The sequence below is a fragment of the Moschus berezovskii genome, chromosome 14 (assembly GCF_049115385.1).
Source record: "Moschus berezovskii isolate FMDL1 chromosome 14, NW_MosBer_1.0, whole genome shotgun sequence".
NCBI classification, from domain to species: domain Eukaryota; kingdom Metazoa; phylum Chordata; class Mammalia; order Artiodactyla; family Moschidae; genus Moschus; species Moschus berezovskii.
Window position 1 is genome coordinate 15402532 of NC_142473.1, and position 72089 is coordinate 15474620.

Sequence of the window (72089 nt, forward strand, 5' to 3'; positions counted from 1 at the left end):
GGGATTAGTGGCTGAATATGTTCTTTTATTTTTAATACTTGTTTCTTTCTCTATTTAGAGGCATCAGTGACTTAATGGATGAGGAAGCTTATGGATTTTAAAGAAGATCCTGGAGCAATATCCCACCATGTGTGGTGCATACAGGCAGGACATGGCAGTCTTTTTTTCTGGGGGGAAGGGGAGATTACCTGTTATAAGAAAACTGAAGTCAGATAAGCTTGTTATTTACTAGGGAAGCCAGTAGAGGGGCATGCTCTTTACCACCCCATTGATGAGCTATTATTAGTTGAGCCCTGAGACAAGTAAGTAGGAAGGTCAGAAATGTGAACAGGGCATAGCTGAAGCAGGCACTGGTCAGACAGGGGATATACAGAGAGCAAAAATACAGCCATCTTGAGTAGCTTGACCATACACTCCACCCTTGAATATCATGCATGATCCTTTAATCTTGATCCATTACTCTTCTGTGCTCTCTCTAAGGTGAGCTATGTTGGGGACACTGCAACCAGATACCACAAGTAAAGTACAGATAGCTGCAGCCAAAGAGTATCAAGAGTAAGTTACACCTAGTATGCTCAGAAAAGTCATTTGCTAGGATATGGGCAAATTTTGCAGCCAAGCACTTAGCAGGTCAATGGAAAGGGGGTCAATAGCAGCAGTACCCTCCCCAGTTTTAAGGGAGGAAAAGCCACCCCTGCTTTTCACAGTCCCAGAGCAACCCACACAGGGAGGGGAAGCTGAGCTTTAGCCTCCAATTAAAATAAATAAATTTTTAAAAATTTAATAAACAAAAAATAAATAAATAAATGAAATATCTTATTGGCCTAGCCAGGAGTTAGCAGTCACAGTATAGGTCTGCCAAAGCAGATATACAATACATGTGTGAACGACCACTAAACAAGCTGCTCTGGTCAATAAAATTTAAGTTAAGCCAAATTGACTTTCCCATACCTCAATACATGTGGATTTTTTTCATCATTTCCCCCTTTGATGGCAAATCTTCTGATAGAAAGCATTGATGACCTCAATCCTGGGGTGCTGGCTCATGCCCCAGGTTCAGCTGTTTAGGGATTTAGAATAGGAAAAACGGTCCAAGATGGTGGGTAGAGAAAGTGGCGAGTAGAAGAACCATGTGGAGGGCAAAGTAAAGAAAGCCTGTGAAATAGGAAGGCACAGATGGAATGAAAGCCTCTGTGCAGGAAAATGCCCAAGCACACCGACTTCCCTGATTGGGCTAAGCATATGCTCTCTTTCAGTGCCTTTCCCTGTTTGGTCTTGGGTATAAGCCCCATTTTTCATGTTTGATCTTGGATACAGGCCCTGATTGACTCCACCAATTGTTGGACTGAACCCCACAGGCCTACATGGCCAGTATTTGCCCAGCTTCTGGCTGAAGGAGGAGCCTGGAATCAGCAACAGCAATGTCAGTGTTGTAATGTGCAGGAGCCTACACATCTGAATCAAGGTCCTGGGCCAGTAACCACCTTGTGTGGTGGACAGCAGGCAAGACATTGTGATAGACTTCCCTGCAAATTTCCCTTTATGGAAATCAGTATAGGAGACAACTTACAGGATTGTCATACAATTGTTTCTTTGTCTATCCAACACTTCTGCCAGCACTGGAAATTTTAATCTGTTTATTTTTAATCTTTAAATTAAACAAAATTAATCCCTTAATTTGTAATTGTTTATTGCAGCCACATGTCAATCAAGAAAGATGTCATATTCTTATGTGACTCCTAACTTTTGGGCTTTAGGTAATTTTTGTAAGATAGCAGTCTAAGCTACTTTGAATAATTACCACTTCCAGAGACCCTCTCCCCTGATTGCAAGAAGCTAACCAAAAATAGAGAGCTATTGACCACAGAGAAGCTTGGCCTGAGGAAATAATGAGTACTGACTGTGAGCAATTGGATTTGTCAGTTAGAAATTTATCAGTTCTACATAGAAAGCTGCTTCTCAGTAGCCAGAAATTTCTGGCTCCATTTTTAATGTTTGACTGCTGACAGTTTTGAGCACTCATTTCTCCCCCTTTTCCACTCAGCCCATATCTAAAAAGAGTATATCTGGACAATCTGATAGAAAAATCTCATCGCTCCAGTTTTTATACATTTTTATTGTTGCTAAGTCATGTCCGATTCTTTACAACTTCATGGACTGCAGCACAGCAGGCTTCTCTGTCCTCCACTGTCTTTCTCCTGGAAATTACTGAAACTCATCTCCACTGAGCCAGAGACACCATCCAACCATCTCAGTCTCTCTTGGCCTCTTCTCCTGCCCTCAGTCTTTCCCAGCATCAGTGTCTTTTCCAACGAGTCTGCTTTTTGCATCAGGTGGCCAGGTTTTTGCAAACCCCATCAATCCCAAAACCATGTAGGAACCCTAACTCCAGCAACCAGTGGAACATAAGCACAATAAAATCCAAAACCTCTTGGTTCCTCTTTCACATAAGCCAAAGGGTGCTGATTCCACTCTCCCTAGAATGTCTCAGGTGAAATATTTCAAATTCTTTTGGGCTGTGTGTTATGTCATCAGGCTGAACATCTAAATGAATTTTGAGTGAGAAAGTGATCTGTCCTCCAACAAACTGCAAGACACATTATAGTAAAGATGGGGGTTAAGAATACAAAATAGGTAGTGAAGCAGTAGAGAAGTAAAGAAAAATCTGGGAATAAATCTTGAGGTGAAAAATAAGAGATACAGTGCAATGTTTGTGAAAAAGTAGTCTTATTACAGGCATCTGTTTTAAAACAACAGAGATTATAAAGAAAAACCTTCTTAAACAGTTGCAATTATGAAAATTATTTTTGATATTTGACATCTAATGTATCAATTCCACTTAAAAACATATGCAAAATAATTTGTCTACTAAAACTATTGTCGCTGTTTCAATAGAAGTGACTGAAATAACACTTACTCTGTGGTGTCAGAAATCTTTAGAAAAGTTTTTCATGCTAAAGTTTTACATGATAAAATCTTGGATGTAATTATATTTTTCTTCGTTTTGAGCTTTTTTTGGTTTGGGTGGCTACTGGCATTTTATTTTATTTTTTACTTTTAGGAAGTGTTCAAAAATGCTCCATTTCTATGGTTTCCCTAGATACCTTCTTCTAGCATTTTCTTTCTTAAATTGACTATTTCACAGGCATTTTGCACTCTTTTAGTCACTGCATGCCTGCAGAGCATTTCCATAAACTGATCTCTTTTTGAAATCAGTGGGAATTAAACATTTATGGTGCAGCTGTAGAGGTGTGAAAGTATATAAAGTTTAGTGCTCATAATTTTCACAATTCTCCTCTTGTATACATATTTCTCACAGGAAAAAAATTTTAAATTGCTTTTAATTGTAAGATTGTCATCTGAGTTGATACCTGGATAACTATATCAAAACAAAATGATGAATGGGTTCATGTTTGATTTTTGGTAGTGAATTCTTGTAGGTGGTTATATTTGTAATTTGTCTTGTTAAGAAAAAAATAGAAGAATGAAATCTTTGGTTTACTTTGAAAAGAGGACAGTGAAATTGTATTCTGGAGTTTTCAGATTAAAGAAAAAATCAAAATAAATTTAGATGAGCATTCCTAAAGCATAGTAAGGAGCGTACTTGTCAATCCAGTAATTGATAATAACCATAGAATAATTTTAAATAATAACCATATTATAATTAAAACATAAAATTATGAATAATTAATGTAGAGAGAATAATTAGTAGTGATAGAATAATCATAAATCATAAATCATCAATGCTGTGTTTTACCTTAGTCAGATCAGTTTCAGATTATGTTTTTATCTCTCCTATTCAATTGAATATCAGGGCAGTGAAAAAAGCCAGCTGATTAAATGTAGTAATTGTAGTTTTACTACAGATTTACAAAACAGTGACACAAGAAATATAATTATTATTAAAGAGTATTTGAAATCTAATCGATGAAAATTATTCTCCAGAGACCACTAAGTTATCTCTAGGATATAAGATTTTCAAAATAATTTTGTGGTGAAAATTCACCAAAGACATTTAGTCAGCATTACCACATGCCAAAGTTGGATTTTAATCACTTTTATCAGTGGGTAAGTGTCCTGGAAATAACAGATACAAATTCAGAATGAAAAATAGTACATTCTGAATGAAAAATAATGCAGACATGTTGAAGGTAAGAAAAACGAGTTCCAGAAAGTTTGTTATGAATTATATCTTAAAGGTTATTCAGACATCAATTTGGTTTTGCCAAAGATTAGTTTTCTCACAAGTAATATGGCTGTATAATATGGGTGTGTTCAGTTTGTCCTTTTGTGTTGAGAGACAGGGAGCTAGGGAGAGAGAAGAGATGACAGAGAGAAAGGTGGGGTGAGGGATAGAGTGAGAGAAAGGACTGGTAGAGAGATACATATATAGATAAAGAAAACTGGCCATTACTTATATTCTGTAAACAGTATGATATAATTTGAATTTAAGAGCAAGGAAAGAAAATGTAGTATATAAAATTACCTTGAATAATCCGTGACCTAGTTAGGAAATACAATAAAATTTAGTGTTTTTGTTGCAGTCTGTTGTTTTTTTTTTTTTTTTTTTCTTCCTATGGAGATTTTCTCATTTCTGACAAGATGAAGAAAAGCATACTCCATGTGGAATGGGTAAAAAAGGCATTGCTTGCCCAGGGAGTCTAGAGGATTCCAGGATCTCAAATACACTGTTTAGAGAATTGTGCTATGCTCCTAGTTCCTGGTTCAGTTCAGTTCAGTTCAGTCACTCAGTAGTGTCCGACTCTCCGCGACCCCATGAATCACAGCACGCCAGGCCTCCCTGTCCATCACCAACTCCCGGAGTTCACTCAAACTCATGTCCACAGAGTCGGTGATGCCATCCAGCCATCTCACTCTCGGTCGTGCCCTTCTCCTCCCGCCCCCAACCTTTCCCAGCATCAGAGTCTTTTCCAGTGAGTCAATTTGTCGCATGAGGTGGCCAAAGTATTGCAGTTTCAGCTTTAGCATCAGTCCCTCCAATGAACATCCAGGATCGATCTCCTCCAGAATGGACTGGTTGGATCTCCTGGAGGTACAAGGGACTCTCAAGAGTCTTCTCCAACACCACAGTTCAAAAGCATCAATTCTTCAGCGATCAGCTTTCTTCACAGTCCAACTCTCACATCCATACATGATCACGGGAAAAACTACTGCCTTGACTAGACGGACCTTAGTTGGCAAAGTTCCTGGTAATAATGTTTATTAATAGCTTACAGTTCTACTGAACCTCTACTCTGTATTAGAAGTTTCAGTGGCCATTGCAGTTTTCTACATAAAATTCTGGAGAAACAGCTAACTGGCCTTCCCTGGGTGGGGGGGTGAATTAAGAGTTTCCTTCCACATTTCATTGATAGCAAGAAACTGAGAACAGAGTATAGATAAATCAATAACTGCTCCCTGTTTTAAATTTGGACTAGGTTACTGATGAAGTGGTGAAAACCTTCAGAGAATCAAGAATATTATTAATTTATTCCCAATCTAAACACTTTGAGAAATAAAGCAACATGGACTTTAATCAAAAATGGCCAAGAATGAGCAGATTATTTTTTAAACAAAGTGAAAAAGACCCTCAGCTTTCCCCTGTTCAATGTACCTGCAGAGATACAGTGCAGAGAAACAAAAGACTCAGCTTTGTACAGAGCCATTCACTCAAATTGGAACAATGGACTGGCTCTAAATTGGGAAAGGAGTATATCAAGGCTGTATATTGTCACCCTGCTTATTTAATTTAGCAGAGTACATCATGAGAAATGCTGGGCTGGAGGAAGCACAAGCTGGAATCAAGATTGCTAGGAGAAATATCAATAATTTCAGATATGCAGATGACACCATCCTTATGGCAGAAAGTGAAGAGGAACTGAAGAGCCTCTTGAAAGTGAAAAGGAGAGTGAAAAAGTTGGCTTAAAGCTCAACAGTCAAAAAACTAAGATCATGGCATTTGGTCCAATTACTTCATGGCAAATAGATAAGGAAACAATGGAAACAGTGTCAGACTTTATTTTTTCGACTCCAAAATCACTGCAGATGGTGATTGCAACCATGAAATTAAAAGCTGCTTGCTCCTTGGAAGAAAAGGGATTACCAACCTAGACAGCATATTAAAAAGCAGAGACATTACTTTGTCAACAAAGGTCCATCTAGTCAAAGCTATGGTTTTTCCAGTAGTCATGTGTGGATGTGAGAATTGGACTACAAAGAAAGCTGAGCACTGAAGAACTGATGCTTTTGAACTGCTGTGTTTGAGAGGACTCTTGAGAGTCGCTTGGACTGCAGGGAGATCCAACTAGTCCATCCTAAAGGAAATCAATCCTGAATATTCATTGGAAGAACTGATGTTGAAGCTGAAGGTCCAGTACTTTGGGCACCTGATGCGAAGAACTTACTCATTGGAAAATACCCTGATGCTGGGAAAGACTAAAGGCAGGAGGAGAAGGGAATGACAGAAGATGAGATGGTTGGATAGCATCATCGACTCAATGGATGTTAGTTTGAGCACACTCTAGAAGTTGGTAATGGACAGGAAGGCCTGGCCTGCTGCAGTCCATGGGGTCTCAAAGAGTCAGACATGACTGAGTGACTGATTTAATCTAAACTGAATCACTCAAGCCATTATGTTAATATAAATAAAGCAAACTTTTTTGAAAAAAGTCATATCAGTGGAATGTCACAGTCATACACAACTGTCTAAGTTATCCAAATGTTCAGGTAAAATGTACTTTGCTCAATAATTTACCATTAAAATGGGGCAAATAAGCCTAAACATCAGTAGTAAATCTGAGCAAAGCTATAAAAGAAAATGTCAGTTTTCTCTATGTACTTCTAAACAGAAGAGGTTGCTAGGGAAGAAGTCACAGGGCGTAGTTTCTTTTTTAGATTCTAGCTGAGCATCTAAACATATTGCCATCTTAAAAAACCGTGGTAGAAGGATTGTCTGAAATGCATTTTTCTTACAACAAGGAAGCAAGGAGAGCAGCAGAGCCCAGGGGAGTCCGATCTGATCTGTTGTTTATGAACAACACTCTTTGAATTCCCAGGATTAAACCAATTTGGAAAATTACTGAAAAGCCAGGTCCTTTCAAATTTTAATTAAGAGATCTGAAGCAGAATGACTAGGAAAAGAATTCTCTATTTTTTAAAGAAGCTGTGTTGGGGTGTGCACATTTTTCACATTTTGCGCAAATATTGCATTTTCTTGGGACTGTGAAGAAAGCTGATCGCCGAAGAATTGATGCTTTTGAACTGTGGTGCTGGAGAAGACTCTTGAGAGTCCCTTGTACCGCAAGGAGATCCAACCAGTCCATTCTAAAGGAGATCGATCCTGGGTGTTCATTGGAAGGACTCATGCTAAAGCTGAAACTGCAATACTTTGGCCACCTCATGTGACGAGTTGACTCACTGGAAAAGACTCTGATGCTGGGAAAGGTTGGGGGCGGGAGGAGAAGGGGACGACCGAGAGTGAGATGGCAGGATGGCATCACCGACTCTGTGGACATGAGTTTGAGTGAACTCCGGGAGTTGGTGATGGACAGGGAGGCCTGGCGTGCTGTGATTCATGGGGTCGCGGAGAGTCGGACACGACTGAGCGAGTGAACTGAACTGAACTGAACTTGGGACTGGTAAAGCAAACATGCATATGACTATTGTATTTTGTTAAATCCATTTAATAAAATGTAATTAAATATTTCAGGATGATAAACTCAAGAAATATTCTTTGTTGCTTATAGATTTTGTGTCATAAATGTATTCATGTTTAGTTTTTGTTAATGAGGTGGTGATTCTTGCAGCAGGGTATTCTAAATCATCAGTTCAAGGATGGGATGGCACAATCAGCATTTCAATAAGCCCTGGGGTAATTATGAAGAGGATTGTCCTTAGACTAAATTTAAACAAACAAAAATATTTTAGATTAAAGCTGTTATTATTTTAACTTTACCAATTAGGAAGCTTTAGCTTTCCTCTCACAGTATTTCCAACATACAACCATCAAATCAAATAAAAATAATATTAACATTGATATCTCTACATTAATAATCAACAGTGAGATTGCTATAATAACTAGCAGCAACACTTGCCAATAAGATTTCAAAATTAAAAATAAGGCTATTTAAATGAGAATCAAAATATCTAATGCCTCTGAATAAATCTGAGAAACTATATGCAAAACATCTATCGAGAAAACTATGCAATTCTTTTTTTTTGGTAATTAATTTATTTTTTATTGGAGGCAAATTATTTTACAATATTATATTGGTTGGTTTTGCCATACATTGATATGAATTCGCCCCGGGTTTACATAAGTTCCCCCTACTGAACCCCCCTCCCACCTCCCTCTTCCCTTCATCCTCCCTCTAGGTCATCCCTGCATGCCAGCCCCGAGCATCCTATAACATGCATTGACCCTGAACTAGTGATTCGTTTCAAATATGACAACATACATGTTTCAATGCCATTCTCCCAAATCATCCCACCCTCACCCTCTCCAACAGAGTCCCAAAGAATGTTCTATACATCTGTGTCTCTTTTCATGTCTCGTATACAGGGTTATCATTTGCATCTTTCTAAATTCCATATATATGCGTTAGTATACTGTATTGGTGTTTTTCTTTCTGGCTTACTTCACTCTGTATAATAGGCACCATTTTCATCCACATCATTAGAACTGATTCAAATGTATTCTTTTTAATGGCTGAATAATACTCCATTGTGTATATGTACCAAAGCTTTCTTATCCATTCGTTTGCAAATGGACATCTAGGTTGCTTCCATGTCCTGGCTATTATAAACAGTGCTGCGATGAACATTGGAGTACATGTTTCTCTTTCAATTCTGGTTTCTTCGGTGTGTATGCCTAGGAGTGTGATTGCTGGATCATATGGCAGTTCTATTTCCAGTTTTTTGAGGAATCTCCACACTGTTCTCCATAGTGGCTGTACTAGTTTGCATTCCCGCCAACAGTGTAAGAGGGTTCCTTTCTCTCCACATCCTCTCCAGCATTTATTGCATGTAGACTTTTGGATAGCAGCCATTCTGACTGGTGTGAAATGGTATCTCATTGTGGTTTTGATTTGCATCTCTCTGATTATGAGGGATGTTAAGCATTTTTTTCATGTGTTTGTTAGCCATCTTTATGTCTTCTTTGGAGAAATGTCTGTTTAGTTCTTTGGCCCATTTTTTGATTGGGTCATTTATTTTTCTGGAATTGAGCTGCAGGAGCTGCTTGTATATTTTTGAGATTAATCCTTTATCAGTTGCTTCATTTGCTATTATTTTCTCCCATTCTGAGGGCTGTCTTTTCAACTTGCTTATAGTTTCCTTTGCTGTGCAGAAGCTTTTGATTTTAATTAGGTCCCATTTGTTTATTTTTGCTTTTATTTCCAATATTCTGGGAGGTGGGTCATGGAGGATCCTGCTGTGATTTATGTCGGAGAGTGTTTTGCCTACGTTCTCCTCTAGGAGTTTTATAGTTTCTGCTCTTACATTTAGCTCTCTAATCCATTTTGAGTTTATTTAGGTGTATGGTGTTAGGAAGTGTTCTAGTTTCATTCTTTTACAAGTGGCTGACCAGTTTAACCAGCACCACTTGTTAAAGAGACTGTCTTTTCTCCATTTTATATTCTTGCCTCCTTTGTCGAAGATAAGGTGTCCATAGGTGCGTGGATTTATCTCTGGGCTTTCCATTTGTTCCATTGATCTATATTTCTGTCTTTATGCCAGTACCATACGGTCTTGATGACTGTGGCTGTGTAGTAGAGCCTGAAGTCCGGCAGGTTGATTCCCCCAGTTTCATTCTTCTTCCTCAAGATTGCTTTGGCTATTCGAGATTTTTTGTATTTCCATACAAATTGTGAGATTATTTGTTCTAGTTCTGTGAAAAATATCGTTGGTAGCTTGATAGGGATTGCATTGAATGTATAAATTACTTTGGGTAGTATACTCATTTTTACAATATTTGTTCTTCCAATCCATGAACATGGTATATTTCTCCACCTATTAGTGTCCTCTTTGATTACTTTCAGTAGTGTTTTATAGTTTTCTACGTACAAGTCTTTTGTTTTCTTAGGTAGATATATTCCTAAGTATATAATTCTTTTCGTTACAACAGTGAATGGAATAGTTTCCTTAATTTCTCTTTCTATTTTCTCATTATTAGTGTAAAGGAATGCAAGGGATTTCTGTGTGTCGATTTTATATCCTGCAACGTTACTGTAATCATTGATTAGCTCTAGTAGTTTTCTGGTAGAGTCTCTAGGGTTTTCTGTGTAGAGGATCATGTCATCAGCGAACAGTGAAAGTTTTACTTCTTCTTTTCCAATTTGTATTCCTTTTATGTCTTTTTCTGCTGTGATTGCTGTAGCCAAAACTTCCAGAACTATGTTGAATAGTAGTGGTGAGAGTGGGCACCCTTTTCTTGTTCCTGACTTTAGGGGAAATGCTTTCAGTTTTTCACCATTGAGGATAATGTTTGCTGTGGGTTTGTCATATATAGCTTTTATTATGTTGAGGTATGTCCCTTCTATTCCCACTTTCTGGAGGGTTTTTATCATAAATGGATGTTGAATTTTGTCAAAGGCTTTCTCTGCATCTATTGAGATAATCATATGATTTTTATTTTTCAGTTTGTTAATGTGGTTTATTACGTTGATTGCCTTGCGGATATTGAAGAATCCTTGCGTTTCTGGAATCAAGCCCACTTGGTCATGATGTATGATCTTCTTAATATGTTGTTTGATTCTGATTGCTAGAATTTTGTTAAGGATTTCTGCATCTATGTTCATCAGTGATATTGGCCTGTAGTTTTCTTTTTTGTGGGGTCTTTACCATGTTTTGGAATTAGGGTGATGGTGGCCTCATAGAATGAGTTTGGAAGTTTCCCTTCCTCAGCAATTTTCTGGAAAAGTTTGAGTAGAATAGGTGTTAGCTCTTCTCTAAATTTTTGGTAGAATTCAGCTATGAAGCCATCTGGACCTGGGCTTTTGTTTGCTGGAAGATTTCTTATTAGAGCCTCTGGTTCCGTGCTTGTGATGGGTCTGTTCAGATTTTCTATTTCTTCCTGGTTCAGTTTTGGAAAGTTGTACTTTTCTAGGAATTTGTCCATTTCTTCCAGGTTATTTATTTTATTGCCATATAATTGCTGATAGTATACTCTAATAATCCTTTGTATTTCTGTGTTTTCATTTGTGATCTCTCCATTTTCATTTCTAATTTTATTGATTTGGTTCTTCCCCCTTTGTTTCTTGATAAGTCTGGCTAGTGGTTTGTCAATTTTATTTACCTTCTCAAAGAACCAGCTTTTGGCTTTGTTGATTTTTGCTATGGTCTCTTTTGTTTCTTTTGTATTTATCTCTGCCCTAATTTTTACAATTTCTTTCCTTCTACTGACCCTGGGGTTCTTCATTTCTTCCTTTTCTAGTTGCTTTAGATGTAGAGTAAGGTTATTTAGTTGACTTTTTTCTTGTTTCTTGAGGTGTGCCTGTATTGCTATGAACTTCCCCCTTAGCACTGCTTTTACAGTGTTCCAGAGGTTTTGGGTTGTTTTGTTTTCATTTTCATTCATTTCTATGCATATTTTGATTTCTCTTTTCATTTCTTGTATCATTTGTTCATTATTCAGCAGCGTGTTGTTCAGCCTCCATATGTTGGCATGTTTAATAGTTTTTCTCCCGTAATTGATATCTAATCTTACTGCTTTGTGGTCAGAAAAGATGCTTGGAATGATTTCAATTTTTTTTTTAATTTACCAAGGCTAGATTTATGGCCCAGGATGTGATCTATCCTGGAAAAGGTTCCGTGTGCACTTGAGAAGAAGGTGAAATTCATTGTTTTGGGGTGAAATGTCCTATAGATATCTATTAGGTCTAACTGGTCTATTGTATCATTTAAAGTTTATGTTTCCTTGTTAATTTTCTGTTTAGTTGATCTGTCCATAGATATAAGTGGGGTATTAAAATCTCCCACTATTATTGCATTGTTGTTAATTTCCCCTTTCATACTTGTTAGTAATTGTCTTACATATTGCTGTGCTCCTATTGAGTGCATAAATATTTATAATGGTTATATCTTCATCTTGGATTGATCCTTTGATCATTATGTAGTTTCCTTCTTTGTCTCTTTTCACAGCCTTTGTTTTAAAGTCTATTTTATCTGATATGAGTATTGCTATTCCTGCTTTCTTTTGGTCTCTATTTGCATGAATATCTTTTTCCAGTCCTTCACTTTCAGTCTGTATGTGTCCCTCGTTTTGAGGTGGGTCTCTTGCAGACAACATATATGGGAGTCTTATTTTTATATCCATTCAGCCAGCCTTTGTCTTTTGGTTGGGGCATTCAAACCATTTACGTTTAAGGTAATTATTGATAAGTACGATCCCGTAGCCATTTTCTTTATCACTTTAGGTTCACGTTTATACACCCTTTCTGTGTTTCCTGTCTAGAAAAGATCCTTTAGCGTTTGTTGGAGAGCTGGTTTGGTAATGTTGAATTCTCTCATCATTTGCTTGTCTGTAAAGCTTTTGATTTCTCTTTCATATTTGAATGAAATCCTTGCTGGGTACAGTAGTCTGGGCTGTAGGTTATTTTCTTTCATCACTTTAAGTATGTCTTGCCATTCCCTCCTGGCCTGAAGAGTTTCTGTTGAAAGATCGGCTGTTATCCTTATGGGAATCCCCTTGTGTGTTATTTGCTGTTTTTCCCTTGCTGCTTTTAATATTTGTTCTTTGTGTTTGATCTTTGTTAATTTGATTTATATGTGTCTTGGAGTATTTCGCCTTGGGTTTATCCTGTTGGGGACTCTCTGGGTTTCTTGAACTTGGGTGATTATTTCTTTCCCTATTTTAGTGAAGTTTTCAACTATTATCTCCTCAAGTATTCTTTCATGGTCTTTCTTTTTGTCTTCTTCTTCTGGGATTCCTATGATTCGAACGTTGGAGCGTTTAACATTGTCCCAGAGGTCTCTAATAGTGTTCTCATTTCTTTTAATTCGTTTTTCTTTTTTCCTCTCTGTTTCATTTATTTCTACAATTCTATCTTCTAGCTCGCTTATCCTGTCTTCTGCCTCTGTTATTCTACTGTTTGTTCCCTCCAGAGTGCTTCTGATCTCATCTATTGCATTATTCATTGTATATTGACACTTTTTTTATTTCCTCTAAGTCCTTATTAAATCTTTCTTCCATCATTTCAATCTTTTTCTCCAGGTTATTTATCTGTAACTCCATTTTGCTTTCAAGATTTTGAATCATTTTCACCACCAAAATTCGAAATTCTTTATCAGGTAGATTCCCCATATCTTCCTCTTTTGTTTTTGTTGGTGGGCATTTATCTTGTTCCTTTACTTGCTGGGTATTTCTCTGCCTCTTCATCTTGCTTATATTGCTTTGCTTGGGGTGGCCTTTCCCTCTTCTGGCCGTTTGTGGAATTCTCTTTATTATGTAGTTTCCTCGCTTTGTGTGGGGTTGGACAGGTGACTTGTCAAGGTTCCCTGGTTATGGAAGCTTGTGTCGGTGTTCTGGTGGGTGGAGCTGGATTTCTTCTCTCTGGAGTGCAATGAAGTGTCCAGTAATGAGTTATGAGATGTCAGTGAGTTTGGAGTGACTTTGGGCAGCCTGTATATTGAAGCTCAGGGCTAGTTTCCTGTGTTACTGGAGAATTTGAGTGGTATGTCTTGTTCTGGAACTTGTTGACCCTTGGGTGGTGCTTGGTTTTATTGTAGGTATGGAGACGTTTGATGAGCTCTTATCGATTAATGTTCCCTGGAGTCAGGAGTTTTCTCGTGTCCTCAGGATTCGGGCTTAAGCCTCTTATTGAAAGATATTGCTGAACACTCTAACAAGTGGGCATATTTACCAATACCATGACTTGGAAAACTCAAAATGTTAATTTATATCAAATAGAAATACAGATTATATTTCATACCCTATGATATATGTCATATTTTTGTGAAAGTGATTGAAGAAATTTGAAACATTTTAAAATTTATGAAAAAATACAAAGCTTTGAGTCTAACTCAAATAATCTGAAGAAGAAAAAAAAGTGTTCTTCTGCTGCTGCTAAGTCGCTTCAGTTGTGTCCAACCCTGTGCGACCCCATAGACGGCAGCCCACCAGGCTCCCCCGTCCCTGGGATTCCCCAGGCAAGAACACTGAAGTGGGTTGCCATTTCCTTTTCCATTGCTTGAAAGTGAAAAGTGAAAGTGAAGTTGCTCAGTCATGTCCGACTCTTCTCCACCCCATGGACTGCAGCCTACCAGGCTCCTCCACCCATGGGATTTTCCAAGTACTGGAGTGGGGTGCTCTACTGAATGATAACATTAATCACACTTTATAGTTATTAAATAGGACTTTATCAAGATTAGGCCAGATTAGGCCAGACAGAGATTTATCAAGATCAGGCCACACATGAATCACTGCTTTTTAAAGATAAAGTTTTATTGGAAATCTTATATGTATTGTTTCTGGTTGCTTCTATACAACACCAGGTTGTGACAGTTTATAACCCACAGTCTAAAGTAGTTCCCACCTGACCTTTTAAGATAAAGTTTGCCAACCCCTGAACAAGACATAGATACTCAAAAGCAAGGAGAGGGAAGCAAACTAAAGAATCCAGAAGAATGCATACATACAGAGTTGACATATGACCCAGAAAAAACTACAGAACAGTTGTAAAAAGGACCATCACATCAGGGCATAAACACAAACCCTCACACATACACACACAGAGGCAAACATACACACAGAGCAATTATATAGGCCTCATGTTACTAATATTAAAGAGAAAATGATGTCATTAGAAGATACTATGAAAGAATACCTTCATTGCTATCCTTGCATGTACATCCTGGGTATATTCATGTCAATGTATGGCAAAACCAGTACAATAATGTAAAGTAAATAAATAAATAAAATAGAAGACAAAGAATACCTTCATGATATCTGAGTAGCAATAGATTTCTTAAATGGCACATTAAAAAATATACGTATAAATGAAAAAGTTTATAAACTTCACTACATAAGGGCATATAGTGAATGAAGACACAATATTTAAAAACTGAGAAACAAGCCATATGGTAGAAGAGATTTGCCACATATTTAACAGGTGAAGGGATTATATTTGTAATATTTTTACAATTTAAATATTTTATAAAGAAAAGTGGAAAATCCGATAGAAAAATTCAAAGCAAAGGAAAAAAGAAGGAAAATAGTGAAGAAAGGGACAATGGAAAGGAGATTTCCTAGAAGGAACCCTGGTAAATTCTTCAGAAATGAGGATATATTTATGGTCAAATATTAAAAATAGTTAACACATCTTGTTAGTTTTTGACGAATTCCAAAGTAAAACCACATATCCAAAAGACTAAGATTTTAAAATACATAGTCTGAAAATACCAAGTTGAGAAGAATTTGGAACAATCAGAAATTACACTAGGAATAGAAATATAAACAATTCCAGAAGGGTTGCACATTGATTTTGAAAGCCAAAAACAGATATAATTTTGTATAGTTGAGAATTCATGCAACTTAAACACTATCTATTCTACTTAAACACTATCCCCCCTCCCTCCGCAGAAGCATGCTTATTTGCACTAAAATGTATGTACTGGTATGTTCAGGGTATCATGATAAATTAAGTTGGAGCAACTCAAAATCAAGAATAAAATGGACAAATAGTGATTCATTTATACAAAGAAATACCTTGAGCAAGAAAAAATTATGAATTATATTTATAATAATAACAGATGAATTTATAATTATTATGCCGAGTGGAGGAAGACATAAATAAAATTAATACATACTGGGCAATTTCTATAAAATTTGAAAAGAGATGGAACTACACAATAGTTGCACTTTTGCTTGCATTTGTATTTTATACACATTTTGTATAACATTAAAATTTCTAGCAGAAAAAATGACAAAAGAATTGCACGTGATTTATGGAAGAGAAAATCTGAATGATAAAAATAAGAAAGGATACTCAATATCACTGATAATCAGAAAAAGTCAAATTAGAACTAGATATAGCTTTTTAACACTTTTCAAGCCTGCAAGATTTAAAGACTAATAACATTTTTTTTTAATCAGTGTTGAATATAACATTTAAGCGTGTATACGAGACAGCGAAAGAGACACAGATGTATAGAACAGCCTTTTGGACTCTGTGGGAGAGGGTGAGGGTGGGATGATTTGGGAGAATGGCATTGAAACCTCTATATTATCATATGTTAAATGAATCGCCAGTCCAGGTTTGATGCATGATACAGGATGCTCAGGGCTGGTGTACTAGGATGAACCAGTGGGATGGGATGGGGAGGGATGTGGGAGGGGGGTTCAAGATGGGGAACACATGTACACCCGAGGCAGATTCATGTCAATGTATGGCAAAACCAATACAATAATATAAAGTCTTGAAAGATGATGCTGTGAAAGTGCTGCACTCAATATGCCAGCAGATTTGGAAAACTCAGCAGTGGCCACAGGACTGGAAGAGGTCAGTCTTCATTCATATCCCAAAGAAAGACAATGTCAAAGAATGCTCAAACTACCGCACAATTGCACTTATCTCACACTCTAGTAAAGCCATGCTCAAAATTCTCCAAGACAGGCTTCAGCAGTATGTAAACCGTGAACTCCCAAATGTTCAAGCAGGTTTTAGAAAAGGCAGAGGCACCAGAGATCAAATTGCCAACATCCGCTGGATCATGGAGAAACCAAGAGAGTTCCAGAAAAACATCTATTTCTGCTTCGTTGACAATGCCAAAGCCTTTGACTGTGTTGATCACAATAAACTGCGGAACGTTCTGAAAGAGATGGGAATCCCAGACCACCTGACCTGCCTCTTGAGAAACCTGTATGCAGGGTAGGAAGCAACAGTCAGAACTGTACGTGGAACAACAGACGGGATCCAAATAGGAAAAGGTGTACGTCAAGGTTGTATATTGTCACCTTGCTTATTTAACTTATATGCAGAGTACATCATGAGGAACGCTGGGCTGGAAGAAGCACAAGCTGGAATCAAGATTGCTGGGAGAAATACCAATAACCTCAGATATGCAGATGACACTACCCTTATGGCAGAAAGTGAAGAGGAACTCAAAAGCCTCTTGATGAAAGTGAAAGAGGAGAGTGAAAAGGTTGGCTTGAAGCTCAACATTCAGAAAACAAAGATCATGGCATCTGGTCCCATCACTTCATGGGAAATAGATGGAAAAACAGTGGAAACAGTGTCAGACTTTATTTTTTTAGGTTCCAAAATCACTGTGGATGCTGATTGCAGCCATGAAATTAAAAGACGCTTACTCCTTGGAAGGAAAGTTATGACCAACCTTGATAGTATATTAAAAAGCAGAGACATTACTTTGCCAACCAAGGTCTGTCTAGTCAAGGCTATTGTTTTTCCAGTGGTCATGTATGGATGTGAGAGTTGGACTGTGAAGAAAGCTGATCGCCAAAGAATCGATGCTTTTGGACTGTGGTGTTGGAAAAGACTCTTGAGAGTCCCTTATACTGCAAGGAGATCCAACCAGTCCATTCTAAAGGAGATCAATCTTGGGTGTTCATTGGAGGGACTGATGCTAAAGCTGAAACTGCAATACTTTGGCCACCTCATGAGACGAGTTAACTCACTGGAAAAGACTCTGATGCTGGGAAAGGTTGGGGGCGGGAGAAGAAGGGAATGACGGAGAATGAGATGGCTGGATGGCATCACTGACTCTGTGGACATGAGTTTGAGTGAACTCTGGGAGTTGGTGATGGACAGGGAGGCCTGTCGTGCTGACACGACTGAGCGACTGAACTGAACTGAACTGAATTAACCTCCAATTAAATAAATTTAAAAAATTAATTAATTAATTAAAAAAATTTTTTTAAATTGCTATTGGGAGTGTAAACTGTTAAAATCACTTTGGGAAGCAATTCGACTCTACCTAAAGTTTTGAGAATGTGCACTCTTTGAAATCCAGTCATTCTGCTTTTAGAAATCTACATTGTGAAAATCTTTTCCACAGGGGGACAAGGGAACAGATTCATGAATGTTCACTGCAGCACTCTTAGCATTATGAGACAATATACAAATACTGCAGCCATCTATTAACAGAAGGATGAAAAATAAATAAGTGTTTATTTATTCAGCAAAGGGGTGTATCAGCTATAATCAATAAACCAACTCCATGTACACAGACATAAATAGTTTTTTTAAAAAAGCTAACAAGGAAAAAAATGACTTTCAGACTATTTAGTGTATGACAGGCAAACTCATTCCTTCCAACAGTATAAGTGAGAGATTAAATGCATAGTTACAGACAAATAGCTTTCTTTATTGTCCCAATTAATTAAAAGGAGTTCATCAGTCAAAATGAGGATGGGTAGACGATGCTAGAGACTCATTTATTAGGAGTATATGTGAAATTTTCTTATTGGAAAATAAAAGAGTGAATTCCTCAGGAAAATTTTCACTTTTTGCTAGGTGGTTTTGAGTTCCCATTTGAAGTTTATGGAACAATTTAAACGGAGCCCAGTCAACAGGGTTCTTTGATTTTTCACCAGTCACATCCAGCTGTTGATATGAAGATGAGAAGGTAAAGTTTGTGCATATTGGGATCTAATATTTTCCAGGAAAGGTGATAGCATAGGGAGTGAGGTACAACAGTAAAGAGTTTATAAATTGGATGAAATCTAAGCTAGAAAGGAGGGGGAGAAATGAAGATATGAATAGTTGAAAAACGGAACAGCTGTAATTGTTGATAGAACAGATATTTTTGCTTTGATTGTACTGGTGTAAAGGAGGAAACAGTATATTTGGTTAAAAGACTTACATGTGTGAAGTTGGGATTTCAGATATGATGTGGTTAGCAAGAAGGACAATGTCTGGGACAGGAGAGGTAACTAAGGTGGAATTAAGAAATAGATTACTGTAAGTGCAGCTGCCGAAAATCTAGGAGGCCAGGGAACTGGAAAGATCATCACTGTAAATTTAGACCTTGTCAAGAATAATTCCAAAAATACTGGTATGAGAGAAGGTGGTAAACTAGGTGAAAGAATGAAAATTCAAGCGTGAAGAGGAATGAGAAATGTTAATAGATGTCAGCATCAAAGAGAACTAGGAGATAGTAAAGTCTAATGGCACCACTTGAAAGAAGCTTTGGTTTTTGATATATAATAAATGGTGAATTTCACTGTAGATAAATTAAGTGTCAATAAAGTTGTTTTAAAAAACTTTAAAAAATAAAAAACTTCTGGCGGGTAAAATGAAATACAGAGTAATTAACTACGTCGGTAGGTGCCCAATATGCTATAGGAGATCACTGGAGAAATAACTCCAAAAAGAATAAAAGGATGGAGCCAGAGCAAAAACAATACCCAGTTGTGGATGTGACTGGTGATAGAAGAAAAGTCCGATGCTGTAAGAGCAATATTGCATAGGAACCTGAAATGTTAGCTCCGTGAATCAAGGCAAATTGGAAGTGGTCAAACAGGAGATGGCAAGAGTGAGCATCGACATTCTCGGAATCAGTGAACTAAAATGGACTGGAATGGGTGAATATAACTTAAATGACCATTATAGCTACTACTGTGGGCAGGAATCCCTAAGAAGAAATGGAGTAACCATCATGGTCAAAAAAAGTCTGAAATGCAATACTTGGATGCAATCTCAAAAACGACAGAATGATCTCTGTTCGTTTCCAAGGAAAATCATTCAATATCACCGTAATCCAAACCTATGCCCCAACCAGTAATGCTGAAGAAGCTGAAGTTGAACGGTGGTATGAAGACCTACAAAAACTTTTAGAACTGACACCCATAAAAGATGTCATTTTCATTATAGGGGCTTGAAATGCAGGAGTAGGAACTCAAGAAACACCTGGAGTAATAGACAAATTTGGCCATGGAGTACGGAATGAAGTAGGACAAAAGCTAATCGAGTTTTGGCAAGAGAATGCACAGGTCATAGCAAACACCCTCTTCCAACAACACAAGAGAAGACTCTACACATGGACATCAACACTGAAATCAGGTTGATTATATTCTTTGCAGCCAAAGATGGAGAAACTCTATACAGTTAGCAAAAAAAAAAAAAGACCGGGAGCTGATTGTGGCTCAGATCATGAATTTCTTATTGCAAAATTCAGACTTAAATTGAAGAAAGTAGAGAAAACCATTAGACCATTCAAGTATGACCTAAATCAATTCCCTTATGATTATACAGTGGAAGTGAGAAATAGATTTAAGGGACTAGATCTGATAGACAGAGTGCCTGATGAGCTATGGATGGAGGTTCGTGACATTGTACAGGAGACAGGGATCAAAACCATCCAATGGAAAAGAAATGCAAAAAAACAAAATGGCTGTCTGAGGAGGCCTTACAAATAGCTGTGAAAAGAAGAGAAGTGAAAAGCAAAGGAGAAAAGGAAAGATATAAGCATCTGAATGCAGAGTTCCAAAGAATAGCAAGGAGAGATAAGAAAGCCTTCCTCAGCGATCAATGCAAAGAAATAGAGGAAAACAACAGAATAGGAAATCAAGAGATCTCTTCAAGAAAATTAGAGATACCAAGGGAACATTTCACGCCTAGATGGGCTCTATAAAGGACAAAAATGGTGTGGACCTAACAGAAGCAGAAGATATTAAGAAGAGGTGGCAAGAATACACAGAAGAACTGTACAAAAAAGATCTTCACAATCAAGATAATCACGATGGTGTGATCATTCACATAGAGCCAGACATCTTGGAATGTGAAGTCAAGTGGGCCTTAGGAAGCATCACTACGAACAAAGCTAGTGGAGGTGATGGAATTCCAGTTGAGCTCTTTCAAATCCTGAAAGATGATGCTGTGAAAGTTCTGCACTCAATATGCCAGCAAATTTGGAAAACTCAGCAGTGACCACGGGACTGGAAAAGGTCAGTCTTCATTCCAATCCCGAAGAAAGGCAATGCCAAAGAATGCTCAAACTACCGCACAATTGCACTCATCTCAAAAGCTAGTAAAGCCATGCTCAAAATTCTCCAAGCCAGGTTTCAGCAATATGTGAACCATGAACGTCCAGATGTTCAACCTGATTTTAGGAAAGGGAGGGGAACCAGAGATCAAATTTCCAACAATCAATGGATCATGGAAAAATCAAGAGATGTCCGGAAAAAACATCTATTTCTGCTTCATTGACTATGCCAAAGCCTTTGACTGTGTGGATCACAATAAACTGTGGAAAATTCTGAAAGAGATTGGAATGCCAGACCACCTGACCTGCCTCTTGAGAAACGTGTATGCAGGTCAGGAAGCAACAATCAGAACTGAACATGGAACAACAGACTGGTTCCAAATAGGAAAAAGAGTTCTTCAAGGCTGTATATCGTCACCCTGCTTATTTAACTTATATGCAGAGTACATCATGAGGAACTCTGGGCTGGAAGAAGCACAAGCTGGAATCAAGATTGCTGGGAGAAATATCAAAACCTCAGAAATACAGATGATAACATCATTATGGCAGAAAGTGAAGAAGAACTAAAGAGCCTCTTGATGAAAGTGAAAGAGGAGAGTGAAAAAGTTGGCTTAAAGTTCAACATTCAGGAAACAAAGATCGTGGCATCTGGTCCCATCACTTCACAGCAAAAAGATGGGGAAACTGCAAACAGTGGCTGACTTTAATTTTGGGGGCTCCAAAATCACTGCAGATGGTGATTGCAGACATGAAATTAAGAGACACTTACACCTTGGAAGGAAAGTTATGACCAACATAGATAGCATATTCAAAAGCAGAGACATTACTTTACCAACAAAGTCTGTCTAGTCATGGCTATGGTTTTTCCAGTAGTCATGTATGGATGTGAGAGTTGGACTGTGAAGAAAGCTGAGCGCTGAAGAATTGATGCTTTTGAACTGTGGTGTTGGAGAAGACTCTTGAGAGTCCCTTGGACTGCAAGGAGATCCAACCAGTTAATCCTAAAGGAGATCAGTCCTAGGTGTTCATTGGAAGGACTGATGCTGAAACTCCAATACTTTGGTCACTTCTTGCGAAGAGTTGACTCATTGGAAAAGACTCTGATGCTGGGAGGGATTGGGGGCAGGAGTAGAAGGGGACGACAGAGGATGAGATGGCTGGATGACATCACTGACTCAATGCACATGAGTTTGTGTGATCTCTGGGAGTTGGCGATGGACAGGGAGGCCTGGTGTGCTGTGATTCATGGGGTCGCAAGGAGTCGGACACGACTGAGTGACTGAACTGAAATGATACGACTTTGGGCTTCCCTGGTGCCTCAGCGGTAAAAAAAAAATCCACCTGCAATGCAGGAGACTGGAGTTTGATCCCTAGGTCAGCAAAATTCCCTGGAGGAGGAAGTGACAACCCATTCCAGTATTCTTGCTAGGAAAGTCTCATGGACAGAGAAGCTAGGAAGGCTATAGTCCATAAGGTGGCAGAGAGTCAAACAACTGAATTGACTGAGCAGGTACTGTCTTCAGGCCTTATAGTACATGGAGTATTGAAAGAAAAGCAATGACAGCTTCCACTTTGAGGGCTGCATTTGCTGTCTTATCTTCAATAAAAAAAGGATCGCTGTTTGAAGTGGGGTCAGATGAGAGCTATTGATAATGGAAGGTGGTTCAAGGTGAACAAAGTTTTGAAAGTAGGGAAAGGAAGAAAATTTGGTCCCTTTAGGGAATGCATAGATCTGTATAGGGATGAATTTCAGTGGTGACGGATTTGTGGAATGTTTTTACTGGTGATAAGAACTGTACAGTTATAATAGGATTTTCTTGATTATTCTATAGCAAAGGTGAATCATCACTTCAAATAAAGGCTTCTATCATATTCTCTTCTTCTGATTAATAGTAGCATAATATAAAAGATTAAGAATGAAAACAGCTTACTTCCAAAATAAAGTTGATGAAATTGCAATACGTTTAACGTCCTTTAACATAATTTAATATATGTAAGCAAGTAGAAACAAATTATTAAATCCTAATACTAAGTCTACTCTATGTTTGAACACAGTAATTTATATAATCAAATTATTTATTAAGCTATTGATTTTATTCCCTTTCATTTATGCTACAAAATTCAAGTAATTTTAAAAGTGTTTATTTTATTCTGAAAGACCACTTAACATAATCTCTAGTTCACTTCAGTTCACTCACTCAGTAGTGTCCAACTCTTTTCAACCCCATCGACTACAGCATGCCAGGCCTCCCTGTTCATCACCAACTTCCGAAGTTTACTCAAACTCATGTCTATTGAGTCAGTGATGCCATCCAACCATCTCATCCTTTGTCTTCCCCTTCTCCCACCTTCAATCTCCCCAAGCATCAAAGTCTTTTCCAATGAGGAAGTTCTTCACATCAGGTGGCCAAAGTATTGGAGTTTCAGCTTCATCATCAGTCCTTTCAATGAATATTCAGGACTGATTTCCTTTGAGATGTATTGGTTGGATCTCCTTGCAGTCCAAGGGACTCTCAAGAGTCTTATCCAACACCACAGTTCAAAAGCATCAATTCTTCAGTGGTCAGCTTTTTTTATAGTCCAACTCTCACATCCATGCATGACTACAGGAAAAAACCATAGCTTTGAATAGACAGATATTTGTTGGCAAAGTAACGTCTTTGCTTTTCAATATACTGTCGAGGTTGGTCATAACTTTTCTTCCAAGGAGCAAACTTTTCATTTCATGTCTGCAATCACCATCTGCAGTGATTTTGGAACCCCCCAAATTAAAGTCTGTCACTCTTTCCCCATCTATTTGCCATGAAGTGATGGGACCTGATGCCATGTTCTTGGTTTTCTGAATGTTGAGCTTTAAGCCAACTTTTTCACTCTCCTTTTTCACTTCCATTAAAAGGTTCTTTAGGTCTTCTTCTCTTTCTGCTATAAGGGTGGTATCATCTGCATATCTGAGGTTATTGATATTTCTCCCGGCAATCCTGATTCCCACTTGTGCTTTATCCAGCCCAGCGTTTCTCATGATGTACTCTGCATATAAGTTAAATAAGCAGGATGACAATATACAGCCTTGACATACTCCTTTCCTGATTTGGAACCAGTGTGTTTTTTCCTTGTCCAATTCTAACTGTTGCTTCATGAACTGCATACAGATTTTTTCAAGAGGCTGGTCAGATGGTCTGGTAGTCCCATCTTTTTAAGAATTTTCCAGAGTTTGTTGTGGTCCACACAGTCAAAGGCTTTGGCACAATCAATAAAACAGAAGTAGATGTTTTTCTGGAACTCTCTTGCTTTTTCAGTGATCCAATGGATATTGGCAATTTGATCTCTGGTTCCTCTGCCTTTTCTAAAATTAACTTGAACATCTGGAATTTCAAAGTTCATGTACTGTTGAAGCCTGTCTTGGAAAATTTTGATCATTACTAGCGTGTGAGATGTGTGAAACTGTGCAGCAGTTTGAGCATTTTTGGCATTGCCATTATCTCTATGCTCTTAACAAACTTTTAATCAGACAATCAGTATTGTTAGGGCTTCCCATGTGGCACTAGTGGTAAAGAACCTGGCTGTCAATGCAGGAGATGTGAAAAAAAAAAAAAAAAAAAAAAAACAGTTCAATTCCTGGGTCAGAAAGATCTCCTGGAGGACCGCATGGAAACCTACTCGAATATACTTGCCTGGAGAATCACATGGACAGAGGAGCTTGGCAGGCTACAGTCCAGGGAGTTGCAAAGAGTCATACAGGACTGAAAGGCTTAGCATGCACACATGCAGAGGATTGTTAACTGTGAACACGATATTGTACAGCAGATCTCTAGAACTTATTCATCTTGCATGAATGAAATTTATACACTTTGAACATCTCCCCATATAACTGTCCACAGCCCCTGATAGTCACCATTCTAAACTGTGCTTCTAAGAATGGACTATTTTAGATAGCTTGTAAAAATATAATTATGCAATATTTGCTTTACTGTAACTGACATTTCACTTAGCATAATGTCTTTCAGGTAGATGCAGGTAGCGATATATGGCAAGATTTCCTTCTAAAGTTTTAAATATAATATTATTTGGAAATGCCTTAAGAATGCTTTTAATTTCTCTGAAATAACATGAAGATTTGCAATGGACATTAATCTTAAACTCAGATAAGCTGAGAATGTACTATGTGTTTTTCCATCTAATAATGATAGGCTCTATTGAAGACCACTAAACAAGTTCTTCATTAATATAATGTGGAAAATAAACTGTTAGGATGAAATGAGTCATGTAGAATCCCTGGTCATATTTGGGGAATAAGATTTTTGTCCCTGTAAATATCCTGGAATTTAAACAGTTCAGTTCATTCACTCAGACGTGTCTGACTCTGCGACCCCATGAATAACAGCAAGCCAGGCCTCCCTGTCCATCACCAAATCCCGGAGTTCACTCAAACTCATGTGCATCGAGTAGGTGATGCCATCCAGCCATCTCATTCTCTGTTGTCCCCGTCTCCTCCCACCCCCAATCTCTCCCAGCATCAGAGTCTTTCCCAGTGAGTCAACTCGTCACATGAGGTGGCCAAAGAATTGGGCTTTCAGCTATAGCATCAGTCCTTCCAATGAACACCCAGGATTGATCACCTCTAGAATGGACTGGTTGGATCTCCTTGCAGTATAAGGGACTTTCAAGAGTATTCTCCAACACCACAGTTCAAAAGCATCAATTCTTCAGCGATCAGCTTTCTTCACAGTCCAACTCTCACATCCATAAATGACCACAAGGAAAACCATAGCCTTGACTATACAGAGCTTGGTTGGCAAAGTAATGTCTCTGCTTTAATATGCTATCTAAGGTGGTCATAATTTTCCTTCCAAAGAGTAAGCGTCTTTTAATTTCATGGCTGCAATTAGCATCCTCAGTGATTTTGGAGACCAAAAAAACAAAGTCTGACACTGTTTCCACTGTTTTTCCATCTATTTCCCATGAAGTGATGGGACCAGATGCCATGATCTTTGTTTTCTGAATGCTGAGCTTCAAGCCAACCTTCTCACTCTCCTCTTTCATTTTCATTAAGAGGCTTTTTAGTTCCTCTTCACTTTCTGCCATAAGGGTAGTGTCATCTGCATATCTGTGGTTATTGATATTTCTCCCAGCAACCTTGATTACATCTTGTGCTTCCTCCAGCCCAGAGTTCCTCATGATGTACTCTGCAAAAAAGTTAAATAAGCAGGGCGACATTATACAACCTTGACGAATTTTGAGCATAACTTTATTAGCGTATTAGATGAGTGCAATTGTGCGGTAGTTTGAGCATTCTTTGGCATTGCCTTTCTTTGGGATTGGAATGAAGACTGACTTTTTCCAGTCCTGTGGCCACTGCTGAGTTTTCCAAATTTGCTGGCATATTGAGTGCAGCACTTTCACAGCATCATCTTTCAGGATTTGAAAGAGCTCAACTGGAATTCCATCACCTCCACTAGCTTTGTTCGTAGTGATGCTTCCTAAGGCCCACTTGACTTCACATTCCAAGATGTCTGGCTCCAGGTGAGTGATCACACCATCGTGATTATCTTCGTTGTGAAGATCTTTTTTGTACAGTTCTTCTGTGTATTCTTGCCTCCTCTTCTTAATATCTTCTGCTTCTGTTAGGTCCATACCATTTCTGTCCTTTATCAAGCCCATCTTTGCATGAAATGTTCCCTTGGAATCTGTAATTTTCTTGAAGAGATTTCTTGTTTTTCCTATTCTGTTTTTTTCCTCTATTTCTTTGCATTGATCGCTGAGGAAGGTTTTCTTACCTCTCCTTGCTATTCTTTGGAACTCTGCATTCAGATGCTTATATCTTTCCTTTTCTCCTTTGCTTTTCACTTCTCTTCTTTTCACAGCTATTTGTAAGGTCTCCCGAGACAGCCATTTTGCTTTTTTGCATTTGTTTTCCATAGGGATGGTCTTTTCCCTTCTCTTAGGGTAGTATTAAGAGATTAGACCTTAAGCTTATTTAATCGGAGGACCAGAATTATATTATTGACTTCAGTCTCCACTTGATTCTGATTAAATTGATAGATAAATGTTTTCATTTAGAAAACATTATGCATTCATTTTCTACTTAATAAAATATTAAATATCTCAGCTAGTGAAAATAAAACAATGGCCAGGAGAAAATGTTATTCTACTAGCAATATGTAAGGAATTTCTCTTAGGGAAGGAAGATCTTATCCACTTTGATGGGCAAATTCCCATATAAGAAGCCTGCTTGAGTTAGAAAATGACCTGTATGTGGATTCACCTGCCTTAGATATAAGAGACTGGCAGTGGAAGGAGTGTCACTAATTCTTACCGAGTTCAAAGGAAAAAGTAGATTGAGACTACTTTCATTGTAGTCAAAGACTTGAACTTGTTAAACTCTGATCTTGCTCTTAGCCCTTAAAACTGCAAGAAAGTTACAAACTCATAAAAAAAAAAAAATAGATGTAAGAACGCCCTCCTCCTTTTTCTTTGAATAAAGTAGGGAAAGATAAGCATGTGGCCAACGAGATTCAGTGCCTCTTTTTTTCTAGAGCAGAGAGAGGGAATGGAGGAGAGAAGTTGCTGAAGATCTAAAGTATTCGTAGGGAGGCTCTAAAATATATTTGTCCAAATCTTAAAGGGCCAGAAACTCCCTCTGTTAGAAGGATGACAGTAGTACCCTAAATCCCAATTTCTGCCTCTAAGCAGAGAGCTCTTTGAGATACTGCACTGTACTTCCTTCTGTTCAACTGTCTTTTGGAGGACTCTCATCGTTGTTCTTTTTTACTTCAGTTAATGATTATGAACAGTGAATTTCCCCTAGGCATGCTCCTTCCTTACAGCAGTAATTGACCTGTACAACCAGTCTTTGGGGACTCATTGAGGTTTCCAATTCCTTTAAAAGTGTTCTTATAGAAAGACAGCATCTTAAAACCCCTCCTAATTCACTCGTACAGATCATTTGCCTCTGAGAGTAGCTATTATTCAATAATTATTTTTTAATCACAAAAGCTTCTTTTAAATTTCTTCTTATAAACTACATAAAGGAATAAACAAAGCTACATTCTGATTAAGTTCATAAAACACTAGGGAGCTGATACTGAATAAAAATAACATATGTATGCTATGCTTTACTGCCAAGAACTGTGTTCATATGCTTTATCTTATTTTGCAAAAATCCTATTAGTCACATTTGTGATTTTATCTTTATTTTACAAGTGAAAAGACACAGATTCTAAATGCAATGGGTTGCCCACTATTATTACTGAGGACTGAGTGGAAATATGACTCATCCAGTAAACTGCTTCCAAAGCTAAGGTTTTGGAGACAATTCAATGAGTTCTTTCTATGTGCACACAAATGCCATGTATAAACTGCAGTGGTCATTTCTGTCAATTAGTCAGATTCAATCTACCTCTTGTTTTACTTTTCTTTATTTCATAAGTATTTAAGTAGAGTAATAATATTTAAGCATGAAATGATGCCTGTTTTTTTTCTTATGGCCAGTGTCCCTTTTGATATTTTTAAAGCAATTTTAGGTTTAAAACTGCCCTAGGTTGCACAGTTGAGAAAGATGAAGAAGAGGTAAACTAATGACAGTTTCTAAAATAAATTTGAAGGATAGGTACTTGACTTTTGGTTATTTTGAGCAGCAATAAGTTTGCAAAAAAAAAATTTGGCTATGAACCAAATAGTGCTTGATTTGTAGACAAAACTATTGAAGTAAAACAGAATATAAATATAGATACAGGAGTTCAAAAAGAATAGCAATGTTCAGCCTCTATTTGGTCAAATGCGTATTTTTTAAATTTTTATATCTATTCATTTCAGTTCAGGTCAGTCCCTCAGTCATGTCCGATTCTTTGTGACCCCATGGATCACAGCACGCCAGGCCTCCCTGTCCATCACCAACTTCTGGAGTTCACTCAAACTCATGTCCATCGAGTCAGTGATGCCATAGAGCCATCTCATTCTCTGTCATCCCCTTCTCCTCTTACCCCCAATCCCTCCCAGCATCAGAGTCTTTTCCAGTGAGTCAGCTAGTCGCATGAGGTGACCAAAGTATTGGAGTTTCAGCTTTAGCATCAGTCCTTCCAATGAACACCCAGGATCAATCTCCTTTAGAATGGAATGGTGGGATCTCCTTGCAGTCCAAGGGACTCTCAAGAGTCTTTTCCAACACCATATTTCAAAAGCATCAATTCTTCGGGGTTCAGCTTTCTTCACAGTCCAACTCTCACATCCATGCATAATCACGGGAAAAAGCATAGCCTTGATTAGACGGACCTTTGTTGGCAAAGTAATGTCTCTGCTTTTTAATATGCTCTCTAGGTTGGTCATAACTTCCCTTCCAAGGAGTAAGCGTCTTTTAATTTCATGGCGGCAATCAGCATCCGCAGTGATTTTGGAGCCCAAAACAATGAAATCTAACACTGTTTCCACTGTTTCCCCGTCTATTTCCCATTCAGTGATGGGAACAGATGCCATGATCTTTGTTTTCTGAATGTTGAGCTTCAAGCCAACCTTTTCACTCTCTTCTTTCACCTTCATCAAGAGGCTTTTGAGTTCCTCTTCACTCTCTGCCATGAGGGTGGTGTCATCTGCATATCTAACGTTATTGATATTTCTCCCAGCAATCTTGATTCCAGCTTGTGTTTCTTCCAGCCCAGCGTTCCTCATGATGTACTCTGCATATAAGTTAAATAAGCAGGGTGATGATATACAGCATTGAAGAACTCTTTTTCCTATTTGGAACCAGTCTGTTCTTCGATGTCCAGTTCTATATGTTGCTTCCTGACCTGCATACAGGTTTCTCAAGTGGCACGTCTGGTGGTCTAGTATTCCCATCTCTTTCAGAATTTTCCAGTTTATTGTGATCCACACAGACAAAGGCTTTGGCATAGTCAATAAAGCAGAAATTGATGTTTTTCTGTAAGTATTTTTCTTTTTCCATGATCCAGCTTATGTTGGCAATTTGCTCTCTGGTGCCTCTGCCTTTACTAAAACCAGCTTGAATATCTGGAAGTTCACAGTTCACGTATTGCTGAAGCCTGTCTTGGAGGATTTTGAGCATGGCTTTACTAGCGTGTGAGATGAGTGCAATTGTGCGGTAGTTTGCGCATTCTTTGGCATTTCCTTTCTTTGGGATTGGAATGAAGACTGACTTTTTCCAATCCTGTGGCCACTACTGAGTTTTACAAATTTGCTGGCATATTGAGTTGCAGCACTTTCACAGCATCTTCTTTCAGGATTTGAAGTAGCTCAACTGGAATTCCATCACCTCCACTAGCTTTGTTCATAGTGATGTCTCCTAAGGCCCATTTGACTTCACATTCCACGATATCTGTCTCTAGGTGAGTGAGCACATCATCGTGATTATCTGGGTGTGAAGATCTTTTTTGTACAGTTCTTCTTTGCATTCTTGCCACCTCTTCTTAATATCTTCTGCTTCTGTTAGTTCCATACAATTTCTTTTCTTTTTCGAACCCATTTTTGCATGAAATATTCCCTTGGTGTCTATAATTATCTTGAAGAGTTCTCTTGTCTTTTCTACTCTGTTGTTTTCCTCTATTTCTTTGCATTTATTGCTGAGGAAGGCTTTCTTACTCTCCTTGCTATTCTTTGCTTCTCTACATTCAGATGCTTATATCTTTCCTTCTCCTTTGCTTTTCACTTCTTTTCACAACTATTTGTAAGGCCTCCTCAGACTGCCATTTTGCTTTTTTGCATTTCTTTTCCATGGGGATGGTCTTGGTTCCTGTCTCCTGTACAGTGTCACAAACCTCCGTCCATAGTTCATCAGGCACTCTGTCTATAGGGTATAGAAAATCAATATTGAAAATTTTCTTAAGATCATCTTTTTTTTTTAAAGTTGTGTTATGTATGAGTTATTTGAAGTCACTCTAGTAAGGTGTAAACCATCTCTGAATACCTAGTTGTAAAAACTGAATATGAAATTTTAAGTCATGTTCACTGTGTTCATCATTTCATGTCCATTAACTCAAGACTCATAGTAATATAAGATAGAGAGCATTATTGTCTGAAGTTTAAAATAAGAATGACTGGGGATATTGTTTCATGTCCAGAGTTGGACATGACTGAATTGACTTAGCACACCAGGACACATACACAAATATAATTGTAAAGAGGGGAAATATAATTTTCATTTCTATGTTATCTTATTTTCTTAGGAGCTGTAAGATGGACCAATGTAGTTTACACAGCTGTAGTTCATTTATTTTTATTGCTAGATAGCGTTTCTTGTATAAACAATCACACAATTTTTCATTTGTTGTGCTATTGATAGGTCATGTCCTCATTCTTTTTAAATTTTTCATTATTATTGTTGCTGTAAACGTGCACACATTTTGTAAGAATAAACCTAGGTGTTAATATCACTTTTTAATGTTGGTCATTGTGCTCAGTGTTTAGTGGTATATGTTTGGGGTTTAAATTTTTATTTTTCTAATTATTATTAAACTTGAGCACTTTTTCATAGGACAGTTGGAAATCTTATAAATGTCTTTTCAAGTTTGGACACTTTTTTGGACTTGTTTCTTATTTTTAATCATAAATTATATAATCTAATTCAAGTACTTTGCCTGATATTTGTTTTAAAAGTAATTATTCCCAAACAGTTCAGAAACACTTTGCTAATGTTTAGCAAATATTTTGCTATACTGTTAAATTAAAATTGCTCCTGTTGGGCTAAAATTTTAGATTACATTAACTCTAATCAGTTTGAGGAGAATCGCATCTTTTTTTAATATTGAGTCATCCAATAAATAAATAAATCACAATAAGTTTATGAATTAATTTTAATCTTTCAACTATGAGTGTATGTCATAGTTGACTTTGTTTACTCTTAGATATTGATAAAAATCTTGGAAGTGGCCATGCTAAATCACTAGCATTGCTTGATTGACAAAGGCATAGTCTGATTTTTAGTCATAAAGAAATTTAGTAATTCAGTCTTTCAGTTCAGTTCAGTTCTGTCGCTCAGTCGTGTCCGACTCTCCACGACCCCATGAATCACAGCACGCCAGGCTTCCCTGTCCATCACTAACTCCCGGATTCAGTCTTTACTATGTTCTTATTTTTAAATTAATATAACTTTTGTTAAAATAATCTCTCCCGGCCAAAAATCTGATATATATATATTGTATTTAAGGATGTCGTCTCTATGACTTTAAAACTAATGTGATCCTTGCAAATAATTTTGGTTCTTCATTAAGTAACTTAGCCAATGATGTATCTTCTTTCATTCCAAGGAAAAAGCAATTTTCTCACTAAAAATAACTTATCCTTTTTAAAATTTTACACTTAATAAATGTTATTATATGATACTTTATATATTCTTTGGTACACAATTTAAAGGTTAAAAATTAGCAATAGAAGTACAAATGTTATCTGAAATTAAATGACATGGAACAGGATTTGAAAGCTTTTTTTTAATTTAATTTTATTTAACAAGAAAGATATTCATCTTGGAGTTGCTTTGCAAATATTGGTTATACTTATAAAAATGAAATTATCACAACTTTTAATAGGCTTTAGATAAAAGAACTTTGTATTATTTCAGTTGAGCAGTTACATATTACATACTGAGAAAAACACTATCAGATACTGTGAAGGACCTAGAGAGGTAAAACATAAAGGTTTGCTGTAATAGACTTTTACTGAGATGACAAGAAATTAGGTAATTATGAAAAGCTTATAAGGAGTCTCCATTATGTGATATAAATTACTTGTAATTTTTCAATCTGTTTTTTCTTTCATCATTTGCTATTTAGATGAAATGGCAACCGGTATCACTTATTACCATATAGTTGTATCATATTCTTCTCCAGAACTTTACTCTAAATCATAAAATTATAAAGTAAGCATCTGTCACTATTAACAAATGTTTCATTTCTAATAATGACATCTTAAACATGTAAGTAGTTAATGAATCCTTAATTAACAATAATTTGTATTGCTTTGATACGATTTCGAAGTCCATTTGGAAATACTATATTGATGGAATTGATCTTTTAAAAAATGAATGACTGTCTCTCTAGTTATAAATCTTAGAAATGATCCTAAAGATGTAATATAATATGTGATCAAATATTTATGCGAAGTAATAATCATGGCAATTAAATTTATTTTAGTAAATATTGGCAATGCTCTGTATGTCAATTATATATGAACACACTTTTGATTGGTCTATTATCTAGAAAATCTAACATAGTACTAGAATATTGTGCAATTTTTAAGTTCATGGCTTCAAAGATAACTTATATATGAAATGTTTATGATATAATTTTGAGTGTAAAAACTATGAAAAAATGTATATACATTATGTATTTCAGTTTTTGTGTTAGTGGGATGTGTGCATGTGTGTTCGCATGCTTGCTTCTGTGTGATATGAGAGACACAGAGAGAAAGCTGTCAAAAATTAAGTATAGTCTACTTACTCTTTTGGGGTTTATTAAGAGGTGCCACTTGGATTCAGTACCCATAATATCAGCTCACTTTTGCAGGAAAGAAAAACTAAAATGGCAAGATAAAACAACCAGTGATAAACTTGGTTGATGACAGCAATGACAGACAATTGTCTTTACTTTCTTGGTTGAACATCTTGTGATGTACAGAAGAAAGAATAAGGACATTAGATCAGCTTAAGTCAGTCTTTTCTCCAGTTTCTTTTTTTGACGGGGAGGCACAGTTTCTTGAGGGTTGGCTGAGCACCTCAGAAAGTGTTTGAATAAGATGACTTTTTGCCTTAACTCAGAGACCTCAGTAGCAAAAGTTATGGAGTGTGGCCCAAGAAGAAGGTATTGAGCAAAGGAAGTCAAATAGATCACCCATGTCAGAGAAATATGGTATTTGGAAGACACTTGAATAGCCCTCTGAAGGATTAGATGTTCTTTAAACATGTCTGTATTCATTTCTGAGCCTTTCTTTAATTTCTGACCCAATAAAAGGTTCATGGTTCACCTTTGTAACTCTCTGCAGCAGTCATGGAATCCATATATTTTCTTAAGAATTCCTACTTAATTTGAAATAAATCATATTTAGAAACCAATATTAAGATGGTGGGATTCTAAATATCTTAGTTTTTTAAAGCTACTGTAATAAAAATAGGGAAGATCAGTTGGAGGAGGAAATTGTAACCCACTCTAGTAACACAAGCTGGAATCAAGATTGCTGGGAGAAATATCAATAACCTCAGATATGCAGATGATACCACCTTTATGGCAGAAAGTGAAGAGGAACTCAAAAGCCTCTTGATGAAAGTGAAAGATGAGAGTGGAAAGTTTGACTTGAAGCTCAACATTCAGAAAATAAAGATCATGGCAGCTGGTCCCATCACTTCACGGGAAATAGATGGGGAAACAGGGGAAACAGTGTCAGACTTTTTTGGGGACTCCAAAATCACTGTGGATGCTGATTGCAGCAAGGAAATTAAAAGACACTTACTCCTTGGAAGGAAAGTTATGACCAACCTAGATAACATATTAAAAAGAAGAAACATTACTTTGACAACCAAGGTCTGTCTAGTCAAGGCTATGGTTTTTCCCGTGGTCATGTATGGATGTGAGAGTTGGACTGTGAAGAAAGCTGATAGCCGAATAATTGATGCTTTTGAACTGTGGTGCTGGAGAAGACTCTTGAGAGTCCCTTGGACTGCAAGGAGATCCAACCAGTCCATTCTAAAGGAGATCAATCCTGGGTGTTCTTTGGAAGGACTGATGCTAAAGCTGAAACTGCAATACTTTGACCACTTCATGCGCCGAGTTGACTCACTAGAAAAGAGTCTGATGCTAGGAAGAATTGGGGGTGGGAGAAGACGGGGATGACAGAGAATGAGGTGGCTGGATGGCATCACCGACTCAATGGACATTATTTTGAGTGAACTCCGGGAGTTAGTGATGGACAGGGAGGCCTGGCATGCTGTGATTCATGGGGTCGCAAAGAGTCGGACACGTCTGAACGACTGAACTGAACTGAACTGAGCTAGTATTCCTGCCTGGAACTTGGTGGACTATATATCATGGAGTAGCAGAGAATTAGACACAACTGAGCTTGCAATCACACATAGCAACAATAGCAGAAATACCATAGACTGGGTGGTTTAAAAAAAAAGAAAAAAATTTTCTCACATTTCTGGATCCTGGAAAGTACAAGATTAAAGTGCCAACAGAATCTGTGTCTGTTAAGTTTCTGCTTCACGGTTCATAGATGGCCAACTTCTCACTGTAACCTCTCATGGTGGCTCCCAGGGACCTGTGTTAATGGGCATTAATCCTATTCATGAGGATGCCACCCTTATGAGCTAGTTACTCTCTAAAGCATGGGTCCCCAATCACTGGGCTACAGACTGGTAGCTGTCCATTGCCTGTTAGGAACTGGTTGCACAGCAGGAGGTGAGTAGCCAGTGGGTGAGTTAAGCTTCATCTGTATTTACAGCTATTTCTCATCACTTGTCTGAACTCCGCCTCCTATCACATCAATGCTGATATTAGATTCTCATAGGATTGAGAACTCTACTATGAATTACACTTGAGAGGAATCTAGGTTGTGAACTTCTTATGAAAATCATTCTGAAGCCATTCCCCTCTTCCCCTATGTCTTAGTCTATGGACAATTGTCTTCCAAAAAATTTGTTTCTGGTGCCAGAAATGATGGGGATCACTGTCCTAAAGGTCTCACTTCCAGATTCCATTGTACTGTCATTATGTTTCAACACACAAATTTTGGGGTAGACAAGCAGTCTACAGTACTAGGTATGCTGGTTTGTTATCATTATGTCTTGATGTTTTCAACAGACAAAGCTATGGATTGTATCTCTGTATAGATAATAAATTATAATATATGTTTGATATATACCATGCACATGATAATTTTGACATTGGGTTTCTCAGATGGTGCTAGTGGCAAACAACCTCCTTGCCAGTACAGGAGATCTAAGAGATATGGGTTTAATTCCTGGGTTAGGAAGTTCTCCTGGAGGAGTACATGGCAACCCACTCCAGTACTCTTGCCTGGAGAACCCCACAGACAGAGGATCCTGGCGTGCTACAATCTATGTGGTGGCAAAGAGTTGAGCATGATTGAAGCAACTTAATACACACACATAATGTATATCATTTGGAATTTGAGGTTTTACTATAAATTCATAATTTATAGATTTATATTGAAATCTCAAATTCCATCCCAATACCAAAAGGCTTTCCCTTGTAATTCTCCCATTACACTTTTGTATCTCTTTCTCCCTTATTTGCTTTCCTGGTGGCTCAGATGTTAAAGAATTTGCCTGCAATGCAGGAGACACAGGTTTGATCCCTGGGTTGAGAAGATCCTCTGAAGAAGGGAATAGATGCCAACTCCAGTGTTCTTGCCGGGAGAATCCCATGGACAGAGAAGCCTGGTGATGGACACAATAGAGCAACTAGCACTTTCACTTTTCTCTCACATTTAGAATTCTGGCTGTCAGTTCTACCAGTGTATTTACTCATTTACTCAGTACTACAATATATACAAAAGCTATGAAATTGATAAATGCATACATTTAAATTTTTTTAAACTACTAAATAATGTTCAAATTTCTTTGTAGCTCTTTCATATTTTTATAAGCAGTGTATGTATTTACTTGGATTATTGAAAATTATTTGATTAGCTATACTTTTCCTTCTTAGGAATTTTTATTAATTATTTTATTAATTTGGTACAGGCACAACTTGGAGACATTACAGATTCAGTCCCAGACTACTGCAACAAGTGAAAGTTGCAATAAAGAAAGTCACACACATTTTTTGGTTTCCCAGTGTATAAAAAAGTTGTTTATACACTAATCCATTAAATATTCAAGAGCAATATGTGTTCAAAAAAGTACATGATTAAAAATCTTATTGATAAAAATGCTGACTAGCATCTGAGTCTTCAAAGAGTCATAATATTTTATTGGAGGAAGGTATTGTCTTGATGTTAATGACTGCTATCTGATCAGAGTGGTGTTGCTGAAGTTGGGGTGGTTCTGCAATTTCTTAAAATTAGACTGAAAGTTGTCACAATGATTGATCCTTCCTTTCACAGAGGATGTTTCTGTAATATGCAATGCTGTTTAGTAGCATTTTACCCACAGTGGAATTTCTTTCAGAATTGGAGTCATCTATTCAAACTCTGCCACTTCTTTATCAATTAAATGTATGTAATATTCTCAATCTTGTTGTCATTTCAATGATCTTCACAGAATCTTCACCAGGAGTAGTTTTCATCTCAAAAACTCACTTTATTTCCTGATGCATATGAAGCAAATTCTCATTCCTTCAAGTATTTCTTATGAGTTATACAACTCACACACCTTTAGGGTTTATTTCTTATCCCACTTCTCTCGCTATTTCCACTGAATCTGCAGTTACTTTCTCCACTGAAGTTTTGAACTCCTCCAAGTCATCAAGATTGGAATCGACTTCCTCAAAGTTCATTTTAATGTTTATATTTGACCTCTTTCTCTGAATCACAGATGTTCTTAAGGGGATCTAGGATGATGAATCCTTTACATTTAATTTATTGTCCAGATCTATTAGATAAATCACCATATCTGTGGCAGCTATAGCCATATGAAATGTAACCCTTGAAATTAAAACTTTGAAATCTGATCTTACTTCTTGATCCATGAGTTGCAAATGAATTTATGTCAGTGGGCATGAAAGGAGCATGAATCTTATGGCACATCTCCATCAGAATTCTTGGTTTACCAGGTGCACTGTCAATGAGCAGTATTACTTTGAAAGCATGTTTTTTGTTGTTGTTATAGTAGTTCTTTACAGTGGGCTTAAACTATTCAGTAAGCCATGTTGTGAACAGATGTGTTGTAATCCAGGCTTTGCTTTTCCATTTGCAGAGCATAGGCAGAGTAAATCTAGCATAATTCTTTAGAATCTTAAGATTTTTCTAGATGGTAAAAGAGTCTCAGCTTCAACTTTAAGTCACCAATTACATCAGGCCCTAAAAAGAATGTCACTCTGTTCTGTGAAATGTTTAAGCCAGGCATTGACATCTCCTTACTAGCTATGAAAGTCTTAGATGGCATCCTCTTCCAGTATAAATCTGCTTTGTCTGCACTAAAATTCTTCTGTTTAGTATAGCACCTTCATTTATTATTTTATCTAGATCTTCTGGATAACTTGCTGCAATTCTACATCAGCACTTGCTGCTTAACATTCCACAAGATATTATGGAAATATCTTTTTTCCTTAAACCTCATGAACAAACTTCTGCTATCTTCAAACTTTTTTTCTGTACCTTCCTCACATCTCTCAGCCTTCATAGAATTGAAGAAAGTTAGTGCCTTGCTCTGGATTCAGCTTTGGCTTAAGGAAATGTTGTGATGGGTTTGATCCTACATCCAGACCACTTAAATGTCTCCATTTCAACCATCTATTTCCTTGTATTATCATTCACATGGGGTAGCACTTTTAATTATACTCAGAATTCTTCTTTTGTATTCACACCTTGGCTAATTGTGAGGTACAAGATGCCTACCTAGGCCTGTCTCAACTTTCTGCAAGCCTTCCTCACTAAGCTCAATCAAGTCTACCTTTGTAGCACTTTTTGACCTTCTTCATCCAATTCCACTTCCTTCACCCTCTGTCTCTTGTAATGAAAAATCTGATCTCTTTTTCCATGAGTTTTTTTGTATGTCTTGCTGTTTGCTTTGAATTGTAATTGACCTACCACACTGTATTAGTTATTTTTATACAACATGGTTAAGATCTGAGCTGCACCAGAGAATGAGGAGTTTATTGAGGCAACGTGGACTGTTAAGAAGACTTCTCAAAGTGGAAAGCGGAAGAATGACTGAGTCAGCATCACTGATTCTACTCCCTTGGGTATCGCTGATACAGAAGCTTAGCAGAGCACCTGGTATTTTCTTGTTGGATCAAAGAGAAAGATTCTCAACCTTGCCTGGAATAGAAACAAATCACCGAGACTCTGAATTGTTTTCCCCACCCTCTTGTGTTCAAGGAATGAAAGAACTTGATAGAACAGCTTTTAAAAAGACAGGCATCATCCCACAGCTTAAAGTGAGGAAAGAAATCCTCAATAAATTGTTGTGATCCCTTAAAAGGGCAATACTGCAACACCCAGGCCTAAAACATGTGATTGAAGATCCAGAAGATGAAGAAGGTAGACTGTTTATGTTGGATCCCTATAAAATGTTTACTGTTGATTCCTTTGAGGAAGAAGAACTCTGTATTTTAAAGCAGCTGAATGTCGATCCACAGATATTGCAATATAATTTGGAACTAACTTATGAAAACTTTAAGTCAGAAGAAATCTTGAAAGCTCTGTTTCCTGAAGGTCAAGATGTGACCTCAGGGTTTAGCAGAGTTGGGCCCATTGCCCACCTGAAACTTTGAGTTCATCAACTACCTGACAAGCATTTAATTGGCCAAGTTATGATTGGCAAAAATCCAGGAATCACATAAGCAGTAAATAAAATCAATAATATTGATAATACATACCAACATTTCCAAATGAAAATACTATCTGGAGAGGAGAACATGGTGACCAAGGCTTGAGAAAACAATTACACCTATGAATTTGATTTTTCAAAAGTCTACTGGAATCCTTGTCTCTCCACAGAATACAATCATATCACAGAACTTCTCAAACCTGGGGATGTCCTATTTGATGTTTTTGCTGGGACTGGGCCCTTGGCCATTCTAGCAGCAAAACAAAACTGCACTGTGTTTGCTAGTGGTGTCAATCCTGAATCCTATAAGTGGCTACTGCACAATTATAAATTAGATAAAGTGGACCAAAATGTAAAAGTCTTTAAGTTGAATGGGAAAGATTTCCTGCAAGGACCAGTCAGAGAAGAGTTAATACAGCAGCTGGGGCCACTGTCAAAAGGAAGAAAACACTCTGTGAACATTGTCATGAATTTGACAGCAAAGGCTATTGAGTTTCTCACCAGTTTCACTTTCGAAGCACTCTTAGATGGCAGCCATGTGGCAGTGAGCTCATTCCCATTGTGCACTGTTATAGCTTTTCCAAAGATGCTAATCCAGCTGAGGATGTTTCAGCAATGAGCTGGAACTGTGTTATACATCTACTGGGAAGCACTCAGTTCAGTTCACTTAGTAAAAAATGTGGCCCCTAATAAGGAAATGTTATGCATCAGTTTTCGGATTCCTGCTGCTATACTTTACAAGAATCAGATTGTAAATCAAGACAGTCATGAAGATCCACCTCTTAAAGGCCAGAGGAGAGATAAAGACTTTTAAGAAGAAAAAGCACAAATTGCTTCAGTCACTTAATTGGAAATAGTTTCTCCATCTCCCCACTAGATCTTTGTGATAGTGAACTATCATTTGTATGATTTCTAATATTTTAGCATTCAGTTGCTTTAGTATTGAACCCTTTTATTTTACCCTCACTGGCTTCCCATACATACAGCATGGTATTATTTTCTATGCATTTTCTAAATGATCACCAACATAAGCCTACTTATGTTATGTCACCACAAAGATATTATTACTTCATTCTTGGCTATATTCTCCACACTATTGTTTTATACTTGTGACTCATTTGTTTTGCAGTGGAAATCGATACCTCTTAATGTCCCTAGTTTATTTCTTTCCTCTCTCCTGCCAAGCACCATGGTAACCACATTTTTTTTTCTCTTTATCTACGACTGTTTCTGTTTTGTTATGTCTCTTCAGTTTTTTGTCATTTAGATTGCACATTCATTTCCTCAGTTCAGTTCAGTTGCTCAGTCGTGTCTGATTCATTATGACCCCATGAAAAGCAACATGCCAGGCCTCCCTGTCCATCACCAACTCCCGGAGTCCACCCAAACCCATGTCCATTGAGTTGGTGATGCCATCCAACCATCTCATCCTCTGTCATCCCTTTCTCCTCCTGCCCTCAATCTTTCCCAGCATCAGGGTCTTTTCAAATGAGTCAGTTCTTCACATCAGGTGGCCAAAGTATTGGAGCTTCAACATCAGTCCTTCCAATGAACACCCAGTACTGATCTCCCTTAGGATGGACAGGTTGGATCTCCTTGCAGTCCAAGGGATTCTCAAGAGTCTTCTCCAACACCACAGTTCATTTCCTACTTTAGCTAAATACCTAACAGGGTGATTTCTGGTCTATATGGTAAGAGTATGCTTCGTTTTTTGCATTAGCTCTTTGCAACCCTATGCACTGTGTAGCCCACCAGACTCCTCTGTCCATGGAATTTTTCAGTCAAGAATACTGGAGTGGGTTGCCATTTCCTCCTCCAGGGGATCTTCTCAACCCAGGGATTTAACCTGAGTCTCTTGCATTGGCAGGTGAATTCTTTATCACCCTGCCACCTGGGAAGCCATGTTTAGTTTTGTAAGAAAATTCTAAAATATTATCCGAAGTTGATGTACCATTTTGTATTCCTACCAGCAATGGATGAACATTTCTATTCTTCTTCACATTGCTTTCTTTTTTTTTTTTTAAATCAAATAATCCAATTTTATTTATTTTTTTTTCAAGTTGAACAGACTAAATTTCTTTAAACAAACTTACTTATACTCCAGAGTCCTTTAAAAACTTAATAGCATTTATACATTGAAGGTGTTTGATTTTCTTGTAACTAGCACTTCAAATGCAACAAGCATTTGAAGCTACAAGCATTTAACCCAACAAGTAAAACTTACTACAGTTCATAACTTTTATAAATAAAATAAATTAAATGTACAGTGAATAAGTTCTCTGAAATATTTCAATATTTCTGCAGGTTTAGTAACATCGTAAAATACATTTCAACTAAAATTCACAAATCTAAAAACCTGTTAGGCATTTTTAGGCGTTTTAAGTTGGAAATGAAGACCAATGTTACATCGTAATATGCCAATTACAAATAGTACTTCAAATAGCAAATATTATAGTTTGTCCCAAACTTTAAAAACTATTCATGAACTCAACACTGAACTATTGATGGCTATGAGAATTGTTTCCTAGCCTTTTTGAAAATTTCAACCCATTTATGTTTAAGGTAATTATTGATAAGTACGATCCCGTAGCCATTTTCTTTATTGCTTTGGGTTCAAGTTTATACACTCTTTCTGTGTTTCCTGTCTATAGAAGATCCTTTAGCATTTGTTGGAGAGCTGGTTTGGTGATGCTGAATTCCCTCAGCTTTTGCTTGTCTGTAAAGCTTTTGATTTCTCCTTCATATTTGAATGAGATCCTTGCTGGGTATAGTAATCTGGGCTGTAGGGTATTTTCTTTCATCACTTTAAGTATGTCTTGCCACTCCCTTCTGGCCTGAAGAGTTTCTGTTGAAAGATCAGCTGTTATCCTTATGGGAATCCCCTTATGTGTTATTTGCTGCTTTTCCCTTGCTGCTTTTAATATTTGTTCTTTGTGTTTGATCTTTGTTAATTTGATTAATATGTGTCTTGGAGTATTTCGCCTTGGGTTTATCCTATTGGGGACTCTCTGGGTTTCTTGGACTTGGGTGATTATTTCTTTCCCCATTTTAGGGAAGTTTTCAACTATTATCTCCTCAAGTATTCTCTCATGGTCTTTCTTTTTGTCTTCTTCTTCTGGGACTCCTATGATTCGAATGTTGGAGCGTTTAACATTGTCCCAGAGGTCTCTAATATTGTCCTCATTTCTTTTAATTCGTTTTTCTTTTTTCCTCTCTGTTTCATTTATTTCTACAATTCTATCTTCTAGTTCTCTTATCCTGTCTTCTGCCTCTGTTATTCTACTGTTTGTTCCCTCCAGAGTGTTTCTGATCTCATCTATTGCATTATTCATTGTATATTGACTCTTTTTTATTTCTTCTAAGTCCTTATTAAATCTTTCTTCCATCTTCTCAATCCTTTTCTCCAGGTTATTTATCTGTAACTCCATTTTGCTTTCAAGATTTTGAATCATTTTCACTATCAAAATTTGAAATTCTTTATCAGGTAAATTCCCTATATCTTCTTCTTTTGTTTGTGTTGGTGGGCAATTATCTTGTTCCTTTACTTGCTGGGTATTTCTCTGCCTCTTCATCTTGCTTATATTGCTTTGCTTGGGGTGGCCTTTCCCTCTTCTTGCAGTTTGTGGAGTTCTCTTTATTATGTAGTTTCTTCGCTGTGTGTGGGGTTGGACGGGTGATTGTCTGGGTTCCCTGGTTAGGGAAGCATGTGTCGGTGTTCTGGTGGGTGGAGCTGAATTTCTTCTCTCTCCTTTAGAAGACAATGGGCTGCTTTTCTGGGAGCCTGATGTCCTCTGCCAGTATTCAGAAGTTGTTTTGTGGACTTTACTCCACGTTCAAATGTTCTTTTGATGAATTTGTGGGGGAGAAAGTGGTCTTGCCATCTTATCCCTCCGTCATCTTGTTCCTTCCTCCCCAGAACACTGGATTCTTATATTCCACTTGGTCGTGGAGTATCTCTTCCCAGCTGCTCCAGCAAGGCGCAGCCGCTGTACCTTACCTTGGAGAAGGGGTATCTCCTCAAGGCCGCCCCTCCTGCTTTGAATGTGGATCAGCTCCTCTCAGCCCTCCGGTGCCCAAGCAGCCACTGCCTCCTGAACGTGGTACAGCTCCTCTTGGCCACCGCCCTAACCCTGGGCGCAGGGTAGCTTATCTTAGCCACGATTCTGCACTTGGTGGGTTGCGCCGGAGCCGGGCGTCTCCCGCGTCTGCGCGGCCACACATTGCTTTCTTATTTAGCAATATATTCAGAGAATCACCCCATATCAGCTTTTAGCAATTATTTTTTCTTATCTATTTTAACAGGCTCATAATATTTCACTGTATGTATGTACCATAGTTTATGTTTATTTAGCCTAACTAGTGCTTGTGTGCATTTGTGTGCTTGTGTTAGTACTGCATGGCTACTTCCAAAGTGGGGCTTCCTTAATGGCTCAAACTGTAAAGGTCTACCTGCAATGCAGGGGACCTGGGTTTGATTCCTGGATGAACCTAAAGCCAGGAAGTATATCGTAAAGACATTTATTTTGGTATAGGAAGAACCTGTTCACACACTCAAAGGCCACTTGAATTATGAAGTCATTCTAAGGATGCTTGCATATTTCCACTGGGGCTGACTCTATATTGCATCCTCTCCTATTGGAATATCTATAAGTTTTGACACTATTCTTTATTCCATTTCAGTTCTAATTTGCCCTTTTTACTCTAAGTAACTTATAATATTCTATGTATGGTTAAACATTGATGTTTCTGTAGATAAATCTGTTTCACTGAAATTATGTTGTTATTTTTTCTTTATATTTGTTGTTGGCAGAGCCTTTGGTCCTTGTATTGATTTATAGTTCTTAGCTGATGCCAAACAATCGGTTGGACTGCCCTGATTTGCACAGCTTGCATTATCTCTGTGATTTGGAGCCCTTAGTATTAGGACGATCATTTTCTTCCTTATATTTTCTCTGTTTCTCTTTTTTTGTTAAGTAAATGGTAGATAATCTCTATAATTTTAACCAGAAAAAGGTTTTAGATTATATTTTAGTGCTATCTGTTATCTTACAGAGTTTCCCTGGTGGCTCAGATGGTAAAGAATCTCTTGCCATGAGAGAGACCTGGGTTCAGTCCCTGGGTTGGGAAGATCCCCTGGAGAAGGAAATGGCAACACACTCCAGCATTCTTGCCTGGAGAATCTCATGGACAGAGGAAGCTTGTGGGTTACCTTACATAAGAATTATTTTGTACACTTGGGAAAGTGACTGTAAGGTAGCATAAGTCCTCTTTATATATATATATATATATGAACAAGTCTGTGTTAGTGATTCAGTCATGTCCAACTCTTTGTAATCCCATAGACTGTAGACCACCAGGCTCCTCTGTTTGGTTTATCTTATTTGTTGCTGCCTTTTCATGTGTTGAACTAAAGGAATCTATGTGCAAAATAGCCACTTCTTTGAAGTTAAATAAGAGTGGAAATACTAAATAATGCTATTTTTACTTATAGTATATTGGATAGAATGGGATACCAAAATATATGAGGTCATTTTTTTCTTCCTGTCTTTTTATTTTTGTTTTTCTTTCATATATGTAGAAGATATTAAGACGAGGTGGCAATACACAGAAGAACTATATGAAAAAGATCTTCACAACCCAGATAATCACAGTGGTGTGGTCACTCAACTAGAGCCAGACATCCTGGAACGCAAAGTCAAGTGGGCCTCAGGAAGCATCACTACGAACAAAGATAGTGGAGGTGATGGAATTCCAGTTAAGCTATTTCAAATCCCAAAAGATGATGCTGTGAAAGTGCTGCACTCAATATGCTAGCAAATTTGGAAAACTCAGCAGTGATCACAAGACTGGAAAAGGTCAGTTTTCATTCCAATCCCAAAGAAAGGTAATGCCAAAGTATGCTCAAACTACTGCACAATTTCACTCATCTCACACGTTAGTAAAAAGTAATACTCAAAATTCTCCAAGGCAGGCTTCAACAGTACATGAACCATGAAATTCCAGATGTTCAAGTTGGATTTAGAAAAGGCAGAGGAACCAGAGATCAAATTACCAACATCTATTGCATCATCAAAAAAGCAAGAGAGTTCCAGAAAAACATCAGCTTCTGCTTTATTTCCCAAATTGGGAAAGAAGTACATCAAGGCTGTATATTGTCACTCTGCTTATTTAATTTATATGCTGAGTACATCATGAGAAACATTGGGCTGGATGAAGCACAAGCTAGAATCAAGATTGTTGGGAGAAGTATCAACAACCTCAGATATGCAGATGACACCACCCTAATGGCAGAAAGCAAAGAGGAACTAAAGAGCTTCTTGATAAAAATGAAAAAGGATACTAAAGTATATATATGGAATTTAGAAAGATGGTAATGATAACCCTGTATATGAAACAGCAAAAAAGACACAGGTGTATAGAACAGTCTTTTGGACTCTGTGGGACAGGGCGATGGTGGGATGATTTGGGACAATCCGATTGAAACATGTATATTATCATATGTGAAACGTCCAGGTTCGATGCATGATACAGGATGCTTGGGGCTGGTGTATGGGGATGATCCGGAGGGAGGATAAGGGGAGGAGGGAAGTGGGAGAGGCTTTCAAGAAGGGGAACACATGTACACCCGGGGCCGATTTATGTCAATGTATGGCAAAACCAATATAATATTGTAAAGTAATTAGCCTCCAATTAAATAAATAAATAATTTAAAAAAGAAAATGAAAAAGGAAACTGAAAAAGTTGGCTTAAAACTCAACATTCAAAAAATTAAGATCATGGCATCCAGCCCCATCACTTCATGGCAAATAGATGGGGAGACAATGCAAACAGTGACAGACCTTATTTTGGGGGGCTCCAAAATCACAGCAGATGATGACAGAAGCTGTAAAATTAAAAGACGCTTGCTCTTTGGAAGAAAAGTTATGACCAACATAGACAGCATATTAAAAAGCAGGGACATTATTTTGCCAACAAAGGTCCGTCTATTCAAAGCTATGGTTTTTCCAGTATTCATGTATCGATGTTAGAGTTGGACTATAAAGAAAGCTGAGCACTGAAGAATTGATGCTTTTGAACTGTGCTGTTGGAGAAGAGTCTTGAGAGCCCCTTGGACTGCAAGGAGATCTAACCAGTCCATCTTAAAGGAAATCAGTCCTGAATATTCATTGAAAGGAGTAATACTGAAGCTGAAACTCCAATACTTTGGCCACCTAATGCGAAGAACTGACTCATTTCAAAAGACCCTGATACTGGGAAAGATTGAAGGCGGGAGGAGAAGGGGACAACAGAAGATGAGACGATTGGATGATATCACCGTTTCAGTGAACATGAGTTTGGGTAAACTCTGGGAGTTGGTGATGGACAGGGAGGCCTGGCTTGCTGCAGTCCATGGGGTAACAAAAAGTTGGACACGACTGAGTGACTGAACTGAATTGAACTGAACTGATGTATTTTTAAGTATTTATTCTTCAAAATATATACAATTTACAAGATAACGTGTAAGATGCCTCTATTAGGTAATTCTTATATATATTTTGAATACCCATGTTAGATCATATATTCAACATTGAATGAAAGAAATTTGCATCATTCTGTTTCTTAGATAGATTTGAATTTACAATATAGCAAATCATAGTTTAATATCTATCTCAAGGAATTTACAGACTTTGAAAGTACAACAGAAATTTTATTTGGCATTATAATGTAGAAAAGCCCATGAATTGTTTGCGTGTGTTTTTTTTTTTTTTAATCTACCTCCCATAAGATGTGGAAATTTACTGTATAATGAAAATGTATTCCCTCTGATCAAGTACAGAGAATCAAGCCCAAGGCGGCTTGATTCAATTTTCATTTATTTTCCTTATATTGTCATTCATAGAAGAAATAAAAAGCAAAGGCACATTAAATTAAAACACATTTCATTGAAAATATATGCTTGAAATTGATTATCTGATCTACGACTTGAAATTCTGCATACTATTACATGACTAGGCTCCAAAATCTCAATCAGTAACTTTTCCACTAAATGCATAGAGAAATATAAAGTCTTTAAAGAAAATAGAAGATACTACACTGAGTCAGAAAAAATAATTTAGTGAAGCTTGAATATTCTCCTTCTGACCAGGACAGTAAGGTAATTTTTGCCAAAACGATCAGTTTTCTCTCAGGAAACATTACTTTAAATTGTCAAAACAAGGTGGAATCAATGGAATAATAATAGAAGTAAATAGAAGTAAAGTGCACAATAATTGCAGTATGCTTGAATTATCCCAACATCATCCCCCTACCCTGATCCACAGAAAAATTGTCTTCCACAAAATCTGGTGCCAAAATGTTTGGGGACTGCTTTGTTAAATCACCAACTAAGACACATCACCACATACATATGAAAACATCTCACATTCTACATGTAGTTTTCAATCTTACAGTATTTGCATCTATAACCTCTCATCATTTAAAATTTAAAACCAGTAAAATTTCCATAGACCAAAATAACTAGATCAAACATAATTATATTTATGTACCTAATTATCCAACCAACGATTTCAAAAATATAATTTAATCTTCAGAATGACTCCCACCATCAAATCACCATCATGGCCCACTGACACAATTCAAGTACCAATCTAAAATTCTAATTATTTTACATTTTTCACAATATTTTCAAAAGAATTAATTTTGAAATATTTAATTATTATTCTATTTAGAATACCCTTTCTTTTTAGTCAGTTTGTGAATATTCCCATATAATTTTAATACACATAAATCAAACACAATTCTGTGTGCTTAGATGCTCAGTTGTGTCCAACTCTTTGAGATCATTCAGACTAAAACCCATCAGGCTCCTCTGTGTAAGGGATTTTTCAGACAAGAATACTGGAGTGGGTTGCCATTTCAAACAATTTATAGGCCGTCTAAAACTGCAGATACATATCTGACAATATTTCTTGCTTACCTTCAATATGCTATATATGATACTGAATTATAGACTGCCTTAGTGGAGATTATGTAGCAAGGGTTAGTGCATCAAGTCAAACTCTGAACCATTTATACTCTAATATCCTTCAGTTTAAATAAGATGATGATTATTATCTTGAGACAAGAGAGAATAGCATAGAGATTGTGGATGTGACCAATGATAGAAACAAGGTCCGGTGCTGTAAAGAGCAATATTGCATAGGAACCTGGAATGTTAGGTCCATGAATCAAGGCAAATTGGAAGTGGTCAAACAGGAGATGGCAAGAGTGAACGTCGACATTCTAGGAATCAGTGAATTAAAATGGACTGGAATGGGTGAATTTAACTCGGATGACCATTATATCTACTACTGTGGGCAGGAATCCCTTAGAAGAAATGGAGTAGCCATCATGGTCAACAAAAGAGTCCGAAATGCAGTACTTGGATGCAATCTTAAAAATGACAGGATGATTTCTGTTCGTTTCCAAGGCAAACCATTCAATATTACAGTAATCCAGGCCTATGCCCCAACCAGTAATGCTGAAGAAGCTGAAGTTAATCGGTTCTATGAAGACCTACAAGACCTTTTAGAACTAACACCCAAAAAAGATGTCCTTTTCATTCTAGGGGACTGGAATGCAAAAGTAGGAAGTCAAGAAACACCTGGAGTAACTGGCAAATTTGGCCTTGGAGCACGGAATGAAGCAGGGCAAAGGCTAATAGAGTTTTGTCAAGAGAATGCACTGGTCATAGCAAACACCCTCTTCCAACAACACAAGAGAAGACTCTACACATGGACATCACCAGATGGTCAACACCGAAATCAGATTGATTATATTCTTTGCAACCAAAGATGGAGAAGCTGTATACAGTTAGCGAAAACAAGACCAGGAGCTGACTGTGGCTCAGATCATGAACTCCTTATTGCGAAGTTCAGACTTAAATTGAAGAAAGTCGGGAAAACCACTAGACCATTCAGATATGACCTCAATCAAATCCCTTATGATTATGCAGTGGAAGTGAGAAATAGATTTAAGGGACTAGATCTGATTGACAGAGTGCCTGATGAACTCTGGACGGAGGTTCGTGACATTGTACAGGAGACAGGGACCAAGACCATCCCCATGGAAAAGAAATGCAAAAGAGCGAAATGGCTGTCTGAGGAGGCCTTACAAATAGCTGTAAAAAGAAGAGAGGCGAAAAGCAAAGGAGAAAAGGAAAGATATAAGCATCTGAATGCAGAGTTCCAAAGAATAGCAAGGAGAGATAAGAAAGCCTTCCTCAGTGATCAATGCAAAGAAATAGAGGAAAACAACAGAATAGGAAAAACAAGAGACCTCTTCAAGAAAATTAGAGATTCCAAGGGAACTTTTCATGCAAAGATGGGCTCGATAAAGGACAGAAATGGTATGGACCTAACAGAAGCAGAAGATATTAAGAAGAGGTGGCAGGAATACACAGAAGAACTGTACAAAAAAGATCTTCACGACCAAGATAGTCACGATAATGTGATCACTGACCTAGAGCCAGACATCTTGGAATGTGAAGTCAAGTGGGCCTTAGAAAGCATCACTACGAACAAAGCTAGTGGAGGTGATGGAATTCCAGTTGAGCTATTTCAAGTCTTGAAAGATGATGCTGTGAAAGTGCTGCACTCAATATGCCAGCAGATTTGGAAAACTCAGCAGTGGCCACAGGACTGGAAGAGGTCAGTCTTCATTCCAATCCCAAAGAAAGGCAATGCCAAAGAATGCTCAAACTACCGCACAATTGCACTCATCTCACACGCTAGTAAAGTCATGCTCAAAATTCTCCAAGCCAGGCTTCAGCAGTATGTAAACCGTGAACTCCCAGATGTTCAAGCAGGTTTTAGAAAAGGCAGAGGCACCAGAGATCAAATTGCCAACATCCGCTGGATCATGGAGAAAGCAAGAGAGTTTCAGAAAAACATCTATTTCTGCTTCATTGACTATGCCAAAGCCTTTGACTGTGTGGATCACAATAAACTGTGGAACATTCTGAAAGAGATGGGAATCCCAGACCACCTGACCTGCCTCTTGAGAAACCTGTATGCAGGTCAGGAAGCAACAGTTAGAACCGGTCATGGAACAACAGACTGGTTCCAAATAGGAAAAGGTGTACGTCAAGGTTGTATATTGTCACCTTGCTTATTTAACTTATATGCAGAGTACATCATGAGGAACGCTGGGCTGGAAGAAGCACAAGCTGGAATCAAGATTGCTGGGAGAAATATCAATAACCTCAGATATGCAGATGACACTACCCTTATGGCAGAAAGTGAAGAGGAACTCAAAAGCCTCTTGATGAAAGTGAAAGAGGAGAGTGAAAAGGTTGGCTTGAAGCTCAACATTCAGAAAACAAAGATCATGGCATCTGGTCCCATCACTTCATGGGAAATAGATGGAAAAACAGTGGAAACAGTGTCAGACTTTGTTTTTTGGGGCTCCAAAATCACTGCAGATGCTGATTGCAGCCATGAAATTAAAAGACGCTTGCTCCTTGGAAAGAAAGTTATGACCAACCTTGATAGTATATTAAAAAGCAGAGACATTACTTTGCCGACCAAGGTCCGTCTAGTCAAGGCAATGGTTTTTCCCGTGGTCATGTATGGATGTGAGAGTTGGACTGTGAAGAAAGCTGATCGCCGAAGAATCGATGCTTTTGAACTGTGGTGTTGGAGAAGACTCTTGAGAGTCCCTTATACTGCAAGGAGATCCAACCAGTCCATTCTAAAGGAGATCGGTCCTGGATGTTCATTGGAGGGACTGATGCTAAAGCTGAAACTCCAATACTTTGGCCACCTCATGCGACGAGTTGACTCACTGGAAAAGACTCTGATGCTGGGAAAGGTTGGGGGCGGGAGGAGAAGGGGACGACAGAGAATGAGATGGCTGGATGGCATCACCGAATCTGTGGACATGAGTTTGAGTGTACTCCGGGAGTTGGTGATGGACAGGGAGGCCTGGCGTGCTGTGATTCATGGGGTCGCGGAGAGTCGGACACGACTGAGCCACTGAACTGAACTGAACTGAACTGAACACTTTAGTAAACTGCATCTTGGAACCATGAAAGTAAATAGAACTCAATTTATGTCATATATATATTGCTTTCTATATCTTTTTAGTGTCTAATTTCAGACAAAATTCTGCGAATATATTAATAGTCAGTCAATTCTATAATGTTTGTGATGAAAAATAACAGCTTCTCTGCTTCACCTTTTTTTTTAAACTTCATTCTCATCAGAGCAAACCAAAATTTAATCTCTTTCAAGTAATCATTTTAGAATTTATATGCATGCCTCTAAGAAACATGTTAATGTTTCCTCTCTAGAATTTTTAGTTTTAGGCATGAAAGTGTGAACTAATCACTTTTGGTATAGAACATGGGTATTTTGCTATCCGTCCACTGAAACATTCCTCTTCCAACTTTACTCGTCAACTTACATACTCTTCTCATTCACCTGTTCTTGAAACTTGATCATGCTGTAATTTTGGTGGGGACACCATTCATTATTTACTTTGATATGATGCTCCAAATCCTATTCAAATCTGAGCTATTTTTTAAAAATCATAATTAACTTTCCTTCTTATACAACTCTTTGTTTTCCTGGAAGTCAGTCATCAGTGTGGTTTTTGCTACCCTCATATTACATGCAATTTTCATTAAAAAAAAAAAAGAAAGAAAAATCTAACTCTTACCAGTTATCTAAATATTCTCTTGACGTTTAGACACACCTTGTAAGTTCACTAGTTAATATTCCTAAGAGAGTCCTTTCCATAGCCCATTTTCCTACACCATACAAATTTGGCTGCCTTCTCCATCTGTTGTACCATGGACTCTCCTTTGCTATAATCTAAACAATTCCTCTACCTATCTTGATTTTTACATCTTTTGTTTCTGTGTCATATGTATTATTTTTTCTCACTTGTTGATAGAGTTGACAGAGTACAATCCTCCAAAAGCTATCTTTCTTTTCTTGCAAAATCTGGTGTATGTTGACACTACTTTTGGTCAGAAATACAATTCCTGGCTGTAAATCTTTTCTTCAGAACATTGAAGGAAGTGTCCCATAAAATTTCCTTTCCAGTCTTACCATGAAAATGAATTCATTCTTGGTACTGAGTTATATGTAGGTTTGTGATATGTCTCCATTTGCCTGAGACAGGCTCCTTCTATGTCTGTTTTTACAATGCAATTACTAATAGTACCCCCCATTTTATGTTAAAAAGGTTATGGTTCATATAATAAATTTTATAGCTTTTATATTTATATTAGCCCTTTTACTGATCTGCAAAATCATTCTCATTTTATCTTTGTCCTATATTTTTGACAGGTTTTTGATGATACAGACTGTTTTCATTCATTGCCAGTGTTGTCTTTCCCTCTTAAGAAATGCTCTTGCATATTTCAAGGATAATATTTTTTCTCTAGGTTTTATTTTCTAATTATAAAATTCTTTTATTCTTAATAGGATTTGTCTTCTAATTTTTCTGCTTTCTCTCCAACTTCTGTTTTTTCTTGTAAGTTATTTTCTGGGAGATAACATCACCTTCATTTTCACAGTCTTTTTCTGAGTCCTCTCTTCATCTTGTTTTCTAATGTTCAAGAGCAAAGAGCCCTTATTTCTGTTTCCTTAATTTGTGTACTACACTTGTTCAGTGGTTGAAATAACTTATTTATTTCACAGAATTTAGCTTGTAATTAAAATTTTTGATTATATTTTTAACCCTTCAAAATTGGCTTCCTGAAAGTTGCACATTTTTGTGTTTTTTTAAAAAAATAATCTATTTTAATGTAAATGTTTTTTCTTGTTTTTCAGTCACTAACCTTTGATTTATTCCCTGAATTCAATTATTGAAGACTAAAAACTTATTACATTTTCTAAATGTTTGAGTGTAATATATAGACTGGGACCTTCCTGACAGGGAGATTTTCCTGGCCTTTCAGTTCAGTTCAGTTCATTTCAGTCACTCAGTCGTGTCCGACTCTTTGTTACCCCATGAATCACAGCACACCAGGCCTCCCTGTTCATCACCAACTCCCGGAGTTCACTCAAACTCATGTCCATCGAGTTGGTGATGCCATCCAGCCATCTCATTCTCTGTCGTCCCTGGCTCCTCCCACCCCCAATCCCTCCCAGCATCATACTTTTCCAGTGAGTCAACTCGTCACATGAGGTGGCCAAAGTATTGGAGTTTCAGCTTTAGCATCAGTCCTTCCAATGAACATCCAGGATTGATCTCCTTTAGATGGACTGGTTTGTTCTCCTTGCAGTCTGACACGGTTTCCACTGGTTCCCCATTTCTCATGAAGTGATGGGACCAGATGCCATGATCTTCGTTTTCTGAATGTTGAGCTTCAAGCCAAACTTTTCACTCTCCTCTTTCACTTTCATCAAGAGGCCTTTGAGTTCCTCTTCACTTTCTGCCATAAGGGTGGTGTCATCTGCATATCTGAGGTTATTGATATTTCTCCCGGCAATCTTGATTCCAGCTTGTGCTTCTTCCAGCCCAGTGTTCCTCATGATGTATTCTGCATATAAGTTAAATAAACAGGGTGACAATATTCAACCTTGACGTACACCTTTTCCTTTTTGGAACCAGTCTGCTGTTCCATAAAATTCCAATGCCAGTTTTTCATTATGTTATTACAAGACATTGAGTATAGTTCCTTGTGCAATATTGTTCATACCTCCTGTTTACCTATTTTATATATAGTAGTATGTATATGTTAATCCTAAACTCTTAATTTATCTTCCTACCCTATTAGGTAACTGTAAATTTGTTTTCTATGTCTGTGAGTCTATTTATGCTTTGTAAAAATGTTCATTTGTGTCATTTTTCTTTAATTCTACAAATAAGTGATGTATGTTTATATTTGTTTTTCTCTGACTTACTTCATTTAATGTGGTAATCTCTAGGTCCATCCATATTGTTGAAAATGGCATTATTTCTTTTTTATGGTTCAGTAATATTCTTCTGTATAAATATACAACATCTTCTGTATCCATTCATCTATCAATAGATGTTTAGATTGTTTCCATGTCTTGGCTTATTGCAAATAGTGCTGCTATGAACATTTAGGTGCATGTATCTTTTTGAATTAGTGTTTTCTCTGGATATACGTCCAAAAGTGGGACTAGCAGATTCATATGGTAACCCTATTTTCAGTTTTTTAAAGAATCTCCATAATGGCTGCAAAAATCTCCAGCAAGTGTGTGTGTGGGTGGTTCTTTTTCTTCACATCCTCTCCAGTATTTATCATGTAGGTATTTTGATGATGGTCATTATGACTGGTGTTAGGGGATACCTTGTTATAATTTTGATATGCATTTCTCTAATAATAAGCAACATTGACAATCTTTACATGTACCTGCTATCCATCTATATGTCTTCTTTAGAGAAATGTCTATCTATGCCTTTGCTCAGTTTTTGATTGGGCTGTTTTTATTGATATAGATTTCATGTGCTTTCTGTACATTTTGGAAATTAATACATTGTCAGTAGCCTTGTTTGAAAATATAGTCTCCCAATCCATAAGTTGTCCTTTCATTTTCTTTATGGTTTCCTTTGCTGTGCAAATGCTTTTAAGTTTAATTAGGTCCATTTTTTTTTCTTGGTTGCTATTGTCCTTTTTAATTTGCTTGATTTTACTTTTTATTTTGTATTGGAGTGTAATTGATTAAAAATGTAGTTTCAGGTTTACAGGAAATTGATTCAGTTATACGTATACTTGCATCTATTTTTCTTTAATAATTTTCCCATGCATATTGTTACATAATATTGAGCAGAGTTCTTTATTCTATACAGCAGGTCCTTGTTGATTATTCATTTTAAATCTAGCAGGATGTACATATCAATCCCAAATTCCCTAACTATTCCTTCGCCCCACATTTCGCAACTGGTAATCCTAAATTCATTCTCTAAATTTGTGAGTCTGTTTCTGTTTTGTAAATAGGTTCATTTGTACATTTTAAGATCCTTTATGTAAGCAGTATTTTTGTTTTTATTTCCCTTATCTAGGAGATGGAGCCAAAAAATATTGCTGTAATTTATGTCAGTGTTCTGTGTATGTTTTCCTCTAGGGCTTTCATAATAATTGGCTTTATACTTACATCTTTAATCAATTTTGAGGTGTTTTTTTTTTTATATGGTGTTAGATTAATTTCATTGTTTTATAAATAACTATCCAGTTTTCCTGACACACTTATTGAGGAAACTTTTTCTCCATTGTACATTCTTGTGCCCTCTGTTGTAAATTAATTGAGACAAAGTGTGTGGGTTTATTTCTGGGCATTCTTCTATCTTGTACCATTGACTTATATTTCTGTTTTTGTACAAGTATCATACTGTTTTGATTACTGTTACTTAGTAGTATTGTTTGAGGTCTTGAATACCCATTGTGCTGATGATCAAAAATCTAATTCTCATGACTCCTAGTAAATTCAATTAATTTAGAGTTTTCTCAATCAATTGTAAAAGTAATTACAATTCGTTTTTTCTTTCGGATCTCTGACACATGAAAATATTTGCTAATAATCACAATTTCAAGAACTCACTAAACCTGGAAACTACTAGAACCACATTTCTGGCACTATTAACTACATATAAAAGTGGTTCACTTCAGTTCAGTCGCTCAGTCGTGTCCAACTCTCCGCGACCCCATGAATCACAGCATGCCAGGCCTCCCTGTCCATCACCAACTCCCGGAGATCACTCAAATTCATGTCCATAGAGTCGGCGATGCCATCCAGCCATCTCATTCTCTGTCGTCCTCTTCTCCTCCCGCCCCCAATCCCTCCCAGCATCAGAGTCTTTTCTAATGAGTCAACTCGTCGCATGAGGTGGCCAAAGTATTGCAGTTTCAGCTTTAGCATCAGTCCCTCCAATGAACACCCAGGATTGATCACCTCTAGAATGGACTGGTTGGATCTCCTTGCAGTCCAAGGGACTCTCAAGAGTCTTCTCCAGCACCACAGTTCAAAAGCATCAATTCTTTGGCGATCAGCTTTCTTCACAGTCCAACTCTCACATCCATACATGATCATGGGAAAAACCATAGCCTTGACTAGACGGACCTTGGTTGGCAAAGTAATGTCTCTGCTTTTTAATATACTATCTAGGTTGGTCATAACTTTCCTTCCAAAGAGTAAGCGTCTTTTCATTTCATGGCTGCTCATTTCAATCAGCATCCACAGTGATTTTGGAGCCCAAACAAATAAAGTCTGACACTGTTTCCACTGTTTTTCCATTTATTTCCCATGAAGTGATGGAACCAGATGCCATGATCTTGGTTTTCTGAATGTTGAGCTTCAAGCCAACCTTTTCACTCTCCTCTTTCACTTTCATCAAGAGGCTTTTGAGTTCCTCTTCACTTTCTGCCATAAGGGTGGTGTCATCTGCATATCTGACATTGTTGATATTTCTCCCGGGCAATCTTGATTCAAGCTAGTGCTTATTCCAGCCCAGCTTCCTCATGATGTTCTCTGCATATAAGTTAAATAATCAGGGTGACAATATACAGCCTTGACATACTCCTTTTCCTATTTGGAACCAGTCTGTTGTTCCATGTACAGTTCTGACTGTTGCTTCCTGACCTGCATATAGGTTTCTCAAGAGGCAGGTCAGGTGGTCTGGTATTCCCATCTCTTTCAGAATTTTCCACATAAAAGTGGTACACTAGCCTAAATGAGACTATATGCCTGTGCTGTGCTGTGCTGAGTACTCAGTCATGTCCGACTGTTTGTGACCCCATGAACTGTAGCCCACCAGGCTCATCCAGGCAAGAAGACTGGAGTGGGTTGCCATGCCGTTCTCCAGGGGATCTTCCCAACCCAGGGATCGAACCCAGGTCTCCTGCATTGCAGGCAGATTGGGTCTTCCCCGGTGGCTCAGAGGGTAAAGCATCTGTCTGCAATGCGGGAGACCCAGGTTCGATCCCTGGATTGGGAATATCCCCCGGAGAAGGAAATGGCAACCCACTCCAGTACTCTTGCCTGGAAAATCCCATGGACAGAGGAGCCTTGTAGGCTGCAGTCCATGGGTCGCTACGAGTCAGACACGACTGACCGACTTCATTCACTTCACTACACTTCTTTACCAGCTCAGCTACCCGGAAGCCTGACTATATGCTTAAAACTATATATAGTACTTACAATATATGTTTTTTATATCCTGCTTAGATGAGATGAGAATAATGGTAGAATTCCTTCAACATTTACCAATTCTCCATTTGGTAAGCACATAATCTACTTGATATCAGATTCTGTTATCTATGGTATTCCTGATTATTTTGTTCTGTTAAATTCCTATAGCCCAGATATTTTTATTTAGCTAAGAAGAGAAGGAAGAGGGAATTAATACAGATTCTTTCCTTAATAGGCAATTTTTGCAGTATATTATTTAAGTTGAAAGCCAAGATTAAATACATTTTATTCCAACTGTTCTGCCTCCCAATTATGTCTCCAAGATGAGGATTAATTTAAATAGAAGAGAGTTTGTAAAAATATACAATATAAGATTATAATAAAATATATGATATAAATTATATACAAATTATATATAATGCAAATATATTATAAATTTACTCAAACAAAATTATAGCTAACTGCATTTAGCTTCACTTTCCATACCTAACACACTTATACAATAATTTGGATTCAATTGATGCAAATTTATGTGAAATAATTTTAATTTAATTTAAAATCACTGGCAATATTATATCATTACTTATTTTTATTTTCTATTACCAAAATTTAGTAAATAATTTTATTATGCAAATTGTATACATGATTCTTGTGGAACTCTCCAAGGGTTTTATTAGCACAAGTTTCTAGATGTAAATGACATTGAAACATGTATATTATCATATGTGAAACGAATCGCCACTCCAGGTTCGATGCATGATATAGGATGCTCAGGCCTGGTGTACTGGGGTGAATCAGAGGGATGGGATGGGGAGGGAGGTGGGAGGGGGGTTCAAGATGGGGAACACATGTACTCTGGGGCAAATTCATGTCAATGTATGGCAAAACCAATATAATAATGTAAAGTAATTAGCCTCCAATTAAAATAAATAAATTTAATTAAAAATAAAATTAATTAATTTAAAAAAGCGAAGAATATATAATTTTATTCTTGAGATAACAAAATGATTTCAAGACAGGTGTAAATATTTTACATTGTTAGAAACTTAAGAGAGTACTTTTTTTTTTAACAGCTCCTCACAAAAACTTGTGAAAGTAAAGAAGATAATCTCATCAATTTGAATACTTTCCTTACTTCAGAAAATATGCTAATCACTGTGATAGAAACAAATTAGATAAAGTGGTGGGAGGTTGAAAAATACAAAGCCCACAGAAACCCTTGTCCATGTGAGTGAGGCATGCTGCTGCTACTACTAAGTCACTTCAGTCGTATCCGACTCTGTGTGACCCCATAGACGGAAGCCCACCAGGCTCCCCCATCCCTGGGATTCTCCAGGCAAGAACACTGGAGTGGGTTGCCATTTCCTTCTCCAGAGTGAGGCATAATATGAACCAAATCAGAACAGACCACTCCAATCACAGTATAACAAACAAGCAAACAAATAAATGTAGGTGTATTATTCTTTGGATATTTGCTTATGAAATTTAGTGATAAGGACAGAGATTTTGGTACAGGTTGCCTATAGACTGGTAGATGAGCTTGTGTCTGATCTAACTGGTATTTAAGAATCTTAATCTTTGCCACCTTAACAATATAATAATGGCAGAGGAGATTGATTTTTAATTATCAGCAATATATTTAAGTGAGGTAAGAGCAGACACACTATGATGTATCTGAGGCAATTTTAAAATGCCATGAAGAGTGTCTAGAGAAGAATGTCATAAAAAGAGCTTTAATAATTCTGAGTCTTATTTTCCTTATGTTTTTTCAATCAGTCCAATAATAAAAGATGATCAATTCCAGGACAACAATGCCAAAAATTAGATACAGAAGAGAATTGATTACTAAGCAAGGGTATAACCTGGCATGGTCTTATTATGATATAACCGCAAAGCCTGGATTTTGACTAGTAGTAAAAAATACCTAAGAAAAATCTAAAATATTATGTGCCAAGTGCTGTTTTAAGTGCTTTACATGTGATTAAGTCTATTAACTTTCAAGATAGCCCTGTGAGGTATGTGTAAGTATAACATTTGTTTTACAGATGATGAAAACAATCAGGGAGAGTTAAGTATCTTGCCTAAATTAAAAGATCTGTTGAAAATCTAAAATGATCAGATGACCTGTTCAAAAGAACCTCTTATTTTGGCTTAGTGTGATGATATTAATAAAACAGAGCATTGAACACCAAACAGTTTTATAGATATATCTATAATTTCCCACTTAGATTAGCCTGTGTATTTCTCACTAGAATAATGACTACACTTTCTAGTAAAATCTGTTGACATAGTCATATTGGCATACAGGTCTGCAAAATTATCTGTCTGAACAGACTCTACCTTAACAAAAAAATGTAGCTTTAACAAGTAACATTCATTTGCTAGGGACTGAACTAAGACTAGAGGAAATTTCTATCATATGAATTACAGAGCAATCCAGCACTATGCAATTTTAAATTTGAATCCTCAACTATTCATAGAAAGAAAACAACAATTGTGAAGGAAACATTTAGGAAAATTTATTAGATTTTTAAAAATGTATAAACACTAGTACTGCTATTCAGGTAAATTCTTTTTATAAAAATAAACTTATGTATTCACTTTGCTTTTTGTAAGGTGTTCTGAATAAACCAAAATTAAGCATACATAACTAACTAGCCCCTAAATATATGAGAATTGGTAGGGACTGTTCTGGAGAAGGTAATGGCAAGCCACTCCAGTACTCTTGCCTAGAAAATCCCATGGATGGAGCAGCCTGGTAGGCTGCATTCTGTGGGGTCGCTAAGGGTCGGACACGACTGAGCGACTTCACTTTCACTTTTCACTTTCACACATTGGAGAAGGAAATGGCAACCCACTCCGGTGTTCTTGCCTGGAGAATCCCAGGGTCGGGGGAGCCTGGTGGGCTTCCGTCTATGGGGTCGCACAAAGTCGGACACGACTGAAGTGACTTAGCAGCAGCAGCAGCAGGGACTGTTCACCTAGAATGGAGGAAGATTGCCTCTGTGTATATCTGTGTAAACTTGACTTGAGATGCTGCATTTGGTCAACACTTGTCCATAAAGAGACTCCAGTCCCCAGATTAAAAGAGCCTAGGTCAGATATAATTTGTGAGAGTGACCTAGAAATATGACATATCAGACTAAAGAAAAATCAGATTAATTCTTTCATGAAAGCATTGTGAAATGAATCCCATTAGTTCAATTCTACTAATAAGTAGAGGACCCACCAGTGAAGTTAGTGATAGAGAACCATCGAAAAATAGTTTATTACACTCCCATACTAATCTCTGAAGACTAAGTTATATTTCTGGGTATCCAGAAGATCTTTTTATATTTTTTTTCCTCCGAAGGAATAACTGAATATGGACAAAGAATTTGCAAATAAGCTGTTTCTGGGTACGCTTTAGCTTCATTAATAATCAGGGAATAAATGAAGAAGAAAGGTAAAGTACTTAGGTCTGTTCTCCTAAGATATATTCTTCTAACTAGACCCTAGACTTTCAAAGAAATCCAACAAAATAAGTGAGTTGTCCTTAAAATGTAGAGCTGACTTCATACCATAGCTGAAATTGTTGAGAATAACCACAATTCCAAATTCTCCTTGGCTTGAAAGATGAAAAATTGATCAGATGAGTAATGAGATTATTTGTTTTTATCTGGCCATGTGAAAGTTAAAGGAGATCTTACTTTCAGAAACAATGATGAAGGCTGGTTGGATATATGTAGTCTCAGACGTATAGATAGATGTAGGATATCCCTGTGCCTTGTAAAGCAGTCTTTCTGCTTAGTCTAGGCCACCGCACAATTGTCCTTCCTATTTACACTCTCTCATATGTCTTTCATTTCAGCTCTTTGCAGATTTAATTTCAAATAAAATGTTCATAAACATATAGTATTATTGAAAGTGAAAGGCAAAATTTGTCATGTTTGATATTTCTACATTACACAAAAGAATGCTAAAACAACTGTGCACTTTGCAGAGAGAATCACTTTTGACTTTTAGAAGACTAATCATATAGCTTTATGAGAATTGTTGGCAAGCATATCACAACACTGTCATAATTAAATTATACCCTATTAAAACTACTTAAAATAAAGAATGGGCCCTAACATTAATAGTGTTATTTTCTATATTTCATTTTCATACATTATTAACTAAATCCACGCAACAGTTTCAAAGGGTAGATATTATTATCCTCATGGTACGGTTGAAGAAAATGAAACACAGAGAGCAATGTGCCATGATTCAAATAGTAATAGTGGGCAAAATCCTTATCCTATGTTACATTAACCTAAGTTGAAAGTATTTGTTTAAAAATGCTGTGGTTTAATTATTCTACTTAGTAGTATATGTAGTGCATATACTATGTAGTATAAAGTAGCATGAAGTCTTCATGCATAAATGAATGTGTGTGTTAGTCGTTCAGCCATTTCTGACTCTGCGACCCCATGGACTGTAGTTTGCCAAGCTCCTCTGTCCACGGGATTTTCCAGGCAAGAATACTGATATGGGTTGCTGTTCCCTTCTCCTGGCAATCTTCCTGACTCGAGGGTTGAACCCAGGAATTACCCATTGCAGGCAGATTGTTTACAGGGTGAGCCACCAGAACAAACCTATAAGTGAATACCCCTTAATAATTCATTTTTACTTTATTTGATGTGACAATTGTCTTAATAAATGTTATGCTATGTACCTTATGTTTATTTCAAATAAAATAACAGATTTTGGGAAGAAAATGACTTTTAGACTAGTGATGAAGTGTAAATTTTAAACAAATGTAGGATAAGGCATCTTTAGCTTGATAAAATCTTATAATGTGGTATAATTAACATTTTTATTATGGTTTCCTTTCAATGTTTTCATGGCGTGTAAATAGTTTAGCTATCACTGTATGCAGATGCTCATAAATTATTGATCTAGTCTCTGTTTAACCAAAATTATTTTGTTCCAGCTTTTCTTAAGTGGCATTTATTCTGTAGAAATACAAAGAACTTGATTATTTATGAATTAGAATGATGTTTTCAAAATATTCCAACATTCTTTAAAGAAATTCCAAGCAATGTTCAGTTTCATGAGCATTATTTAACTTCTAAAATTATATATTAGTCTTCTTTATTTGACATAGTTTGTTGGTTAAAATAACATAATGACTATAGAACAAGTGAAGATTTGACTACTGAATGAAATGAATTATACTCAAGTTATCAGGTAAAAATTTCTCAGGTCTAACTTCCAGTTCATCTGTATATAAAATCTAAGGTAAAGTGCAATGAATCAGTATAATGGAGATTACTATTGGTTAGAGCAAAATATGCAAATGTTAAAATTGGACTCATAAAATGTTAACTTTCAGCCTGAGCCATAAACCTATTTTGGGAATGCAAAAATTGGTTTTCCTGTAAACTTTTGTTCCACGTGAAGTCCTCAAGAATATTCAAGGAAAAAAATGTTTCTCTTTAATTTAAAAGGCTATTTTTATATGCATGTGAAATGCTTCATGCAGCTTTTCTGCCTAATTCAATCCCTCAGTATGTTGCAAAGTCAGTTTGAAAATCTTTGTTTCTTCATAGCACACTGGAGGTTGCTTTCAAACAAAATGTCCTGCAAAGAAAATTTGAATGTAAGAGAAAAGAAAAACACTGATTAGTTGGTTGGATAAGAAGAAAGTGTGAAATACTGCTCTTCTTATTTCAATGGAAAAAGATGAATATATGATGTTTCTTTTCCTTCCAAAGCAATGCCACGTACTATCAACAAATACCAGCATATGTATTGCTGCTCAAAAACACATTTAGTGAAGGATCACAAGTTCCCTCCTATTTATTGATGTTATAAAAAATAACTTCTAAATAATAGCTCAGTGAAGTGAATCAGGAAGTATTAGGTCTGAGCCTTTGATTTGAAAAACATTAATTGTAGAGAAAAGAGCAGGGAAGCATGTAAGGGGTGAGGAACAGAATACGCACTATAGCTCATTCTCTTTTCAAGGAAGAGAGTTTATTGCCTTTATGAGCACTCTCTTTGGCGAACTATCTTTTATGACACACTATTATCCAAAACATGCTTTAAGATAATCATCATGTTTAATCCTTGTAACAAAAATGTTTATCACATAGAAGCACTGATAACTAAAAATTAAGTAATTTGCTCCAGATTATAGAATCTGGTTGCAAACATACTTCCTAAACAATCTTTTTCCATTATATCAGTAAGTCTAGTTTTGGACTCTGTGTTCTGAGACATAGATGCATTCACTTATTCTTCAGTCTTGTGTTTGGATATTAAAATTTATGCCTTTCAATATCCTATCAAGTTTCAGCTCAAATGCTATATTGTCAATGGAACACTCCCTGATACTTCGCGATTGAGAGAATTCTTTTACTTTAGAACTCATGACTCAGTTAAGTTTCTCATTGCACTGCACCTTGTACTACAGATAATTTTGCAAATATCTGTACTAAATTGTAACTTATTTGAGGGTTTTACTCATCTCTCATTTTTCAATTCTCTACATTTCTACAACTGTCAGATACACCATAATTATTGAGGAACTGACTCATTCTAAAATGAAAGGACAAAAGACTTGACAATGCTACAAATAAACCAGTTAACAAATTGTCTTTCAAATAGCTAATCTGATCACAGCACCTTTAAAATTCAAAGTGAGATTTGATTTTGTATACAATTTCAGATTTTCAAGATTTTTGATAACTTTTGTTTTGCATGGAATGTGCATATTTGAATAAAATAGTTCCCTGGTACTATTAAGTATATTTTTCACCATACTTAATCATCAAATAATAAAAGTGCTTATATTTGTTAGTATTAAAGAAGAATTTACTATTCTTATTTAATTACAAGCTCAACAGAAAATTCCTAAATGGTAAGCAAAAGTGACATCTGTCTACAGAATCATTATTTATATTGATTTTAATTGCTATATAGATAAAAAGTAGTAAATATAATAGACAATAAAATTACTGGAGTTGTCAAGTAAGTTTCATGCAAACATTGTAAATATTTCAACTCAATTTGAAAGTTTAGTATTTTAATAGTAATATAGAAACAGTTTCTGTCTCAGATCCATAGATTTTAAGTGCTTATATATAAAATGTATTAATAATGAATATATTAAGAAATATTTGACTATAATGAATACATTTTAATTTATAAGCAAATTATATTCCACTATATGAAAACAAAGAAAAGTTTATTATTTATAAAATCAACCTTTCCTCTTGTTTGCCTCCACAGAACATAAGAATCTTGTATCTGGACATACTTCTCATGGAGTTCTCATGGCAAGAATACTGGAGCAGCTTGCCATTTCCTCCTCCAGTGGAAAATGTTTCATCAGAACTGTTTACTATGACCCGTTTGTCTTGGGTGGCTCTGCACAGCATAGCTCAAAGGTTCTAAGTTACACAAGCCCTTTTGTCATGACAAGGCTATGATCTGTGAAGGGGATTGTCGTGCTGAAGGGTCTTTCATAATTCAGTGAAGTGCTGAGCCATGCCATGCAGAGCCACCCAAGTTAGGCAGGTCAAAGTATAGAGTTACGACAAAACTTGATCCACTGGAGGAGGAAATAGGAAACCATTTCTGTATTTTTGCCTTAAGTACTAAATGACCAGTAAGTACTCCATGATCAGTATGTAAAGGCAAAAAGATATGATACTGGAAGATGAGATCCAGAGGTCAAAACGTATCCAGTATGCTACTGGGGAAGGGTGGAGGGCAACTACTAATAGCTCCAGAGAGAATGAAGTGGCTAGGTCAAAGCATAAATGATGCTTTGTTTTGGATGTATCCAATGGTGAAAGTAAAGTCCGAGGCTATAAAGAACAATATTGCATAGAAACCTGGAATATTGGTCCATGAATCAAGGTAAATTGGATGATCAAACAGAAGATGGTAAGGTTGAAGACTGATATCTTAGGAATCAGTGAACCAAAATGGACACAAATGTGTAAATTTAATTCAGATGACTATTATATCTACTACTGTGGGCAAGAATCCCTTAGAAGAAATGGAGTAGCCCTCATAGTCAATGAAAGTGTCTGAAATGCAGTAGTTGGGTGCAAACTCAAAAAATACAGGATCTCGGTTCATTTCCAAGGCAAACCATTCAACATCACAGTGATCCAACTCATGCTGCAACCAACGATGCTGCAGAATCTGAGATTGGTGGGTTTTATGAAGACCTACAACACCTTCTAGAACAACAACAACAAAAAAAAAGAATGTCATTTTCATTGGATTGGAATGCAAGTGTAGAGAGTAGAGAGATACCCTGAATAATAGGCAAGTTGGGCCTTGGAGTACAAAATGAAGCAGGACAAAAGCTAACAGAGTTTTGTCAAGAAAACACAATGGTCATAGCAAGCACTCTTTTCAAAAAGCACAAGAAACAAATTTACACATGAACATCACCAAATGGTCAATACTGAAATTATATTGATTATAGATTGATTATATTCTTTGCAGCTAAAGATGGAGAAGCTCTATACAGTCAGCAAAAACAAGATCTGGAGTTGACTGTGGCTTAGATCATTAGTCCCTTATTGCAAAATTCAGGTTTAAGTAGAAGAAAGTAGGGAAATCCACTAGGCCATTCAGGAATGTTCATCCTGTGTGTGCTAAGTTGCTTCAGTTCAGTCTGACCCTTTTTCAACGCTATGAACCATAGCCCACCAAGCTCCTCACCACATAGGATTATCCAGGCTAGAATACTGGAATGTATTGCTATGCCCTCCTCCAGGGAATCTTCCCACACAGGGATCGAACCCATGTCTCTTATGTTTCCTATGTTAGCCAGAGGGTTCCTTACCATTACTGCCACCTGGGAAGCATGACCCAGGCTGGAAGAAGCACAAGCTGGAATCAAGATTGCCAGGAGAAATATCAATAACCTCAGATATGCAGATGACACCACCCTTATGGCAGAAAGTGAAGAGGAACTCAAAGGCCTCTTGATGAAAGTGAAAGAGGAGAGTGAAAAGGTTGGCTTGAAGCTCAACATTCAGAAAACGAAGATCATGGCATCTGGTCCCATCACTTCACGGGAAATAGATGGGGAAACAGTGGAAACCGTGTCAGATTTTATTTTTTTGGGATCCAAAATCACTGCGGATGCTGATTGCAGCCATGAAATTAAAAGACACTTACTCCTTGGAAGGAAAGTTATGACCAGCCTAGACAGCATGTTAAAAAGCAGAGACATTACTTTGCCAACCAAGGTCCGTCTAGTCAAGGCTATGGTTTTTCCCGTGGTCATGTATGGATGTGAGAGTTGGACTGTGAAGAAAGCTGATCGCCAAAGAATTGATGCTTTTGAACTGTGGTGCTGGAGAAGACTCTTGAGAGTCCCTTGGACTGCAAGGAGATCCAACCAGTCCATTCTAGAGGTGATCAATCCTGGGTGTTCATTGGAGGGACTGATGCTAAAGCTGAAACTGCAATACTTTGGCCACCTCATGTGACGAGTTGACTCACTGGAAAAGACTCTGATGCTGGGAGCGATTGTGGGTAGGAGGATGCGGGGACGACAGAGAATGAGGTGGCTGGATGGTATCACCGATTCGGTGGACATGAGTTTGAGTGAACTCCGGGAGTTAGTGATGGACAGGGAGGCCTGGCGTGCTGTGGTTCATGGGGTCGCTAAGAGTCGGACATGACTGAGCGACTGAACTGAACTGATGATTATAAGTGGAGATTATGAATAGAATCAAGGATTCGATCTGGTAGAGAGAGTGCCTGAATAACTATAGATGGATGTTTGTAACAATGTACAGGAGGCAGTGACCAAAACTTACCAAAGAAAAACTCAAGAAGGCAAAGTTGTTGAGGAAAGAAACAAAAGGCAACAGATAAAGGAAAAGACATACCCAACTGAATGCAGAGTTCCAGAGACTAGAAAGGAGTGATAAGAAGGCCTTCTTAAATGAACAGTGAAAAGAAATAGAGGAAAACAATGGAATGGGGAAGACTAAAGATCTCTTCAAGAAAATTGGAGAGGGAATCAAGGGAATATTTCATGCAAGGATGGGCATGATAAAGGACAGAAATGATGAGGACCTAACAGGAGCAGAAAACATTAAGAAGTGGCAGGAATACAAAGAAGAACTATACAAAGATCCATCATAATGATCAGGATAATTACGAGGTGTGGTCCCTCACCTAGAGCAAGAAATCCTGTAGTGTGAAGTCAAATGGGACTTAGGAAGCATTACTATGAACAATACTAGGGAAGCTGATGGAATTCTAACTGAACCATTTCAAATCCTAAAATATGATGCTGTTAAAGTGTTATACTGAAAATGACAGTAAATTTAGGAAAATTGCAGTGGCAATAGGACTAGAAAAGGTCAGTTTCATCCCAATCCCAAAGAAAGGCCATAACAAAGAATGTTGGAAATACTGTACAATTTTGCTCACTTCACATATTTGCAAAGTTATGCTCAAAAACCCTCTGCTTCAGCAGAATGGAGGTCTTCCCAATGTATAAGCTGGATTTAGAAAAGGCAGATAAACCAGGGACCGAATTGCCAACATCCATTGGATAATACAAAAACAAAGGAATTCCAGAAAAAACATCGATGTCTACATCACTCACTACACTAACACCTTTGTGAGGATCTCAACAAAATGTAGAAAATTCTTAAATAGATGGGAATACCAGACCACTTAACCTGTCTCCTGAGAAATCTGTATTCAGGTCAAGAAACAATAGTTAGAAATGGATTTGATCCAACTGACTGGTTCCAAATTGGGAAAGGAGTATGACAAGACTATATATTGCCATCCCACTTATTTAACTTATATGCAGATTACACCATGTAAAATGCCAGGCTGGATGAATCACAAACTGGAATCAAGGTTCCTAACAGAAATATCAACATCCTTAGATATGTAGATAATAACATTCTAAGGGCATAAAGTGAAAAGGAACTAAAGAGTCTCTTGATGAGGATGAAAGAGGAAAGTGTTCCTTGGAAGGAAAGCTATGACAAACCTATTGATTGTTCAGTCACCGAGTTCTGTTAAACTATTTATGACCCCATGCACTTCAACATGACAGGCTTACCTGTCCTCCATCATATCCCAGAGCTTGCTCAGATTTATGTCCTTTGAATCAGTGATGTTTTCCAACTATATCATCCTCTGCCATCCGCTTGTCCTCCTGCCCTCAATCTTTCCCAGCATGAGGGTCTTGTCCAATGAGTGGGCTCTTAACATTCAGTCAGTTCAGTCGCTCAGTCATGTCCGACTCCTTGCGACCCCATGAATCACAGCACGCCAGGCCTCCCTGTCCGTCACCAACTCCCGGAGTTCACTCAAATTCATGTCCATTGAGCTGGTGATGCCATCCAGCCATCTCATTCTCTGCCGTCCCCTTCTCCTCCTGCCCCGAATCCCTCCCAGCATCAGAGTCTTTTCCAGTGAGTCAACTCATCGCATGAGGTGGCCAAAGTTTTGGAGTTTCAGCTAGAGCATCAGTCCTTCAAATGAATACCAAGGATTGATCTCCTTTAGAATGGATTGGTTGGATCTCGTTGCAGTCCAAGGGACTCTCAAAAGTCTTCTCCAGCACCACAGTCAAAAGCATCAATTCTTCGGCGATCAGCTTTCTTCACAGTCCAACTCTCACACCCATACATGACCATGGGAAAAACCATAGCCTTGACTAGACAGACCTTGGTTGGCAAAGTAATGTCTCTGCTTTTTAATATACTATCTAGGTTGGTCATAACTTTCCTTCCAAGGAGAAGGTGTCTTTTAATTTCATGGCTGAAATCAGCATCTGCAGTGATTTTGGAGCCCCAAAAAATAAAGTCTGACACTGCTTCCACTGTTTCCCCATCTATTTCCTATGAAGTGATAGGACAGGATGCCATGATCTTTGTTTTCTGAATGTTGAGCTTCAAGCCAACCTTTTCACTCTCCTCTTTCAATTTCATCAAGAGCCTCTTTAGTTCCTCTTCACTTTCTGCCATAAGGGTGGTGTCATCTGCATATCTGAGGTTATTGATATTTCTCCTGGCAATCTTGATTCAAGCTAGTGATTATTCCAGCCCAGCTTCCTCATGATGTTCTCTGCATATAAGTTAAATAATCAGGGTGACAAGATACAACCTTGACGCACTCCTTTTCCTATTTGGAACCAGTCTGTTGTTCCATGTCCAGTTCTAACTGTTGCTTCCTGCCCTGCATACAGGTTTCTCAAGAGGCAGGTCAGGTGGTCTGGGATTCCCATCACTTTCAGAATTTTCCACAATTTATTGTGATCCACACAGTCAAAGACTTTGGCATAGTCAATGAAGCAGAAATAGATGTTTTTCTGGAACTCTCTTGCTTTCTCCATGATCCAACGGATGTTGGCAATTTGATCTCAGGTTCCTCTGCCTTTTCTAAAACCTGCTTGAATATCTGGAATTTCACGGTTCACATATTGCCGAAGACTGGCTTAGAGAATTTTGAGCATGACTTTACTAGCGGGTGAGATGAGTGCAATTGTGCGGTAGTTTGAGCATTCTTTGGCATTGCCTTTCTTTGGGATTGGAATGACGACTGACCTTTTCCAGTCCTGTGTCCATTGCTGAGTTTTCAAAATTTGCTGGCATATTGAGTGCAGCACTTTCACAGCATCATCTTTCAGGACTTGAAATAGGTCAATTGGAATTCCATCACCTCCACTAGCTTTGTTCATAATGATGCTCTCTAAGGCCCACTTGACTTCACATTCCAAGATGTCTGGCTCCAGGTGAGTGATCACACCATCATGATTATCTTGTTCATGAAGTTCTTTTTGGTACAGTTCTTCTGTGTATTCTTGCCACCTCATCTTAATATCTTCTGCTTCTGTTAGGCCCATGCCATTTCTGTCCTTTATCGAGGCAATCTTTGCATGAAATGTTCCCTTGATACCTCTAATTTTCTTGAAGTGACCTCTTGTTTTTCCTATTCTGTTGTTTTCCTCTGTTTCTTTGCATTGATCACTGAGGAAAGCTTTCTTGTCTCTCCTTGCTGTTCTTTGGAATTCTGCATTCAGATGCTTATATCTTTCCTTTTCTCCTTTGCTTTTTGCTTCTCTTCTTTTCACAGCTATTTGTAAGGCCTCCTCAGACAGCCATTTTGCTTTTTTGCAAAAAGAGTCCGAAATGCAGTACTGGGATGCAATCTTAAAAACGACAGAATGATTTCTGTACGTTTCCAAGGGAAACCATTCAATATTACAGTAATCCAAGTCTGTGCCCCAAGCAGTAATGTTGAAGAAGCCGAAGTTGACGGTTCTATGAAGACCTACAAGACCTTTTAGAACTAACACGCAAAAAAGATGTCCTTTTCATTATAGGGGACTGGAATGCAAATTGAGTAAGTCAAGAAACACCTGGAATACAGCCAAATTTGACCTTGGGGCACAAAATGAAGCAGGGCAAAAGCTAATAGAGTTTTGCCAAGAGAACGCACTGGTCATAACAAACACCCTCTTCCAACAACTCAAGAGAAGACTCTACACATGGACACCACCAGATGGTCAACACCGAAATCAGATTGATTATATTCTTTGCAGCCAAAGATGGAGAAGCTCTATACTGTTAGCAAAAACAAGACCAGGAGCTGACTGTGGCTCAGATCATGAACTCCTTATTGCCAAATTCAGACTTAAATTGAAGAAAGTAGGGAAAACCACTAGACCATTCAGATATGACCTAAATTAAATCCCTTATGATTATACAGTGGAAATAGGAAATAGATTTAAGGGACTAGATCTGATAGATAGAGTGCCTGATGAACTATGGATGGAGGTTGGTGACATTGTACAGGAGACAGGAATCAAGACCATCCCCATGGAAAATAAATGCAAAAAAAGCAAAATGGGTGTCTTAACATTAGGTGCCCAAAATATTGGAGCTTAAGTGTCAGCATCAGTCTTTCAAAGGAATATTCAGAAATAATTTCCTTTAGGACTAACTGGTTTGGTCTCTTAGTTGCCCATGGGACTCTCTAGAATCTTCTCCAGCATCACAATTTGAAAGCATCATTTCTTCAGCACTGAGCCTTCTTTATGGTCCAATGCTCACATCCATACATGACTGCTGGAAAAACCAAAGGTTTGACTATATGGACCTTTGCAAAGTGAAGTCTCTGCTTCTTAATATGCTACCTAGGTTTGTTATAGCTTTCCCTCCAAAGGAGCAAGCAGCTTTTAATTTCATGCCTGCAGTAACCATCTGCAGTGATTTTGGAGCCCAAGAAAATAAGATTCGTCACCTTCTCCACTTTCCCCCTATATATCATCAATGAAGTGATGGGACCAGATTCCATAATTTTTACTTTTTGAATGCTGAGTTTTAAGTCAGTTTCTCAGTCTCATCAAGAGATTTTTAGCTCCTTTTTGCTTTCTGACATTAGAATGGTATCATATGCATACCTGAAGCTATTGTTATTTCTCCAGGCAATCTTGATTCCAGCTTGTGATTCATCCAGCCTGACATTTCTCAAGATGTACTCTCATAAAAGTTAAATAAACAGAGTGACAATTTACATCCTTGATGTACTCCTTTCCCAAT

At 37.4% G+C, this 72089-nt stretch overlaps 1 pseudogene; it reads left to right on the forward strand.

The window, feature by feature from the left end:
* The first annotated feature begins 38702 nt into the window (after positions 1-38702).
* LOC129553548 (tRNA (guanine(37)-N(1))-methyltransferase pseudogene) lies at positions 38703-40202 on the forward strand (annotated as a pseudogene).
* Positions 40203-72089: the final 31887 nt, after the last annotated feature.